Source organism: Equus asinus, chromosome 5 (assembly GCF_041296235.1).
Source record: "Equus asinus isolate D_3611 breed Donkey chromosome 5, EquAss-T2T_v2, whole genome shotgun sequence".
NCBI lineage: Eukaryota > Metazoa > Chordata > Mammalia > Perissodactyla > Equidae > Equus > Equus asinus.
Window position 1 is genome coordinate 42,626,343 of NC_091794.1, and position 72,089 is coordinate 42,698,431.

Below are 72,089 nucleotides of genomic sequence, written 5' to 3' on the forward strand. Positions count from 1 at the left end.
CTTAGGTTTTTCCATATGTTGTCTATTGTAAATAATGTTGTAATGAACATGGGGGGCACATTTATCTTTTTGAATGAGTGCTTTTGTTTTCTTTTGATAAATACTGAGAAGTAGAATAGCTGGATCATACGGAAGTTCTATTTTTATTTTTTTGAGGAATCTCCATATTGTTTTCCATAGTGGCTGCACCAATTTACTTTCATATCATCAGGGCACAAGGGTTCCCTTTTCTCCATTTCCTTGCCAACACTTGTTATTATCTTTTTGAGAATAGCCATTCTGAACAGGTGTGAGGTGATATCTCTTTGAGTTTTGATTTACATTTCCCTGATGGTTAGTGATGCTGAGTATCTTTTCACACACCTGTTGGCCATCTGTATGTCTTCTTAGCAAAAATGTCTATTCAGATCCTCTGCCCAGTTTTTAATCAGATTATTTGGTTTTTTGCTACTGAATTGTATGAGTTCTTTCTATAGTTTGGATTTTAACCCCTTATCAGATATATTATTTACAAATATTTTCTCCTATTCAGTAGGTTGCCTTTTCATTTTGTGGATAGTTTCTTTGCTGTGCAGAAACTTTCTTAGTTTGATGTAGTCTCACTTGTTTATGTTTGCTTTTGTTGCCTTTGCTTTTAGAGTCAGGTCCAAAAAATCATCTCCAAGACCAAGGCCAAGGAGCTGACTGCCTATGTTTTCTTCTAAGAGGTTTATGGTTTCAGATCTTACATTCAAGTCTTTAATCCTTTTTGAGTTAATTTTTGCATATGGTGTAAGACAGTGGTCTACTTTCATTCTTTTGCACGTGGTTGTCCAATTTCTTCAACATTATTTATTGAAGAGACTGTCATTTCCTTATTGTATATTCTTGACCACTTTGAGTTAAATTAAATGACCAAATATCTGTGGATTTATTTCTGAGCTCTCTATGCTGTTCCATTGATCTATGTGTCTGTTTTTATGCCAAAATCTTACTGTTTTGATTACTTTAGTTTTGAAATATAGTTTGAAATTAGAGAGTACAATACCTCCAGCTTTGTTCTTCTTTTTCAAGATTTCTTTGGCTAATTGGGGTCTTTTATGATTCCATACTAACTTCAGGATTATTTATTCTACTTCTGTGAAAAATGTTATTGGAATTTTGACAGAAGATGCATTGAATCTGTAGATTTCTTTGGGTATTATAGACATTTAAACAATATTAATTCTTCTAATCCATGAGTATGGAATATCTTTCCATTTATTTGTGTCTTCTTACATTTCTTTCATCAATGTCTTGTAGCTTTCATCATACAGTTCTTTTAATTCCTTTTGTTCTTAGGTCTTTTATTCTTTTTGATGCAGTTTCAAATGGGATTGTTTTCTTTATTTCTCTGATAGTTCATTATTGGTGTATAGACACACAACAGATTTTTATATATTGATTTTGTAGCCTGCAACTTTACTGAATTTGTTTATTAGGTCTAACAGATTTTTTATGGAGTCTTTAGGGTTTTCTGTCTTCTTAATTTTTAATTTTCTTTTGTAACCCCCAATACTACCTGGTACAGGAAAGCTATTAACTTTTAAAATCAGTGAAATAATTAATTAATTAATCAAGTAAAAATGGCAGAAAATAGAATCTTAGGATCCTGTTTGCTTTCTGGTTGCCTCCACCCCCAGCTCTGATCCATTCTCCGCATATCTGTACCCTGATCTGTGCCCTATGAGTACTGACCACCTCGATTTATCATCAGAATTACACTGACATCTGGCTTCTAGTCTGGCCAGTGGGAGGCACCTGCAAATTAAAGAGTTGGAGGAGAGAGTGACTGATATATGTCTTTCCCTTCTGCTTTCCTCCTTCAGTGTCACAGTTGTGTTCCTATGACTTCTATCAGACAGCCCTTCTTCCAAAACCCCTAGAAGATCCTAGAATTTTATTCTGACCTTAAATCCACAAATAATGCATAAAAATGATTAATATGTATTTCTGAGGAAATAATATTTATTGACTGTCTGGATGTTAATAGTACCATTGTTCTCTATTATACAACTCAGTGCAGGAGACATTATTCTTATTCCTTTGGGATATTACATTTTTCCTCTTTTGATCTGATGAATCAATATTTTTCCATGTTTTAAAAACTTTTTTTCTTTCTGAAGTTTGGTAATGATGAAGTAATTTCTCACTTGAGAGAAGATTAGTGAGAAAAAATACATATATGTATATATAAATATGTTCTTATACATATATACACGTTTTATCCTCATTAATCCTTAACCATATAACTATTTTTCAGGTAGAGGTTTATATTTAAAATTCTTTGTTACTCCTTTTAAGATTCTTAGAGGGGCCGGCTCCACGGCCTAGTGGTTAAGTTCGCGAGCTCCTCTGCGGCAGCCCAGGGTTCGGATCCTGGGCGTGGACATGGCACCGCTCATCAGGCCACGTTGAGGCAGTGTCCCACATCCCACAACTAGAAGGACCTGCAACTAAGATATACAACTATGTACTGGGGGGTTTGGGGAGATAAAGCAGAAAAAAAAATAGATTGGCAACAGTTGTTAGCTCAGGTGACGATCTTTAAAAAAAAAAAAAAAGATTCTTAGAATAAAAACACAACCTGTGTTTATTTATTTATTTACTTTTTGAGGAAGATTAGCCTTGAGCTAACTACTGCCAATCCTCCTGTTTTTTGCTGAGGAAGACTGACCCTGAGCTAACATCCACACCCATCTTCCTCTACTTTATATGTGGGATGCCTGCCACAGCGTGGCTTGCCAAGCAGGATGTAGATCCGTGCCTGGGATCCAACTGACAAGCCCTGGGCCACCAAAGGGGAAAATGTGCGCTTAACCACTGCACCACCGGGCTAGCCTGGCCTTGTGTTCATTTTTATAAAACTTAAGAACACTCTTGGTTCTTATAACAAATACGTAATGATTAAACAACATCGATGTGATATCTAAACAAATATAAGCACCTGAACCAACTAGAAAGAGATATTTAAATTGTTTTAAATCATAACGGTTTTCAAATTTATCTCAAAGAGTAAAGAAACTCATCTCTTCCCTTTACCACCCTAAACACTTCCTACAAGCCCATAGAGAGGAATTCTTCGTTCCCTTGGAATTACTGAGGAGAAATTATCTAGCCTTCTTTTTGCCTCTTTTTGGTTCCTTCCCATGGGAGAGGAAAATTTTTATCAAATTGATGATCTGATGCTAAATTGGTATCCACTTTTTTGCATATTTTTCTATTTGATACAGTGAAGGTGCTAAACATTGTGATAACTTAATAACGATAGACCAGATCGTAGAACTTTCCTGGTGAAAGGAGTTTAAAAAAAAATTATCCAGTTCCATTCTCAACTTTGCAATTGAGAAAAGTAGTGCCCAGAGAGGTTCTGCCATTTATGTGTCATCATGCATCAACAAAATATTTGTATTAGATAAAATAATTCTTTGCATCTTACTCTTTTCCTTTTAAACCCGGTGGCCATTGTCTGTGCCTTTGTTCTATAAATACAAACTGGAGAGAACTGCCAGAACTCTTTGTGAGCAGCCTTGTCCGTCAGTGTATCCAAAACTGTTATTAACACTAATGGAAGTCATCCATAGACGTCAAGCAGAGAATCTCTTCTTAGGAGTTTTTAAGATTTCTGTGGGAGTTTTGCCTCCAAGAATATTTAATTTTTTCTCTGTCTTGTGGAAAATGATTTTTTCTCCTGACATTTCAGTGATCACAAGGCAGCTGGTCTCATCTAAAAACAACAACAAAAAGCAAGTGACGATGAGACTGGGGGAAAATGCTAGTCTATGTTTAAAAGGGCTGTTGATTGTCATCACTTTTAAAAAGCTAGCAAAGGCTAAAACGATGGATGTCAGCGATTGTAATTTTTTTTTCAGTAATTGCCATCAAAAGATGGCGCTGTACATATTTTAATGTGACTACTACCCAACTCAAACAGTTGCTTTGGAAAAAAGATGAAATTCTGACATTACTTAGATGAGCTGAAAATACTCATGTGATCCTCTTGTTATAATAAAATCCACCAGTGTTGAAAAAAATAGAAATAATCAATGCACGGCTTTAAAAATTCAGTCTCACACATTTAGGAAAAGATTCTACTGTATTCCTAAGGCAATTGCCTGGTGGGTTCTGAGAAATAAGGAGGGAATAGGAAATATTATCTGGATTTAGTAGATAATCAGAATTGCTCATTACAAATAGCACAGCATAACAGGGGACAGCAGAGTTGATTGGAGAAAAACACTCTTTGGTCTGGTCAAAACATCTAAATGAGAATTGAAAAATCAGCTAATGAACCAGATAGTTTAGACAGTTCATGACTAGCAAATGACTAAATTTTCTATAAAGCATGACACATATTAGGAAATTCACTAAAACCACTGAAGCCAAACCAAATATTTCAGTAGAAATATGTCAACGACAGAGTCTAGTGCAGTAACCTTAATTTTGATCCACAAATTTGAGAGGTATCTAGTATCTGCCTATCCACAGATGTTCTGAATAAGCGTCAAGCTAGCTTTAGGCTAGAGGCCTCTTTTGCTCTACTAGAAGCAAGATGGGCAATGGGGCACTAATTAATGATTTGTATCCTGAAACATAACAGGTGCTAACCCTCTATCCAAGAACAGCAAAGCCAGGTACATTTTTGGTCCATGGAATGTTCCCTAATTTCCTCTCAAATGTTTCTTGGAAGGCAGGTTACATTTCAGTTTTCTTTCTGCCTAATCTTTTTGGTACTTGACATTTCTCAAGATCCTAAAAGACACTGATGCAAGATCAGAAAATCCTGTCTAGTATAGATCGATGTACTGAGCCCCATTCCCAATTTCTTTCTTAGAAATGTCATAATTCTGTACCTAACATACTTGTCATCATTGTTCTGTATTTTCCAGGCTCCTAATTTTCCATGAATCAGATACAACATTTCTCCCTTCCTTCACTCTTAATACTTTCACCAAGTAGATTTGAGTTCTTTGTATTTGCAAGGAACAGTTCTACACACTGTATATTCTGACTGAAATTATTAAGACCTACAAACTTCTTGTTCCTATGGAGTACACATTCTACATAAAGAGACAATAAACAACAAATAAATAGGATAGTTTTATATAATAGAAAGTAATATAAAAACTAAATAAGGTAATTGGATACTGAGGGAGAACGTTTTTTAGGATGGTTTAAGGGTACCTATCAGAGGACCTGATATTTCAGCTAAAGAGAGAGTCTTACAAAGATCAGGAACTACGGCATCTAGGAAGTGGGACCAGGTAGCACAAAGGCCCCAAGGCAGGAATGAACTTGACAAATTGGAGGAGAAAAAGACAGAGAAATGGCAAGAGTGGATAATTTGAGGTAAAAAGGGAAGTAGAAACTAAATTTTGTAGGTCATTGTAGACCATAGCATGGAGATTATATTTTATTCTTAAGGCAATGCAAAGACATTAGAAGATTTTGACAGAAAAGTAATGCTATCTAATTAATATTTTTAGATAATCCTCCTGCCTTCTATGTGGGGGATGAATTGTAGGTGTGGTATTGGGGTAATCATGAGGACTGTTGGGATGCTGATTACGGGCATCCTGGCTGATGCCAGGCAACGGATGATGGTGACATGACCAAAGTTAGTAGTATTAAGATGGAAAGAAAAAAGGATAGATTTGTGATAGAGTTTGGAGGTATAGTCCACAGGACTTGGTGATGGAAAGAAGGCAATAGTGAGAAAGAGAGAGGAATAAAGATGATTCCTTTTCTGAGATGGAAATCCTGAGGGAGAAACATGTTTTCTGTTCATGGTTTGGATTATTCATATTTATACTGAGACTTCATTTCTGAGGCTTGGCTCCTATTTTGCTAGGATGTAGCTAACTCATGGTGCACTTCTGGAATTCTTTGTAGTGGAGGCTCCTGGAAGTGCATCCTAAACTCTCCAGAGACGGATTCTCTGAGAAGCTTAATGAAGTTGAATTTTCAGAACCTCTTACATGCACTGGCTCTTTCTAAGGTCCAAAAAGGAGTCCTAGCAGTGTGTTCACGTGGCCATATGTTTTTGTAACATTTGCAAAAATAATACAGTTCTACCATATTAGTTAAGATTGTTTCCTAACTTCTTCAAGCTTTCCCTCAATGGGTAGCCAGAGAGTGCCCCTGGATCCAGCTATGGGGAAGTTGAATTGGGGATATATTTAATTTAGGTTTAGTGGAATATAGTGGCTTACGGCAACCTCCGTGAAGAGTTCTGGTGGATAGATACCGTCTGTGACTATTGCTGCCCATTGCACCATACCATGAAAGTGTAGGGTCGGTGTGTGCATTTCAACATGAAAGAGTTTTGCCAACACCTGGCAGTGGATGCTGTAGAAGGATGAGAACCAGGGTATAAAATATATGTAAACACAGGTTACTCTGTGGAAAATTCTCCCAATCTTTACATGTATTAAACTTATTCTTATCAATGCTTAAATAAAATAGAAGTTTCCTCCCAGCAGGAATATATTTCGTAATGCAATATGTACAATCTAAATGCACCACACAATTATTATTTTTTTTGACAAGAATTAAGCACAATGAATTTATCAGAATCCCTTTGTTTCTGAGGCACAACTCTGTAGCTGTACCACAAACAGGGAGGACATCTGTGTTTGAAGTCACATGTTTTATGCATCCTAATTATCTACAATAAAACCAAAATTGATCAACTGTGTCAGAGGAAAGACTGGGTTATCTTTATCTTCTCTCTATAAAAAATATTACAAAACCATTGTTCTATGATGAGGCCATCAAGGAGTATGTAGTCAGAAAATGTAGGTAAAGTTATAATTTTTACGATTTCTTTTTTCATTCTAAATGAATATTCATTCTTGAATATAATTTTGTTTTTGTAATTGTGTAATTTTTTCCAAATAGGGCCCCTCCAAATTGTTAAACTTTAGGCTTCACAAAACCTACATCCACCCATGCTTCTGTTTGAAGCCAGAGATAATGTTGATGAAATTCAAGGACATTATCTCTTTCCTCAGAATGATACATATTTGGAGCTATTAAACAAACACCTGCTGGATGCCGTAAAAAGGCAACTGTCTGGTGGACCAAGAGACAATCCTTTCACTTTCCATCTTCTTGACATTGACTCATGTAGATAACCATTTGGACCTTGTGGTCTATTTCTCACCTAAAGATTTTCTTTAATTCTTATATGAATCTCTCATGTTCAGATTAGTTACCTTTGTTATGACCCAGAAAATTAGCATGGCTATATCAGTAACATTTAAAATTTCTTTATGATTTGGAGTGAAGCATATTTAACAGGTGTCTTGGGTTTTGTTTGATTGGGTTGAGTTAGGTTTTGTTTCTTTTTTTTGGAAAGAATATTTTAAAACTGTCTTGGTTTTGGGTTAGCCAAAGCTTTATTCCCTACTTAGTATCTCACGAGCGCACAAACATCTTTGTCTTTCCAATTTTATTCCTAAAAGTGTGAGGAAAGTGTGTGGAGAAAATGGCTATAAAAGGATGCATATTTCTACTCCTGATGGGCTTGTGAAGCATAGCTTCTTCTCAAAGAAGATCTTAAAGTCAATACTGAAATGGAGAAGCTAAACTGGATGCTGTTCCGCCTTATGTTCTATCAAGCAAATTGACAAATTACGATTTTCAAATCCTTATTACCGGCAGTGCTGAAAAGAACATAATTTAATTTTCAGATCCCTTGATGCAGTTCAGGAAAAGTTCTATAGACATTATAACAATTGGACTCAGAGAATATTAACCTTAAAATACCTGGGTGTTAGTTCATTTCCCAAGTGCTACTGGATATCTAAACTTAATATTGTCTTCAAATAATTTATTGTGTTGTTTGAAAAGATTTTAATCACTAAGAACAATAGTGAGCAGATAATACTCTCCTGCATGCTGAAGACGTAAATACTGAGAAAGAAAACGTCTCACAGTATTTGGGGACACAGAAGCAAAGTTCTTATAGGATATGAATTTTGTACTAGGTCTCATGAGACATGATGGGCAAAGGCAGCTCAAAGGACATAATTTCAAAGATTAAATAAATTAGTACAAATAAACAAATTTCATCAATTTAAAATAATTTATCATCTGGGGAGTGATTGTGAAAGAGAAATGCCAAAAAAGAGATGCAGGGAAATTTTCAAGGAAAAGTCAACTTGGCCTTCTGATACTTCAATCCAAGTTCAAGCCATGTCTACGCAGTGGTGGGCTGGTAAATAGTTAACCACCTGCTCTCTGGAGGAAAAAACCCCGATTTATAGTACTGCAGATTCCCTTGATGTAAGTACAGCCACATAATGGATGTCAAGCTACCAGCTGACGTCACTGAATATAGACTTGGGGAGAGATGTAGAGTTGCACACTAATACATAGTATTTCCACCATACAAATATAATATACACAAATAACCTTAAGAACACAGATAAGAGTAAAATGTAAAATAATTAGGAAGTCATGAATTTTGACTATTCATTACCTTTCTTTTTATATGATTTGTTTAAATGTAGGGCTATATAGTTTAACTTTTAGTAATGATTGTGTTTAACAATCAGCTTACAAAACGTAACAATAATTTAATAATAATCTCGTGGATCTGTATAAGCCAGTTCCAACACGCCACTAATTTCTGCTACATAAGGTATTAAGCTTTATCCTAAGCACAATGTGGAAAGCCATTAGGAGGCTTCAAGGAGGGCAGAGAATGTATTATATTTTCATTTTTAAAAGCTCGTTCATGCAGCTGTGGGGAGAATGGGTTGGAAGGAGATGAGAGAGGAAAAGCAGAGCCAGTGAGAAGATTATGAGTCTGCTCTCTAGAGGCTCTCTGATCTCGGATGTAGTTGGGGCTTCAGAGGATATAAAACCATTTTCTTCTGACTTCAGTGAAAGCACATTTAGACATTTACAGGAAAACCATAGGAGAAACACAAAACAAAAAAGGAAATGCAAAGAAGCATGGAAACTAAATGTACTTCCAGAGCACAGATTCTATCTCCTACCTCAGAACTAACCTTTAGCCACAGATGAGCTCAGTTGCTCTGATTGGGCTCCAGAAAACACAGCCCTAATCCTTTTTAAAAAATCTTAATCATTTCTTATTTGGTATGCCAAATGCATATTTAGTTCCTGCTTCTGTACCTATCGTCCTGAAGTCATATCCTTGTTTGGACCCTTTAGCTGCTAAATGGCTTCCTAGACCTCACCACATTGCACAGGGTTCTCCCAAGTCATTTAACATTTCTTCTCTTTCACAAGGAAGCCAATTCTTTCATGTCGTAATACTTTTATGGTGCTTTGCAATTGACATAACACTTCCACTTAATTTATCCCATTTTATCTCATACAAACCCTTTATAGTGGGGCAGTAGACATTACATCCACTAAGGATCCTTCCTAGTTTTTATAGGAATTTCAAAATTGGGAACTCAAATAAATAACATTTAAGCCGTAAAATGCAGAAAAATACAAAATATTTTTAAGCGATTCTACAAGTACAGAATGAGTGCCTCACAAAAAGCTATTAAAACATACTCTATCACTAATATTTAACTTATACTAGAGGTCTTCAAACTGGAGTGTGGAGACTTCCCAACTGATATGTGGGTAGTAGGTTAGTTTATGAAAAAAAAAATTTCCAGACCATAAACTTCCATATATACTGTTTCCTATAATTGATTTATATGAGAACTTACATCTCAAATAAGTTTTCTTTCCAACTTCCTCTTTTATCATCACTCTTCTTCCTTTGTAAAAGAAAATCGTGCCTCTCACCTATTCCTAACTTTGTCATGGTACATTGTCATAGCATAGAAAAATCTCTGAGTGTCTAATATTAGAGCAATTTGATATATTGTTGTAGGTGTTGGGAAAGTGAATGATCTAAATTAATGGACAATAACCCTTTTCAAATCCAGTACTTTCCAATTGTTGTCTTTCAACAGAATTGAAGGAGATTTTAATTGAGTTGTTGGCTCATATATCATTAAAATAATTTTTAATGATAAAAAATCACTAGGGCACATAACTTGGGAAGTGTTCAAAGAATTAGGTGTCAATATAATAAAACTCCTTTCATTTCCACCTATATTTTTGTGTGGACAACATTTTTCTAGCACTTCCATCTATAAAAATGAAAACAGAAGTAGAATCAATGCTGAGTCTTGGCTCGGTCTAGTAGCAAGTCATATGTATCCACAGATACAAGCTTCATATATCTTATTAGAGATACATTTCCAATAATTTTTTCTTTTATGCTAATAACTTACCAAAATTTATTATATAGTTATGTTGTTTCTATCTATTGCATACTACTATAATGATAATTCAAGTCAACATGTTTTGTAAACAGAACTTTATGGCCCCAGGAAATTTACAAAAAAGTAAATGCATACATTTTTGTTGTAAAGAAATATGATAGAATGATCAATAAAGACTTTCAGACATAAAATATATGTTAATAAGATAAAATTCTGTGGCGTAAGTGGAATGGAAATGTGAATTTAAGGGGTAAAATTGATGTAGCTTCCTCTTAAAAAGAGATTGTTCATGTATTTTTGTAATGGATAATGGTGGTTATCAAGTCACTACGATATATAGATTCTTTGGTACCGATTGAAGAATGACATAATAATTTTATTTAAAATTGCCAATATTTATAGCATGCTAGAAATTACATCATTTGCAAGTATTTAAACTTATGACAAAAAAATTGTGTCGATTTAAAATATGTGAGAGAGTCCATAATTTTTCAAAGTTCTTTCAGGGCGTACATGGGAAAACGTTGAGGACGTCTGCTTTTCACTGTAAGATATCATTCGATTGAACTTCTTTATGTGTTTTTTTCATCTCTATCCACCAGCACCAGCAGCTGGTTGGATTCCCACCCCCCCAAAGCCATGCACTTCTTTTTTAATTGCTTCAAGAGAATTACTGTCTACTCAGGGTCAAGCAGAAAACAACGAACCATGTGGCTAGTTGCCTGCTGAGCAGTTAACAAGGCTCACGTCCCAGTTAACCGGCTCATTTCTGCACAACAGCCCCTTGGTACACAAGCCGCAATTTCATGCCTCAGTAAAATTACAAATCACCACATGTCATGGTCGGTCATGGTCACTTGCACAGGGTTGACACTCTGACCATTAAATTTGTAAAGACTGTGGATCTACTGAAATCTCCCATTTACAGATGAAGAAACTGATCTTCTGACAGACTAAGTGACTTGCCCAGATTTACACAGCTAGTAAAAGGCAGATCCAGGTCTCAAATCTGAATTTACGTTTAGTACAGACACACACATATACATACATATGTGTGTATATGTGTATACATATATGTATATATCAGTGTGTTTATAAGTGTGTATAAGCCCAAGCTCATACTAGACTAGTGGGATGATTGTATCTCAACACGCCCTCACCTCAGAGACTATATTGCCTGATGCACAGAGAAAGCGTCCTCTGAGATGGGCTCTTGTGTGCTGCAGGAAAAGACAACGAGTTGGGGAACTTGAGGACAACATGCCATTTGTGTCCCCTGCCAAACACAAGCTTTTATTTTTATGTCACATAGATAGAAAGAGGGTGCGTAGGCAGGGGCTGAGGAGGTGATTTTCACATAGGACTTTGTATGACATCAAAACACAGAAAAGGGAATAGGTCTTCCAGAAGCCCAGATTTGAACTAAGGGAGAAGAGGGTCATTTTCCCCATCTCTGCACAGAACACAGACTGCTCTGGCCCTTGGAGGACTGTCTGCTCCGGGAGCATCAGGAGAGAGCACCTTGAGAAGGATAATTCTCATTCTAATGGTGCACAGAAGCAGCGGTGACACCAGTAATGTTATCCTCGGAGAGGTTTGTGAGTACTAGGATACCGATAATGAGCTAAGAGCAAAAAGGAGCACACAGCATAAAAATGGTGGTGTATAAAAACACACCAGCTGGTGGACTGCTTCAACACAACATGTAAATCTCTAGCATGCTTTGAAGTGCTTCCAGAAAATTTTCAAGGCCTGAGTGTTTTACCAGAACAGGCAGAGTTAACAACAAGGAAAAATTATTAGTAGTAGTAGTATTAGTCCTATTGTGATCTCATTTGTATCCATACACTAGCAAGGCCTAAGCATTTTCAGATTTATATACATGTGTACACACACACACAAATCCTCATAGACTTGCACATTCTAACAAATGCGTATTATATATAAAAATGTTTTTTGATAAACTGGTAAATCCTTCTAACACTCCTCACCTTCTTACTTTATCTTCATCAGCCAGATGTTTATTCATTAAAGAGATATTTATTGAGTATTTATTGTACTAGGAATAAAATGATAAACCATACACAAAGTCCCTGCTACTATGGAGCTAATATTCTAGTGGAAGAGATGGATAATAAACAAGTACAAAAATGATATATTTTTTATCATGATAATATTATCGGGTTGGAGTTTCTTTACATGGACATAAGAAAGATTTCTATGGGAAGTTATCTGAGACCTGAACCCATTATTTGAAGATCTGATGCAATGGTTCTCAATCTTCTCTGTAAATTAGCATTATCTAATTAATGCTTAATGTTTAATTAGGAGACTTAAAAAAAACTGATGCATGGGTCCAATTCAAAATCAGAATGTCTGGTGATGGAGCTCAGACATTTGCATTTTTAATTGTACTCAAGGTGAGTCTAATGTGTAGTCATAGTACACTTCTTACCTGTGGAAAATGTGAGGCAAACAAAAGAACTAGTAAGTCCACACATATGTGTCCAGATACACATGTCTGGCATGTTCAAGGAACAGTCGAAAGGAGAAGAAAGAAAGAAGATGAGGTCAGAAAATAAGTATCACCGGATCATTTGGGTTAGGTCATGGTAATAGGTTTGTATTTTATTTTAAGTTAATGGCAAGCCATTATTTTATGCTTATTAGGTCATGTGATAAAATGGGGGAAATAATACAGAAACAGAAAAGATTCCCCTTTCTCCAATTTTCTCAACTTAAGACACAGAGATACGTTCTCTATGTTTTAATCATAGGGTCATGTTCATCATCTAAATCTCTGGCAAATGACTGAGTCATTGCCATCAATTGAATCAGGAAGAAATGGAACATTAATCTATTAGAGAAGATGAGACAATGTTACTCTGAAAAGAAAGAGAAGTGGAATGACACTGCACCATTGGATGCTGTTGCACATATACATGCATGCACATTATATACACGTGCATGTATCTTTATAATGAGTATGTGTACACGTACCTAAGAATTGATTTTAAAGTTCATTATTGCTAAAATACAAAGAAAATGCCATCAGCTAACAACTACTAAAAATTGTTGTTAATTGACTTTTTTTTCACTTCCTAACTTCCATGTCTTTTCCCTGCTGTGGTATTCTGATTAGTCCTGTCTGTTGGAAACAGAAAAGTAAAGAACTATTTACCCTCAAAATAAAATATTTGGACAATTAAGGCCAAGATTTCTGAGAATACATTAATTGCAATTTATGCCTTTTTAGAGCACTTAGGAAAAAAATAGCTTGCTTACTTATCCAACATATAAATTTTAACATATATTTATATATGTGACAATGGAGATATCCAGTTCGCTATGTTTTCTTATTTTATTTTATTATAGTGATTGCAACACGTTATGAAGCAAGAATGATTTTGTTTTCCCTGGAATAAACTGGAACATTCACAGGATCCAGACATTCCAGTGAGCTTCATGCAGTGTATTGGAAGATCTGTTAGAATTTCCAGTATTATTTGAGGGCATAATTGTATTTTCCTATGGAAAGAGGAGAAATATTTATCTACTCCCCACAAGCAAGTGAAACTGACCTTCCCATGCTGTTTGAAGCTGTACCGCTGCAGCTGGGAAGCCTATTCCCTTGTTTACAGTTTGTGAGGTGCTAGAGATGATGTTCAAGTGCCGCCCACCAGGGTATTGAGATACTGTCTAATGCTTGTGGCATTGTTGTGAGAACTTCCTCTCAACTTCTCCAGAGGCAAACCTGCTCCATGACGTAAAGCCTGGTCTTTGTAGTGAGACAGAGTCTGAGTTTGAGGCTTGGCTCTGCTACTTCCCAGCTAACTGGCTTCTCTGACCTTCTAGGGCCCCTCCGCTGCACAATATAATTAATAATATTGGCGCTAGTGGGGTTGCTGTGGTGATTAGAAATAACCACTTTACTTTAAGCCTCACACGTACTACATAACTATTTTTTCTTTTTAATTTAGCACAATATGCTCAGTCATTTGACATATATATTGAATACAAATTACAGAAAGTATAAGTGTAGCTCAACTCTAAATGGTACAATGGCCCCCTATTTCAAAGCTATGTTAATGAGTTTACTCTCCCTAGATAAACTCATTAACATAGGGTTGAAAGAGCTCTATCATCAGGCTTAACCTATCTTGGTATAACAGCTGTTCTTACTACAAATTTCACCTTCTTTCTGATTCATCTACACAGTACTACTCAACTACGTAGGGTTTTTGTTCAAACGTGCAAATGAGTTTTTTGGTCTGAATGTCTTTGATCATGTTGTTTCTTCCTACCTCAATTTCTTCCACATAATTCTCAAATCTGTGAAAATTCTGCCAGTCTTTCAAAGTCCAAAGCAAATGCCTACTCGTTGAAGTTACTCCTGATTCCTATAGTGAGAATTAATATTATCTCTTTCCTGTTCTTTTATTATAGAACCACCTCATTACATAATAGATATTTGTATAATTTTTTCTTGCACATCATACTGAAAATACCTTGAGGAAAAAGATTTGGCATAGGTTATCTTTGCCTCAATGTTTTTTGATAGATTGAATCAATATAAAAAGTCTAAAGTTATTAGTGTTATTAAACAAAGATTTACATATAAATCAGATTTTACACTAATTGCTAGTTTTCTCTTTATTACTTCCTTTCATTAGCACAATAACAGTAATATTCTACTCAACTGTATTAGCAAGGTTCTTTATATTTATGTATATAGATCAAATTTTGGGTCTGAAGACCAACTGTTTGCAATTTAACTACATGTACCCTAACTCAGATCCTCACTGAAATTTCTTTCAATAGAGCCTCTGTTCAATTCCTGAGTATTAGTGGCTTGAAAACAACCTGAAAGTCCTGAACTTGGTTTCTCTAATGCCTGAAGTTTCTGTATTTCTCTATGTCTCCCCATCCTTGGGAGCAGCCGAGGGTTCTCCAAGTCAAGGATCTTTACCAACAAGCATTAACATATCTTTAAACAAACTGTGTACAAATTATTCTGGTTCTGTTAAGACAAAGTTTACTTAGAATCTACACACTTTTTTAGGTAGGAAAAAATTTCTCATAACCTTGTCCCCATCATAAATGGTTCATCTTGACTAGGAAGTCAATTGTTAGAAGCCAAGGACTAGGACTTTTTGATTAAGACTGGGTGATCTCCCTTCTGGGCCAAGAAATGTCAACAGGCAACATTTTGGTAATGTGACTTGGAGAATACAACCACAAATTTTAAAGAATTATGCCTACCAATGGAGCTCAGTAGTGTGTTTCCTGAATCAGCTTCAGCCACTCACATTTCCATTTGTGCCCTTTTCAGGAACACCTATTCAAGATATTTACAACTCAGATATGCAGGTTGGTTCTGGTATTATATGCTCTATATATTCGTTTCAATCTTTTCTCTTCCATGTAAAAGTGTAAAAATAGATTTTTATTGAGGTTTCAGGGCATCTGTGGTGCCACAGTAGCTCAAGAAGAGCTTTTTATTTTTTAAAATAAAATTGTAAATGTCCTCAGACTGTCATGTACAGGAGACTAAGCTCTTATGCTATTCAAAAATTTTATGTGATCATAAATCTGTTCCATAGTCAAGTTACTGCTTTACAATACATTGTAACCTTTTTCTTTCTCACTTTCTCCATTTTTCCAAGGGATATGAATTTTGCTACTTTTATTTTGTTTAGAAAAATCACAGTATTTTTAATTTGGAAAATATCTTTCCATTCACTTCATTCATTAATTGCATTTGCATAAATTAAGAGAGCAGCATATTTGTGAAATGGACAGTCAACAATATTTGAACTGGAATTCAAGAATACAGTGAATAAATGCTTGGATAGAGAAGTACTGCCAAGTAGTCCTGAGGTGCCCCCACCCATGGATTATTTTACCATGTGTACCTGAGTCCAACAAAACATCAGTATTGATTTCTCCAAGGTTTATTTTTAGTTTAGAATGAAGCTACTCATGTGGTTCCACACCCCTAGATTTTATAGCAACCTCTTCAACTATTGCAAGTGAGTTCTAATCTGTGTTAACAGAAAAATATGTTTAAGTTGGGAGCTTTAAAGAAGTTACAGAAGAGCATCTGTGCCTCAGAAGTATAGAATGAAAACACTTTTCATCTGCCTTAGACCATCTTTCTTTTAAGAATTTTTAGGTACTTAAAGTCATTCTTGGCATAAATCCATTTAGCCTCCCTGGTAGGGAATGACTAGTAGTAATAAAGCGCCTGTTTTCTAACTGAGGATGCACACAAGCTGGAGTGAGGTCATTTGTTCAAGGTCACGTGATATAGTTTAAAATACATGTGTATGCATGTGTGTCTGTGTCAGAAGATGGGAGAGATTAGGTATCTTGAATCTTAGACTCTAGGTGCTTAACTCTAGTCCAAAGAAGGATTCTATCAGATGTCCAAATTTGCTTTATGTCTATAAGGGGCATTTGTCTTTTTTAATTTTGGCTTCCAAATATCTATTGTTTGAGTGTTGATGGGGCCCCATTACACTAGAGAAACCAAAGAGGGTAAATCTCCACCTCTGCCATCTTGGAAGGTAGAGAAAGAATACACGACTTAGATTTGGACAAAGGGTTCCTTCCACCTGGGATTGAGAGATTATTCATGGTGCTAATGATGAAAAATAGAGAGCAGTGGTGGAGGCAGGAAAGTTCCCATGGCAGTGCTGTCAGCAGTGCATCCTAACCACACGGTGCCTAATGCATGACTTTGGTTTGCATCTTGACTTGGTGGCCTTTAGTGGTTCCTGGCTGTTTCCTGAGTCTAGCTGTTTATCCTTCCCAACTGTTTGTATCCTTCCAATACATTCTTCTTCCACTTAAACTAGCGTAGATTTCAGTTATTTAGAACCCAGAACCCTGACTGGAACTTTTTATAGAGCAGTAGCAGCAGCCTGGCCACAACAATGACATGGATGCTTCTTACAGAACCAACTGGAAGGCCTTCAAAAGCAAAGCATCACAGAAGTAGAATGGATTGGATTGTCATTCCAGGTCAGCAGATAGAGGAGCAGAAATATAAAAACTAAATCTGAAAGCAGACATAATTACAAGAAGCCATACTTGGACCATATCGTGTAAAAGGAACCCTGGGCTATGAGCCAGGAACCTTCCTCCGCCACTTAGTTAGCCTGGTGACCTTGGATGACATACTTTCTAACTCTAAGCAATTGTCCCTTCATCTGTGTAAGATGGATAATACCAGCCACAGAGCCTACTTCACAGGGCTGTTAAGAAGAATAGAAAATAAGTATAAGGTAAGCAAATAAAGGATATAGTTAAAATAGCCTTATTGTTATCGCTCCCTTTAAATTCTATGATAGATGAGTATCAGCCACCTGACCTAATTTTCATTTTATAATGACTTTCCAGAGTAATTCATAAAAGTCCTACTCCTTTCCTACAGGTTATAGGCTTGGCATTGTGGGAAATGGCAGTATTTGTGGTCAGATGGGCCTGGGTTTGAATCCTGGTTTCACAATTTACAGCCTGTGTAATGGGGGCAAGTTACGCCGACTCTCTGTGCATAAGCATTCTATATAATAGATCTGTATAAGATAAATTATATTAATACAATTAATATTAAAATTATTAATATTAATAAAAATAAAATTAGTATTAATTTCAGAGATGCTGTAAGGATGACAATATACATTTTAATGAAAATGTATTTATTTATTTATTTATTTTTTTAAGGCTTGGCACCTGGGCTAACAACTGTTGCCAATCTTTTATTTTTTTCTTTTTTGCTTTATTTCACCCTCGCCCCCCCGCCCCCCCGGTACATAGTTGCATATCTTAATTGCAGGTCCTTCTAGTTGTGGGATGTGGGACACCGCCTCAATGTGGCCTGACGAGCGGTGCCATGTCCCTGCCCAGGATCCAAACCCTGGGCCGCTGCAGCGGAGCGCGCGAACTTAACCACTCAGCCACGGAGCCGGCCCCAAATGAAAATGTATTTAAATAAGTATGTATAAGTGAGCGTATGTGTACTAGTTCTGTGATTTATTAACCTCTCTAAAATTCAGCCTTTTCAAGTGTAAAATGGAAGTAATAATAGAAACTATCTTGCAGATTTCCTTTTTTAGAGTATTAAATGACATAATGTGAAAACATTTACAACATTGTCTGCAATGCTGTACGTTGTCAAGAACTATTAGCTATTGCTATTTTTAGACAATGCATCTTACACAGTATCTGTTATTTAGTAGACACTCAACAAATGATTATGTTCTTTATTTGTTTTTGCTTTTTCACATCTAAATAATTACAATAGCCAATCAGAATTTATTCCTTGAAATCACAGAGATAAAGTAGAATATACACACTCCTACTTTGAGTATCTGCTACCTATCCCCTATCTACTTAAGAAGACAGAGATTTTTTAAGTTCTTACCACTTGCCAAGCATTTATTTGTCATCAACCATGACTAATTTTAAACTTCAGGGAATGCCACAGGAGCCAGATACTTGTAAGTTGCAACTTCTTGGCTCTCAGGACTGGAATTACTCCTTTTATCCTTCTGCATCACTCTTTCCCATGCACTAGCTTTGAGTTCTTATTTTTTTTCGTTCCTTTTTATCTTGTTCCACTTGGACATAAAAACCTGTCTCTAGACTGTCTATTCCTGTCTGCCATGGTATTGGTTTCAGAATCCTCAAGGGGCACAAGTGCTAGAAATTAACTCTAGGTCTACACTCAAGAAAATATCCTGAACTATTGCAGCCAGTCCTTACTTTTAAGCCATTAACTGAAAGAGCCCTGGCATGCTCTATTGAGAGAAGAGAGCAAACACCACCAGGCTGGGTTAAGAGGAATGCCAAATGAGATGTGGTCCAGGTGGTCAATTTAGCAAGGCTTCTGAAACATCAGTAGACATATGATAGGATGGAACAAAATGTAGAAGATATTGCCCCAGGAAGTGTTTTGAAGGCATGCTATGATAAAGAAGCCACACTAAAAATATTTAACAACACATGTATCCAGAAGATCAACCAATCAGAAGTGGGCATAGAGCAGTCACAATGGGCACTGATGATAAACAAGGTGTTTGGCTAAAGTGGCATGTACCAGCTGAATATTGCACTTGTTAAGACTATGCACCTATAGTAAAAGGAAGGTATCTCAAGGGACATAAATTGCAATGCTCTAGTAGCAAAAAATGCTTACAAATTGTCTTCTAAAAGAGAGAGTGATGAATAACTGCAGGAGTCCTATTTGTTGAATGGAGTATGCAAATTCGGGTCCACAGCTGAACTGCAGTGATGTGCACATGTTTCATTGGGACTTGGTTAGAAGACAGTATAAACAAGAAATAAATTATATAGTTCTTGACTGCTGGAAATCTCATGCCTGAGTTGGGTAAAAAAGTACAAACATACGAAAATATGGTTAAAAAAATTAATGGAAATAAGTGAACAAAGAAAAATTGTAGAGTAAATTCAAATGCATAAACATATGTCAAACCAGGTATTAGGTTCTGGGTTTTCCCAGGAATTTATAGGGTCATTATTTTTTACTTTAATATTTTAATAAAAATGGCTTTGCACCCCTTCCATATGTGTTGGAAAACGATGTGGGATGGAAGTTTTCACCTTCCCTGTACCCAACAACCCCTGGTTATCTCTTCTTCTGGTCTCTTTCCTCTACCAGCTCTGAGTCTCACTCAGGCTTCATCTCTATGTCTGGTTCCCTTTCTCTGCCCTAGGTCATCCCAGAGAAAGAGTATGGCCCTTTGAGCTGCTATTGTCTTATTTAATTTTTTCCACTATAATACTTGAAAGGCAATGTCTTGTTTTAATTTAAATTTATTTTAATATTGACAGTCATTTCTTCCATGCTATTGTCTACTGTGTTTCTTTACTAAACTGTCCGGTCTTTAGTATTTTTCCATAAGAATATTTTGCTCTTGAGGTATTATCTTATATGTTGTTATAAGTTCCCTGCAAATTAAATATATTAGTAACATTTTGTCAGTATGTGTGCAATTTGCCTTTAAAATTGTTTATGGTATATACGACTTACATAAGGTTAAATTTTTCAATAGTTACATTTATCAGTCTTTTTCTTTAATGAATTATTCTTTTGCTTTGAAAAACTTGCCCATCTGAAGGTCAAATAAAATGTTAAGATTTGTCTTTGTTTTCATTTTAAAAACACAGATCCTCCTTATAGAAAAAAATGGATGTTTATAAAGGTATAAAATGGGAAATGAAAATCATGTGAAATTCCTCCTCTCAGAGATAGTCAATGTAGTTTATGTATAAATTTTTAACATTTTTAAAAGACAATTTCAATCACAAGTACTATAAGTAAGAATCTTCTCTCAACATAGGCTGAAAGCTTGACAATAAGGTTTATTTTTATAGAATATATGCTATTTCAATTTTACTAACTATACTCCTCCCTGTTTCTCAGTATTATTACAAGCTCTCTTTAAATAAAATTACCTCTGCTCTCTAGTGTTCAGCTGCTGCATAGGGCTGTCCATGTGGTCAGCACTCTGTTGATAATTGACATCTGTCATTTGAAGCGTTAGCACTTGAGATTTATGATTTGGTGCTGGTCCGGGCATCCCTTAGTATTTGAATCCAATCTTTTCTTAAAAATATGTTGGCTAGCAACTATTGGGATGGTAAAGCCTATATTCCACATTTTAAAGGGAAGAAATAAAAATGCACTCCAAACCCATCCCAAATCCCAAAATGTAGCAATCCTACTCCCAGGTACTTACACAAGAGAAACGAAAACTCTTACTCAAATGCTCAGAGAAACTTTATTTGCCATGGCTTCTCAGTAGAAACAACCCAAATATCCATCAACTGGTGAGTGGATAAACACAGAGGGGTACATCCATGGTATTATTCAGCAACATAAAAGAATTATTAATACCATGAAAAAAACATGGATGAATTTGAAAGCTTTCTTTTTAGTGAAAGAAGCCAGAGGCACTATAGACTAATACTATATTACGTCATTTATATGAACTTCTAGAAAAAAATGAAATTTTACTGACAGACGGCAGATCAGTAGTTGCCAGGGACTGGGCTTGAAGAGAGGGAATTGACTATAAAGTGGATCCTGGTAACTTCATAGTGTTGTTAAAAATATTCTCCATTACGATTGTGGTTACGTGATTTTATTTTAAAAAGCTATATATCAGCAAAGATTTTGACATTATCAACATTTGATTCCCTGCAAACACTGTTTTTTTGTATGTTAAGCTAAATAAGGTGGCTTTAAGGGAAAGAGTAGCACTATAATTAATAAGAACTCGATTAAGTCTATAAAATGAGTTTGGTTTACTTGCTACATCGTAGGAAAGTGAATAACCCTACTGATTGGGTAGTAAAAGTCTTTACAAGTCAGGCTTTTTAATTTTATTTCCAACAAAATTAAAGGACATAATTTATTTCTCCACTTACAGATTATATAATTTTGATGATAGAGCACTTTGGGTTTCTTTGACGTATAATTCAGAATAAGTTCAAGTAATTGAATAACATTGCATAATTAAATTCTTTTCCATTCCGTCTACTTATTTATCTACTTGTTGAGATGGACAGGTTTTTTAGTATTTGTATTTATTAAAAAAATGCAACATAGGATTAGAATTGATGCTTAAAGCAGTCTTACTCTAACAATAACAACATTCATTAATAACGGTAATATTCATCTAAACTACACAGTGTGTATATTTTATTATAATATCTATTTTTAATAATTGGTATGTGTTTATTATTCAAGTTTTGTACTATATGGATTTTTTTACCAATTGTATACTATAATTATGGCAATAAATCAATCTAGAAGAAAAACAATTTTAATATTTAGGCCCTATGTTCAGAGGCAACTTAAAACATTTCTACCTCAAAATTTTCATTCGTTTTTAGTTTTTGTTATAGACATTTGAAAGGGATTGGTAAAAGTTTTAGAGAATAAAAAATTAGAATAAAATTACATGAGGAAAGTGGAATGGAAATATAAACTCAAGAAGAAAGAAGAATTATATAAAATTTCTGTCTTTTAAAGTAAAGCTGCTTCTATTTTTAAATGGATATTGTTAATAAAGCATTCAGATTCTATTTATCCTGTTTAGATTCTATTGGATATAACTTGAAAAGAGATTATAATAGTTTTATTTTAAATGTTAATATTTTGAAAATACTGGAAATTATATTTCTTGTAATTAAAGACTTCCAATAAAACATTTAAATTAATTTAAAATGTGTGAGTGGGTAAACACTTTTTCATAATTCTTTTAGGGATTATTTGGGCAAAAATATTTCAGAATGATGACGTGAACTACTTAACATATATTTAACATATTAAAATATGTTCATCCCAACAGTATCCTCCAAAATTGGAGAATATCCATCAAGCTATTTTTACATAATGTGATAACAAAATAGGAGAAATCTTTTATTTCCTGAATTATTTAAAATTCTATAAATAAATGCATTTTAATTAGTTTAATTCTTCATCAATTTGATAATTCATTTTTCTCATTATAATAGGAATACATAGTTATTGAAGAAAATTTGAAAATATTAAAAAGAGAGATATACTAAAAATTATCCCCAATTTTGTGATCAACAAATAGCCACTTTCTAGGGATAGGCCTCCTTGTGTGTGTGTTTGTGTGTATGTGTGTACAAAGACACTTCTACAGGCTGTGATTTATATCGCCTCTTGTTTTCTGGTTTTCTCCTTAACATCACATCATGAAGATTTTTAATATCATTAAATAGTTTACACAAATTAAACTTCAATTTGTGTTCAATTTTTGTAATTAAGTAAAGGAGAGTATAGCTATAAGACTTCTCTGACACAGGTTCATTTTAGCATGAGTTATAATAGAAAAAAATATGTCATCAACATGGCCAATAGAAGAATGTTTAAATTTAAAATGGCATAATATTCCATTATTAATTCATTTGTAGTTACCTCTAAGTTTTACAAGTCATATTTAAACATTACTTATTTTTAGAGTTTAGAGTGAAACAATATCCTTTGACTTCTTTGTAGATAAGGAATTTCATATGAATTTATTTATTTACCCCCTCTAAGTTTTTCAAGAAAGTCAGATGTGTTGTGTTTTTTCTGAGTTATTATATATTTTTCTGATGTTTTTTTCTGTTGCCTTGACTACAAAGATCAAGTCAGTTTAAATTAAATGTTTGCCTTGTGACTTTTATCCTTCAAGTTCTGATTTTTCAGAAAAGTTTCTCAATGGTAGTAGTTGAACATCTAGGAACAAGGAAAAAACCTAGTCTAGGTAAACTCTTTTTTATTATTGTGGTGGTGGTGGTTGTTTCTGTGTTTGTTCTAACTAGATGTTTGTAAAATTTTATCTTTAACTTAATCACGCAAAAACTGTCCAGATATGGGTCTCTTGTCATCAAAATTATTTGAAAGACTATGACTCATTTCCTCTGCAAAGCCAGATTCTTTCTCTCTCTCTCAAAACTATTAATTATAGTTGCTTAAATTTTTTTTACTTTAAATTTTTGTCCCTGGTTTTTGCCTTATTTTATCTGGCTTACACCTGGGGAACATTTACAATGTTTACACATTAAATCTTCACTGTATCTTTAATATTCTTTTCTTCTTTTCTTCATTATTTTGGGAGAACGTGCAGGTTAGATTGTCACATCCTCATTTTTTTCCTGTTATATTAACTTTTTCTATGCAAAGTTTTATTCTTCTACTGAAATGTTGGTGCCAATATCTCTTGGTTTACTATTTTTTTTTTTTTTTTTTGCTGAGGAAGATTTTCCCTGAGCTAACATCTGTGCAAATCTTCCTCTGTTTTGTATGTGAGCTGCTGCCATCGCACAGCCACTGACAGTGGTGTAGGTCCTTGCCTGTGAACCAAACCCGAGCTGCCAAAGTGGAGTGCACCAAACTTACCCACTAAGCCATGGGGCTGGCCCCTAGTTTCCTTTTTTTTCTCTCTTTTTAATTGTTATTTTTAATCTCAGCTTATTTGCTTTGCATCTCTTCTTACTGTTTTTTCTCAATCTGATCTCTTCTTATCACTCCCTTGCCCCATTCTATTTTCCATCTTTGCCCATCCTATCGTGAATACTCAGAGATTATCTTCTTGTTCTTTTAGTTGATCAGTTTCAGAGATCTACTTTTCTCTCTGATTCTTCAGACTACTGTTTCTTCTCACCTCATTTTCATTACTTTCTCATGAATCTCATCTGTGTTTTATCTGTCTACTCATCTTTAAAAAGTGAAAATCTATACAAAAATAACGTTTGCCACTGGACAGCGGTGTGGATCTTCCTGGGCTCTATTCACTGTCTCCTTGACCTTAGAAAGTCTCTGTTCAGAAGTATAGTACAGAGAGGATGACAAACAGAGGGCCCATCCCATAGAAATATCCCATATTTCCCGTATATATCCCATACATCCCATAGAAATATGTCCTGCACTCACCTTATACACCTTCTGAGCTGAAGAAGTACCTGCCCCAACTCCACTGCTGGCTTCCTAGATTCTCTGAGATTAGAACACAGCCATCAGCAAGCGCATCTCAGTATTTGTCCATTACCACTCCGTATGTAATATTTTGCTGGCATTTGATAGGATTAAGCACACCATCAAGAGTCCTCTCTCTCTCTCTTACACACACACACACAAACACATCACACTCACATACACACTTCTAGCCATATTTCTTAGTATTGTTATCCAAAAAGCAACACCTGTGCTATAGAAGGACGGTTAAGTTTTATTGTCAATGCAGACGGCTGTTTAAATAATATCTTTTTACATAAATAATATTCTATCAAATAGAGATTCCATAATTCTCAATCTAAGAGCTAAGCATTCTCAAACATTTTAACATTTAAGTTATTTCCAAATTTTCTTTTAGCTTGTTTCCGTTCTTGCTAATCCTATAATAAATATTTCTATACCGAGAGCTGTGGGTCCTGTTTGAATGACTTTTTTTAGACGGCCTCATTGGAGTGAAAGGTAAGCAACACTTTGGGAGTTGGCTCCTATTGCCACATTGCTTTCAGAAGGACTCTCCTGGGTTTTAAAGGCATCAGCAAAAAACGAGCTGTCTTGTTTTATTGCAAAGTTACTACACTTAAAAAGCCAATTTCAAAATATCTTTTCTTCTCTTTCCCTTTGAGAGATTGAGGATCTATCATTTTGTTTTCTAATCCGTTTTTAGGAGAAATATTGCTAGGGCTAGCAAAAATGAATACATCTACCATTTCTGGTAAAATCTTTTCTTGCTGTTGGTTTCCTATAGCCTAGACAAATTTCACAGAAATTTCCATGAGCCATCGAGAACTACCACGTTGGTGAGGATAGCATAATACTGAAGGGTTTTAGAATACAGTACAAGATGTGGAGAAAAGTCGTTGTTACTTTGGATCTGAGAAAATTAAAAGCAAACACACAAGTCTGAGAGTCTGAGTGAAAACGAGGCCCATTTCCTAGTTTCTCATGAACATCATCAAAACCATTCAGTTTCCTGGTTTCTCACCTTCCCAGGTTTGGTTTATTACATTTACCTGGTTGTCAGTAAATCTATACTAAGGTGTTAATTGGTAATTAATTGATCCAAAGAATAAAATTGCAACAAAAGGCAATGTTTGAACATGAAGCCTATTTATTCTCAGCACTCCTCTCCAAGTCACACAAAACACACTATGTTGCTTGGAATTTGAATGGGCTTATAATTATCAAAGTTATGTATTTCAGCTGACTGCATCCTCAGAAATCCAGAGGAACCTGTTTTACTCTTTAGATCACATTATTTAAGGAATTACTTTCTCTGCTCACACTTTGGCTGAGCAGCTTCAAAGATTAAGTTGAATTTTCCTTGAAAGAAACAAAGAATCTTGAATGGAGGCAAAAAAAATTATTACTCATTTCATAGATAAAACCCAGAGTGCCAGAGAATTTTTGAGTTCCTGAGTTAACACAGCTTGTACTGTAAAATGGCAGATTAGAAATCCAGGTCTGTTGAATTGAACCGATTTTTTATTTTCAGCATAATATTTTTCCAGGTAACTGTCATGGCCTCCCAGAGAATTATACATCTTCTCAAACACCAGAGTTAAACAGAACAAACTAAATAAAATTTTGTGTACTCTGTTCTTAAATTAAAATTCATGTAACAGTAGTGTTTTCAACTTCTCTCATGGAAAAGAAATCTAAATTGATCAAAGCCCTCATTCGATCCTTTTTATGGATCTTGGCTTAGTGTAAAGATCTGGGCCTTTGCTTCCTTTGGGGAGAAAGTGATGTATCTTTGTCTTGTCAGCACCTGCTGTTTGGGCTATTTCAAACAGAGGAGGTAATTTTGTTCCTGGTAGAGTTTGTAGTTTGTCCGGTTGTCTGGAACAGAAAGTAACAAATTCCTTAATATGAAGCGTGGGCCCCAGATCCCACACAGTTACGGTGCTTGTGTAAATTCAAGCTGAGAGTGGAACAGAGATCTCTCTAATAGATGATTTTTCTCCCAACTTGTCCTCTAATTCTGGACCTAACTGAATTACTTTATTTTGGATATTAATGTGTCAACCTGTGATTCTTTCTTTAAACAGAGAAGAAAAAGAATGCTTTAAATTCAAGTAAGGTTATAAAGAAAAACTAATCTGATATAACACAAGAGCATCTGATTTGTACATTGTGACTTGCTATGGAAACCTTAAGGATAAGAGAATTTTATATTTTAAGTCTTTACTTCAAGATCAAATATTCAGAGCTAGTGTATGGATGCAAAAAAGAAATGTGGGTGTTCTTTGTCGTCACTTTCACCCCACTCTTCAGGATTCCTCTGGCTCTTCATGTATTCTGCTGCTTAAAATCCCTCACAAGTTCTCTATTGCTATGAGGAAAAATCCAAAGCACTTAGCACCACAGACATAGTCCCTCATAATTCAACTTTTCCCAGCTCCACAGCTTCCTGTTCCATCACTTGCCCACGTCTTTATATGTGTTAGTCACACCACAGAACAGGTTATTTCTTTCCTGAACACTGTGCTCCCTGTTCACCTCTGCCCTCTCCCTCCTTCAAGACTAATGTGCAGAGGGTCAAGCTATAAGGGCTTGAGGCTTTGTATAAACCATCAGTAATGCAATATACCTTACTAGCCTTCAAAAAATTAAGGAGAGACTAGTTCTACTCAACCTAGGCAATGTCAACCTCCAGTTCTCAGGTCTGGTTAGAAGCTATGCACTAACCTCATTTCATAGATCTCCTTGACATTTTAATGAAAAAAAGGTACAGATTTAATTAATTAAGGGAAGGGTAAGGCAAATATCACCAGTTGCCTCTTGAAATTTTATTCTCTTCTTGCTAATTAACTATCTCAATTCTATTTAGGGTAGTCACAGACTCAGCCCTTCAGTCTTTCCATTTTTTCTGCTTGGAATGCAGACAGGAAGGTTCTGAAGTTACAGCACCCATTTTGCAACCAAGAGGTGACCATCATGAGTCAAAGGCTGGTATCCTAAGGATGGCTGAAGGGAAAGACTGGAATACCTTGCATCCCAGATGGCATCACTGAACTGTCGCCAGCCCTAGTTTGTCCACATTGGAATTTTTGTTTATAGGGATAAATAAGCTCCTGTTTGAGAGTTTCACTTGTCGCAACTGAATTAGTAACTGATTTAAAGGGGTAACAGGAATTTGGATATTATAATTTTAATAAGTTGTCAACAACTTTCCCAACAGATAAATTAATTGATACCTATCATCTGTGGCTTATCATGACAAGGACAAAAGTGGAACTTTTAAATATGTCTGCCCTCACTCCCAAGGAGACAGAGGGGAGAGCTCAGTGGTCTAATGCCCCAATACCCCACGTTCTTATTTCACTTTTCTGTTACCCCTTATGTCCCTCCACCTCTCAGCAGCAGGCAACATCAGAAGAGCCGTGCGAGAATAAGCTTTTGTACGTACTCTTGCAGACCATTAAGAAAACAATCCTAACTAACCAAGGCAGGACTGTGTGAACTGAGTAAACAACTAATATGGGTAGTCTTGGTTTTTCTGTAGGCCACCACCCATTTGATTGCTCCACTACCCCTCATTCTCAGATTTCCTCATTACCCACCTCCCCCGCATCCCCAGTCTACTCAGTTGTCAATATCCAATCCCCAGCTGGGCTCTAGTCCTTCACCTAATCACAACTGAGACTTACTCTGCTTCCTTTGACTTCTACCAGCTCCAGGAAACAAATTCCTGAACCTTCCTCATCGCACACCTCTACCTCATGTAAGACGCACTTGCCCCTGCCTTCCTCTGACACATGAGCCCTTGGATCACTTCTCCTCATTTGAACTTATTCAGCAGGAGAAGGGTAGCAGACAGAGTTAGGGGTAAAAAAATGATTTCCAATCATGCCTGAAACTGGCTGCCAACTCAATGGACATTTAATGGACAAAATAACTTCTATTTAGAATAGACTGATTTATCTTCCTTTTCAAACTCGTGAAATTCTATGTTGGAGGTCAGCTGTCCTCTAGCCTGTGGAAGAATAATGATTCTTTACACCCTGCTGGATGACTCTATCTTCATTCTAAGATGAGGGGCTATTTTAGGAACTGGTTCGGGACAAAAGTGATCTTTTGCCAATTTCAAAGATAAACAGCCTTGAGCAGTCAAAATGATTTCATAAGTTTTCATCCAAAGCTATCACTCTGACTCGAACTTTTCAATAGTAATGGCTCTGATGATTGAATTAACGCATCTGGAACAAAATGCAAAGGGACAGTACTTCAGGAAATATTTTTGAAGAACTAGCAACCATACAAAACTATAGAATAGTGGCTTATACATTTTTATAATTTCCAGACTGCTTTAGAAGTCTAGCCTCTGACATAGCCACCTTCTGGGTTGCCTGTGCCATTCACACACTTTTCTGAAGGAGCTACACCTTCCCAAAGATGCAAATGATTATAGACATTCCTAGGAGTCTTAGTGTTTAATATTGTCACATGCATTTGGGGGAAAGGGTAATTCCTCTAGAAAAGTCTAATATTGTGACTCTGCTCTCTAATGAAAAGTGACAAGATTAGGGGCCAGCCCAGTGGCGCAGCAGTTAAGTAGGCATGTTCCGCTTTGATGGCCTGGGGTTCGCTGGTTCGGATCCCAGGCGCAGACATGGCACCACATGGCAAGCCATGCTGTGGCAGGCGTCCCACATATAAAGTAGAGGAAGATGGGCACGGATGTTAGCTCAGGGCCAGTCTTCCTCAGCAAAAAGAGGAGGATTGGCAGCAGATGTTAGCTCAGGGTTAATCTTCCTCAAAAAAAGGTAGCAAGATTAAAGATGGACCCTTGATCCATTTCAGGTACATTAGAGTCCTTCCCTGGTTTCCCTAGGAATGTGGAATTACAACTAAGACATTTGAGTTGCACTATAGATATTCTTTAATAGAAGTGAAAATTTAAAAGTTGTTGCAGCCAAGATCTATCATATGGGCTGAAAAGCAAAAAAGTCAGTTTTCAGAGAGAGATCAAACAATATCAGACATTCAGAAAGAATCATAAATGAGAGAGGGAGAGAAATGATTTCCCAGTCTCTCCACAGTGCACCAGCCTTTGGTTGCAGTGCATCCCCAAGTCCTGCTAATTCACAGCCCTTACCGTACTTTAAACGTCCTTATACTTTCATAATAAATTCACTCTTTTTGTCAAATTTAGTTCCACTGGGGTTCTTTTATAGATATAATAAATTTCTGTTCTCAACAGCAAATACTCTTTAGGCAAAGTTTATGGGAAAATGTTTTGTTTTAATAAGACAGAACTATTTTCTTTGATTCGTTTACTGAAGAAGCTGTTTCCTATAAACCATTGTGCTATGTTTTTATGCAGCCACAGCTGAATCACACCTGGGTTCTGCACTCATGGAACACATGGGGAGATAACATATCCATCTCAATAGGTAAGTGCATGTGGAAAGTTGGGAGGGCCGTGAAAGGGGCAGAACCAGGACACTGTGGAAAGAGATTACAGTGATCCAAGAAAACTTCAGAAAGAGGCAGAACTTGAGTTTATATGTGACAAATGGGCACATTTGGGTATGTGAAGTTAGGAGGAAAAGAATTCTTGATAGAATGTGAGCATAACTATGAAGAATGAAGGAAGGAAGGCACATAAGCAATAGTTCAGTTTGACCAAAATAAAGGGTTTGCAAGTAGATGTAAAGATCAAGATTAGAAGGGTAAATTTGGACCAGATTGATGGAGGCCTGTAAGAGTCACATGATAAATTTAGACTTTATTGTGTTAGCCATAAGAAGTCAATAAAGATCTCTGAGCCAGGAAATGATATCAGGAATGACTCAGGAATGAATCAAGTGGCAGTACAAATGGACTATGGGAAAATGGAGGATGCCAGTAAGAAAGCTTGTTCAGTGGTCCAATTAAGAGGTAATAAGGACTGGAGAAGCAAGAATTTTCTTTGCAGTATTTTGAGGGTTTCAACGTCATTAAGGAAGAGGGACATTTTGAGGCTGTCAGTCAAGATAGGCAGCAGAAGTGCTTTGGGAAGAGGCTGAGGAGGTAGGATGGTTTGCCATGGTGGGAGGCAATGGACCCAACATTAAGGAGCTGGGAGCCGACTTGAGAGAGGAGGGATATATATGAATGGTGTGGATAGGGCATTAATGAGAACATGGAGGGAGGCAATAGAGGAAGAATTTTTCACCTAATAGAGCGATTGTAAAGTGAAGGGATTACAAAAACAGGAGTTAGGCGTTAAACTGAAGACATAGGATGCAAATCCATATCAGACGAATAGTTATTGATTGCCTATAGAATGCCAGGTATATTTACAAGTGGACTCACATTTGAATGTTATCTGCACATTACAAATCTAGAGAGGTTGAGAAACTTACCTAAAATAAGCCTATATTAAGTGGTACAGCTGAGATTTCAGCCTCAGTTTTCTGGTGTCTTGATTCTTTGATTTTAATCCTTTGCGTTATATCACATTATCTCTCATCAAAACTAGGAGAGGTAAAGTGGTATAAAATGGGGCCAGACTATGTGTTAATGGGAATGTTGGTTTCACTGAATATTCAGCCTTCTTAAACCGGCTTTTCTAAGTGCTGAACCCAGATCAAAGTAATTTCCAGTTAGGCCTTGGCTGTTAATAAATAATTCATTACATGAAATTACCAAATAAATGCCAGAGGTAAGAAATTATATATTTTGATATTGTGACAAAATCAATAAAATGCAACTACCAGATTGTTTTTTCCGTGGTTTCATAGCTTGTTAATTTTTCAACTATTCATTTGAGTAACTACATTTGAAATATGAGAGTAAAAGGCTAGTGGCCATTTATTTGTGTATTATAAATGCTAAATTCCAGAAGTGTGTGACATCTACATGAATATAAAACAAATTTATTGTAATTAATGTTATTACCATGGATAAGAAATAAATTTGTAACATCCAATATGTAAATACTAAGCAAAGCAAGTAATTTGTCTCTTTTTGAAATTAATCTCACATTCACATTAATATGATTTATGATATTATAATACATACTATGCCTCTGGGATCAGAGTGGGGGTGATTAGTTCTTTATGTGACCTTAATAACAAATAATGTGCTAACAGGATCATAAATATCAACTAATATTAATTTATATTCTGATATTCTTAAAATAGCTTCCTGAATTTGAACTTTGAATAGTAACATAACGAATGAAAATAAGTGTAAGTGCCATGACATATTAAAATGTCAAAACAGAGGACAACTACGGTCACAGTTCAGAAATGGATCATAGATCACAGAGTGTTAGAGGGAGGAAGGACCTCAGAGGTCATCCAGTTCAATCGCTTCATTTTGTAAATGCAGGAAGGAGAGGCCCGAGACACTGGGGACTTCTCCAGGGTTCAATGCACAGTTGCAAAGTGGCGGTGCCAAGAACCTAGTTCAGACCTCCTGACTTCAGTGCATTGTTCTTTTTGCTACATCATGCTGCCTCAAGAATCATTTTTCATCATCTTAAAATGCTACCTTATTATTTGCATTAGCAAGTGAAAAATTAATGGATGTGTATTTTTTACTTTATGAGTGAGAAGAAAGCACTTTCATTAACCACAGCGAAACAGTGTTTACCATAATGCGAGCTCAGATGATAGCTTTGTTTCCCATATATGCCATGCAAATAAGTTTTCTAGATTTAAGCGCATACTGTCACATTGATAATCTTTTTAAATGAACTGCATTTTTATTAAAATAATTCATTTGACGTGATTGTTAATTTCCTCCAGACAAAAGAGGAAACCATTACAGAATTTGTATTGTAGCAAATTTGAAAATTAAAGTAACACTTTTTTTTTTCTATTCAGGTATGATTTGCAGAAAGAGAGAGGCATAGATCTTAAGCGCACCATCTGATGAGTTCTGACAACAGCATACACCAATGTGACCCACACCTACATCAAGATGCACACCACTTTAACATCCCAGAAAAACCCTAGCGCCCCTCCCAGTCAATCAATTCACCATCTTCCCATGCAGGCAACCGCAAATATTTTGTTCATATTTTCATTGGACTAGATTGTCTTTATGTTTATTGAATTGTGGGAGTTTTTGGTATATTCTGAGTGTAAGTTCTTTGTCAGATACATGCATTGCAAATATTTCCGCCAGTCTGTAACTTACCTATACACTTACTGAATGAACAGTGTCTTTTGATAAGCAGAAGTGCTTAATTTTGATGATGTACATTTTAACAATTTTTCTTTTATAATTATTGTTTTTTTACATCCTGGGAAATATTTGAAATATTCAAGGTTATCCTTTTACATTTTTATGTCTTCAAATCATTTGTGAGTACTCACACTTTGTTGTTTTCTTTTTCAAGATTTTTAAAAATTCTAAGTCCTGGCATTTCCAAGTAAATTTTAGAAGCCACTTGTTGATTTCCATTTTAAAAAATGGAAATTTGATTTTAAAAGATGGGATTTTGAATAGGACTATAGTTTACATTGGGGAGAACTGGACATATGATCAGTTCTGAATTCTCCAGCACATATAAGCATGAGATATATCTCTATTTATTTGTCTTTAATTTCTCTCAGTAGTGTTTTGCAGTTTTCAGTGCACAAGCTTTGTACTCCCTTTAACGTTGTTTGTCTTAAGTAGTTCATGTTTTCTGACGCTAATGTAAATAGTGTGTATTGTTAATCAATTTCCATTATTTGGGCCTACCATATAGAAATAAACTGACTTCGTGTCCTATAATTTTTCCAGCTTCACTTACTAGGTCAAGTACCTGCTTTGTGGATTGCTTAGAATTTCTCTCTGTATATCATATTGTCTGTAAATAAAGACAGATTTACTTTTTCCTTCCGATCTAGATGACTTTTTTTCTCTCAGTTTATTTTACTGGCTACAACTTAAATTACAAAGTAAAATGGAAGTAGTGAAAGCAGATATACTGGACTTATTCTCGATTTTAGGGGAAAAGTGTTCCATTATTCATCGTTGGGTATGAGGCTAGCTATACGATTTTCTTAGATGCTCTTCATCAAAATGAAGCTTTTTTCTCCTTCCTAGTTTGGAGAGAGTTTTGACCAAAATGAGCTGTGGATTTTGTCAAACGTTTTCCATCATTTATTGTGGTGTTTATTTATTTTCTAGATTGCTCTGAATTTTTCTGTTAAAGTTGTGAATTACGTTGACGTGAATGTTGAACTGCACAAATGGGGTAAATTCCAGTGGTGTGTGCATGCATGTTGTGTGTATGTGTATATTGCTATTGTTTAGTTAAAGAATTTTACTTGTGAGAGATTTCAGTCTGTAGATTTCATTTATTGTAATGTCTTTATCCCTGTTAAGTACTGGGATAAGGCTGACTTTATTAAAGGAGTTGTGAAGTGTTCTCTTCTATTTTGTGAACCAGTTTATATAGCATATGTATTATTTCTTGCTTAAATCTTTCATAGAATTCACAAGTGGAGCAATGTAGGCCTGGAATTTTCATTTCTGGGGATTGCTTTAAATTACCAATTATATTTCATTAATAAATATTGGGGCATCCAAATTTTTTCTTTTTTCTTTAATTAGTTTGGTATTTTTTTCCCAAGAAATTTATTCATTTCATTAAAATTGTTGAGCTTATTGGCTCAAATTGTTAATATTTCTTTTCATCCTTGCAATACTTATAAGGTCTGTACTAGAATACTCAGTTTCATTTCTGACTTCAGGAATTTGTGTAATTCTCTTTTTTTCTTGGTGAATATAGATAGGGAACTTACCAATTTTAATAATCTTTCCAAAGAACCACATTTGATTTCATTAATTTCTCCCTATTGTTTATCTGTTATTTATTTCATTAATTTCTGCTCCTCTCTTTATTATTTTCATTATTCTACTTACTTTGATTTGCATTTGCTTATTTTTTTTAGCTTCTTATGTTGGAAAATTAGATCACTGATTTTTAAAACCTTGATTTTTTTCCAAACTAAATACATAGAGGTATAAATTTCCCTCTAAGCTCTGCTTTAAATACACTGCACAAATCATAATTTTTTGTCGTTATCTTAGAATATTTTGTATTTTCTTTGTGATTTCTTCTTCTCTTTTTTTGTGGGGAAGATTGGCCCTGAGTTAATGTCTGTGCCAATCTTCTTCTGTTTTATGAGGGATGCTGCCACAGAGTGGCTTGACCAGTGGTGCTAGGTCCTCGCCCGGGATCTGAATCTGCGAACCCCGGCCTTCCAAAGCAGAGTGCATGAACTTAACCACTACACCACCAGGCTGGCCCCTGTGATTTCTTCTTTAACCCATAGATTTCTAAGACCTGAGTTGCTTAATTTCCAGATAGTTGAGGCTTTTAAGATGTCATTCTTAATTGATTTCTACTTTAATTCCACAACGGTAAGAAAACACACTTGGTATAATCACAATCTTTGGAATTAAGACTTTTTAAATGGCCCAGGCTCTGCCCAATCTTGGTGAATGCTCTGTGTGCATTTGTAGGGCACTGCTGTCCTGCAGGTTGTTGGATGCAGCACTCATAAATGACAATTCTATCAAGTTGGTTGATGAAGTTTTTCAAGTTGTTTATGTTCTTTCTGATTTTCTGTCAATCAGTTCTGTCGTTTACTGAGAGGAATTTTGAAATCCTCCACTATAACTGCGGGTTCTTCTGTTTTTCCTTTACTTTCTGTGAGTATTTGCTTCAATTATTTTGAAACTCTGTTGTCAGGTATATACACATTTATTATTGAGGACTTCTTGATGAATTGTCCATTTTATCATTATGAAATGTGCCTCTCTATCTCTAGTCACACCCTTTTCTGAAATCTATTTTCTCTGATATATTTTTATAGCTACTTATCTTTCTTATAATTAGCATTTGCATGGCACTTTTAAAAAATTATATCTGTCTTTATATGTAGTGTGTGACTCTTAGCAAATAAATTTTGAGTTTAGCTTTTTTATTCTATCTGATAATCTCTGTCTTATACTTGGAGAATTTAGCCCACTCACATTTTTGTAAAGTGATTCTAATTTATCTGACTTTTAGTTGTATCTCTTTGCATTAATTTTAGTGGGTGTTCTAGAAATTACAATATATATCCTTGAATTTTCACAGTCTACTTAGAGTAAATATTCTGATAGTTCTTGAAAAATATATAAACTTTGCAAGGTTGCAGATCCATTCTCCTCTCCCTATTCCCTTATAGCACAGTTGCCATATGCATTACATCTAAATCCATTATATACCCCACAATGCTATAATTTTTTATTTAATCAGTCTTAAGTATGTTCAAAATTAAGATAACAAGAAATAGGCTTTTTAGTTTCCCCAGATATTTATCATTTTTGACAATCTCAGTTCTTTCCTGAAGATCTGAGTTTTCATTTGGTACTATTTTATCTCATAATAAAGAACTTTTTATTACCAGCTTTTGTAGTGCAGGTCTACTGAGGATATATTCTTTTAGTTTTTTTTCTTATGAAAATGTCTTTTTTCCTGTTCTTTTTTGGTAGGTATTTTGTTGGGTGTAGAATTTTGGGTGGACGGGTTTTGTTTTATTTTATTTTGTTTCATTTTGTTTTGTTTCGTTTTCCCTCTTGTAGCATTTTAAAGATGTTTCCCCACTGCCTTCTGGTCTTCGTTTGTCCAATTATTGCCCCCTCTATTGTGTCATATTTCTTTGGTTGCTTCAAGATTGTCTCTTTATCTTGGGTTTTCAGAAGTTTAACTGTGAAGCTTTAAGTCCTGATTTTCTTTGTATTTGTCTTATGTGGAATTTGATATTTTTTTTCTTGAATTTATAAATTTTCTGTTAAAAAATTTAGGATGCTTTCAACCATTATTTTATCAAATATTTTTTCTGTCATCTTCTCGTTTTCCCCTGTTTCTAGGATTCTACTTCTACATGTCAGTCCTTTGTTATTTTTCCAGAGGTCTGTGAAGTTCTGTTCTTTTCATGTCTTTTTCTCTAAACTTCAAAATATGTAATTTCCATTTATCTGTTTTCAAGTTCAGAGTCTCTTTACTCCATCATCTCCTTTTTACTAATCATCCCGCCCAGTAAACTTTTATTTAACATATTATATTTTCAGTTCTTTCACTTCCATTTGGTTATTCTTTTACATATTATTTTTCTCTGCTGAGTTGTCCTCTTTTCATTCACTTGAGCATGTTTTTCTTTATGTCCTTGAGGTTAATTATAATAGTGCTTTGAAATCCATGTATGTTAATTCCAAGAGCTGGATCGTCTCAAGGTTGGTCTCTTTTGATTGCTATTTTATCAGACTAATGGGTACCTTTTCCTGCATTCTCATAAACTGAGTAAATTTGGATTGTGTCTTGAATGTGAATTTTGATTGTCATATTGCAGAAAATCTGGATTCTGGAAATTCCAAATTTGTCTTAAACTGTACACTGTATTTCTTGTTAGTACCTCAAATCTTAGTTCAGTTTTTTGTCCTTACCTGGAGTCTGTCCCACACATACATGTTTCAGAAGTAAATCAGAACCATGGGCAGAGTTTACACAAAGAGGTCAGGGCTCTCACTCACTGTCTCTCTTTATCAGAATACACACTTTCTTTTAAGCTACTGGGATTTCCCCAAACTCTCTCTTCTGGTCTTCAGTTTAGGAAGTCTGCGCATTTTCTGATGAAAGATTTAGTCACTCCATGCAGTGCTAAATTTCATCTGCCCTCAAGATAAAAGACGTAAAACCCAGTAACTCACCCTGTGCTGTTGTCTTTTTCAAGTGTCTACTTGCCTACAGAATTTGGCTGCTTTTGTTGTTAGCTCTTCATTGCCTTCAAGCACTGTTTTTTGTTTGTTTGTTTGTTTGTTTTATATTTTGCCTAGAGGTTATAGTGGTTATTTTTGACAGGGTACCATCCTTTAGGAACTACTCAGGCATTCCGGAAGAGCCCTTTGTCTATTTACGTTTAATCTAATTGTTGCTATGATTGGTGTAAGCCTACTATTTTGTTATTTTTCTTTTTGTGCATCTCGTCTTTGCTATTTTCTTTCTTTTACAGTTTTATTTTGCATTAATTGACTATTTTTCAATATTCCATTTTACACCTCAGTTGGTATTTAGTTATACCTCTTTGTTTTACTTTCCCTGGTGTGTATGTGTGTTTTCTCTAGGATTTACAACATGTATCCTCATCACATTTTATCTTCAAATAATACTGTATTACTTTACATATAATATACAAACCATACAATAATATATTTCCATTTTGTGCCCCACCTTTTCTTGTGTACTTGTTGTACATATTTTATTTCTATATGTATTTAAAGCCACAATATATTGTCACTTTTCTCTAAAAAGTTCTCTTTTTTAAATGAAAAAGCAATTTTAAAACCTACATCATATTTATTTACATACTCACCATTTCCAGAACTTCACATTTCTTTGTGTAGGTCCAAGTTCTTTTATTCTACCTGAAAATCTTCCATTAACATTTCTTTTTAATGTTTACCTGATATCAAGATTCTCTCAGCTTTTGTTTGTCTGAAAATGACTTATTTTTCTCTTAGATCTGAGGACTATTTTAATTGGGTATATAATTCTGGATTGATGGTTTTTCTTTTCATTCTACACTTTAAGATGTCATTCCATTGTCTCCTGCCCTCCATGATTTCACGTAAAAATTCAGCCCTCATTTGAATCATTGTCCCTCTGTTTGTAATATGTCTTTTTTCTCTGGGTATTTTTAAGATTTTATTTTATATAAGAGTATTTCAGAAATTTGATTATGAATGCTTTGATGTGCTTTGCATTGTATTATCTCAAACTGGTTTTTGTTTAGCTTCTTGGATTCATTTGTTAACATTTTCATCAAATTTGGAAAATTGCATCTACAATAGCTAAATCTGTGCCTCAAATTCAAAATACAGAGTTCTCGTAATAGTGAGTAGTTACATATAGCTTAAAGCAGGACTACTGATTCTTTCATCTCTCAAACTGAGGTGCCCATGTCTGCAGAATAGACCAAAGCTTAATTCACCATTCAGTTGTTAGCATGGAAGAGACAGCACAGAAAAAGAGATATGTGGCCAGGCCTACCTCAAGAATAAACGTCCTGCTTAGGTATACTTATCACTTGGGAGAAGTAAGTACAAAAGGGACCACATCTCATAAATGCTACTCCTTAGAGCACACTAACCACACTTATAACAGCCAGGGCTCCAACAATACCCTAAGCTCTGACCACATTCTCCCTAAAGTGATGGGCAAAGTATCTAGAAGAGATAGGAAGAGAAGTGGATGCTTGATCAGAAAGGGCAGAAGATTATATCGCAAATAACATAGGCAGAGGGACTTTATCAGTAGCTTTAGTCAAAAAAGGAATACCACCAACAGAATTCACAGGATCATATCATATTAGATTAGAAAAAGAGTTGAGGGCAATAAATATGGAAGTGTGGGAGGGACTGAGGTTTAGATCTAATCTTGGCGGGGAAACAAACTCATTCCAAAATTTCCTTGGCAATCTGAGGTAGTAATGGTGCCACTTGCATAAATAGGGCAATTTTTATGAAGGGAAGTCTGTGCTGGAAGGATGGTAGAAAGAAGGGGGTTGGTTTCATTTGTTCAGGTATATATTCACTAACAAAAAAAACCTAGCTGATGATGACTTGAACTGAGCTGAGGAGATCCTCAAAATGACACACAAACATGGGGGGAGACATTTATATTGGAGAAAAGGAAATGAGGTTAGATCTGGACATGATTGTTGTAAGACCACATGAAGCAACCTTGTAGAAATATCCCAAAAGCTGTTGGATATTTAAGTGCAGTGGTTTGAGATAATGGTTTGAGATATAGTGTTAGTTGAAGCTCTGTGAGTAAATAAAACTCCTAATGAATGACTATTTGAGTGATGGGCCTAAGTTTTTATGGAGCTAGGTAAATTGTAGTTTTTGTGCACATTCACTAAACGTTTCCATAGGATTCTTCTTGTAACTCAAAACTGTAATGATGAAAGAGACATTGTCCTTTAAAAAATAATCAAGTACCTCTCCTTCTTGGCTCCATCCTTTGAAAATAGCATAACTACAAGGGAAGATTAGTACCGAAAAGGATCAGCTTGTCGATACAACTTTGTCTCCATTGGGAGAATAGGGTAAAAACTTATAACAGCTATTGCTCTGGTGATGAGTAGGATTGCACTCAGGTTTTTACTATTTTCTCACGGGTATTAACTGGTGTGTGATTACACATTCCATACCCCTGTGTATATATTTTCAGAACATGCAGATTCTCAGAGACCAAGGCTTTCCAAATGTATGCACATCTGGAAATACATCCACTCAACCTTGTGGAGTAGTGGAAAGAGCTCAGGACAACATGAAAGACAAACTATATTCTCTTTCTGGCTCTGTCCCTTCCTGTTTTGGGGGAAAGTTACCCCTCTGGGTCTTAGTTATCCCCATATGTAAACTGAGGGGTTTGGATTTGCAGAACATGTAGTTCTCTTTCAGCTTAACCCTGTAAGTCTCTCTTCCATGCAAAATGGAGTATCTGAGTGTATTTTATACAGTAATGCACCCATCTGATTCAAGTCATCACATATTTGTTATCTACTATGTTAAGGCACTAGAGATATAAAAACAAACAATGAAACAATCTCTTCTTAAAAACTTCACAGCCTAACGAAGAAGACATTCCAATAACCAGTTATAAAATAGTAGGATAATGGAAAGAAATGAGTTCTATACTGGGCACTATGAAAACAGAAAGAAGGGAGAACCGAAATCTGTCTGGGGGGCCTAAATGGTTTCTCAGAAGAGGAGACACATAAACTGAGTCCAAAAAAAGCTGAAGAGTTCTCCAGACAAATGCAGTGGCAGAAGTGTGAGAGTAGAATTATGGGCAGAGTGAAACTACAGCAAATGCAGAAACATCCATGAATTGTTTGTATTCAGATAACCACAGTGCTTGTTAAATAAATTGTAACCATTTTTATTATATGTCTTTTATTATATTATATGTCTTCATTCAGTCCAACTGAGAAAAAGAAGATAATATCCTTCAGGGTAGAGCAAGGAATTATCAAGACTAAAATAAACACTGCATTACCTTAAAAAGATTATTCCAGGCAGCTCTATTTATACACTGAAAATAATCTGTTTATTTAAAGGTGCTTCTTCCAGCAAGCACTTTTATTTTGTGGTTTTTAAACAATATATGCATTGGCACTGAACAGCTGAGTAGTCTCTTTAAGCTTGCATAAATTCCAAACCAGATTTTCACTCTCCAAACTAATTGAAAACAAATTCTGAAAAATCGCGAAGGCAAATGGGACTGAAAAATCTGTAAGTATTTAAACAGGCTCTCAGGACTCTAAGTAACATTAAAAAGTACCCCTAAAACAATATGATTGCTTGAGATGGCAATTTATGTAAATACGGAATCAGTCCTGAAGGACTGGGTGGGTAACAAGTATTTCTCTTGTATATATCTGCTGGCTCTGACCCTGGAAATACTCCGCTGGGAACTGGTGTGTCTGCTGTGATGTCTGGGTGGACTACAACGGGGAACATCATCATGCCTGTGCATGTTCATGAGAAGGAATGATTCTTCCTCCTCCCTCTCAATCCATCTGACGTCTGCTAATGAGGTCCAGAGGATTGACTCTGCAAAGCTCATCCCTCCTGTAGAGGAGGGACATTTGGTGCAACAAGAAATTGCCCACACTCAAGCTAACTAGACAAAAAGAGATTACATGTAAGCAGTTGAACAAAAAAGTCTACAATTACAGCAGACATCAGAGTACTTCCTTTCCAGGATGACCCTGACCGACTATCACTCCACCCATTAGATGTTTATTAAACAAACTTCTACTTGTGTTAATTAACAAAATATACATCTACAAGAATTAGACAGTGGTCCTATGTATAACTTCCTATTAAGTAGTGAATTGTCTTTTTTTCAACTATGGTGAAATTAATGTTTTTTTTAAAATTTGCTAAATCTGTATGTCTTTTGTTTAGATACAATGGAGCAATTCAGCAAGGTATTATAAGATTTCATCTAGTGAGGATAAAAGCTAATGCTATCTAGAAAGTACGGCTTAAAATTTCTCGAAGCTGTGTTTACCATCCTGCCTGAATTATGCAGGCAGAGCTTATAAACTATTAGGGCCTTCAGATCTTTAGATTGGAAACATTTTCAGATGTAGAAAAGCTTCATTGTTTGATTTGAACTTTTCAGTTTAAAATAATTAGGGTGGAATGGGAACATAATCTTCTCACTAACCCGTTTTTTCCTTACTGAAGGCTGAGGAATTTAGCATAAAGATGCAATCGGGAAAAAAGAAAAAAGAACTTTCTCCCTTTTCACTTCATTTCTATGAACAAAATTGCAAAATATAGAACATAATGTTTAGTGTCATCTTTTATTGGAATATGTCACCTTCCCCAGAGACAATGCATCACTGTAAGTAACTATTTGAAACAAATCTTCTCTATAATATTTGAAGACACTTGTCTGTCAGGCTTTCTCTTAGCAGTTCCAGGCAGCTGTCACCCATCCCTGCCTTCATCAAAGTAAACAAACAAATAAAACAAACAAAAGACCTATTCCTCTTTGACTCGTACTATACTTGTTATCTGTTTATATTATTGCAATTGTGAAATAAAATATGCTTTGAGAGAAAAAGTCCACCTCAGATTTTATATGAAATGTTCATTCCTGAGCTAACCTTGGCCAGCTATTCCTTTGAAACCACCGTACAGGCTTAAAATCACTTAAAGTGTTATCCATTTAGCAGTTGTACAGTGATGGACTTTTCAGATTGCTCACGCACAGATCTCTTGAGACTGAAAATGTGCAAAATGTCGCAGCCTTCCTACTTCACCTATCAGGGCTCTTATTTCCATGAAGCATGATGCTCTACAGCAAAATTATTGATAACCTATCAAACTGCCATTATTTGGGCTAATGTAGACTTCAGCGGGTCAGATTGCTTTGCGAAAGAAAAGCTGATGTAAATATTTCCAAATAAAATTCTTTTCACAATATAGGTTTTAGTCTCTGTATTTTAACCGCTACCAACCAAGCATAAATTCATTGCAGATTTGTAAAGTCAGATGCGGTTAATGTTTTCCCACTAAATGAAAATGAGTTTGAAAATTTAGGTAGAGCCATAATTATGCTTAATTTGGTTAACGTACATCCAAAATAAAGCAACCTATAGGTGTATATATACCTCCACCCTTAATTTCAACACAGCAGCTCACAGCCAAAAAAGAGCAAAAAGCCAGTTCTATCTTGAAAAAGTCAGTTGTATCGTGAATGTATTTCAGGTCATTATTTTTATGAATAGAAAATATGAAGGTCATTTTAGCTTGTAAAGACAATCAACAATATTGAGATTGTTGTGATTGTCTATAGGGATATTGTGAATCTAAGTTTTGCTCAAGGAAGTTCTGACTAAGAAAGAGAAGGGAGATAAAACAAATGGGTCTTCCTCATTTAAATTCCCCACTGAGTAAATATGACTGAATAATTAACTTCCATCTCCTGTGCCAAAAATGATGCACTGTATTTGAAATGCATCTTTTCAATAAATACTCCTTGAAAGAAACCACCACAGAAATCATGACAGCTGTCATTGCACTAAACTTTTACTTACTCAAATCATTTTCTGAAAACCATCATTAGAATCAAATTAAAATAAAGCTGAGGTTTTCTGAATAAAACTGTCAAAGAAGATAAAAGTTTTTACATTGACAGTAAAGCAAATGATTTTTTCCACTCTGTTGAGGTTGCATAATAGTGCAGTATATCTGAATGACTTATGGTCCATTAATGACAGATTAACAGCAGGAGGAGGGGAGGTCTTTCCAAGAATAGTTCTCAAATGAATGAAACTTCAAGCCCAGAGGCAATGGGAAATGCAAAGTGGGGGGAGCAGGGAGAAGATGTGAGTGGAGAAGTCTTATAAGATCAGACCTTCATAATTCATGAAAATCACAGAAAATGACAGTGCGATCTGAAATGAATTTTCCATATTCACGAGGAGAGGAGGTCACAGTTAATACTAAGTCCATGACTGCAGGAGATAGAGGAATGAGAGTATATTTGTGCAGCATCCCTTAAAGAAATAAGGCTTACTAAGACAGAACTTGGTGAACTACATGATTTTGTTCACCAAAATTCTTTTGATATAATGAAATCACCAATGAAACGACCAAATGATCTATGCAACCAGGACAAGATGGGGAGCGGAGTGGGGGTGTGGCGGGAGTGTTGGTACTAAAAAAGTACTTTATGTCTAAAAATGATTTATTTAGGAAGACTAGCCCCATAATCTGGAGTGAGTATTATACCATACATATATACTTCAGTAAAATTATATAAAGTAAATTCTAAAAATTAAGACTGATAACTTTCTTTTCTTTTCTAAGCTGACGTTTTGTGTACCCTAAATCTAAATTATTATCACAAAAGTAATTCATGCTTTTATAGATATTACAGAAAACCAGTAAAGCAGATGAAGAAGAAAGTAAAAGTCACTTTCCAGTAATATTCATATTTAAATTTTAATGCATTTCCTTTCATCATGTAATGTATTTATTCGTAACATAATTTTTCCAATAAAATTGAAATGATGTTGAGTGTACATCACATTGTGTCATGAACGTAGGAGCCGTTTAGCCTTGATTTTGAGGCCAGTAATCTATTTCGAGGTATATCCAGCAGCCTTTGCAATATATCACATAAATATGCTACTAGACCAAGGCATATTTATCTCTGTATCTGACCAGCACTGGATTTGTGTTCTCAGTACTCACTAAAGATACTATCAGTAATAGTGATAGTAACATGTATTTTAAGTGCTTAAGCATATGACTCTACCTAAAAGCCTAAAGCAAATATAGAAATTGTATATGATCTCGGTACGCAAAGATCCAACAGCTACTATCTTCAGCTAACTTCCAACGCCTTCTGGGTTTCAGCTTGCATCAACAATAAGCTTCACTCTTCAATGAGAAAGAATTTTGACATAGGTCAAACACAGTGGCAGAACATGGTACCACCACCACCAATGCAAACTAATTATCTTGCTACAAAGGAATTAAGCCACACTGTAACATAAAAATATAATGTATTACACTAATTATAATGATAGCAGAAATACTAAAAAAACGATTACAATAGTTTCCGTCTGAATTAAGTGTTTTTCTTTAAAAGTAATTAGTTCTATTATAATAAATTCTTATACATTCATATTTCTCTAATTCAGAATAAATGATAGTCATAGAATCTGTCTCTTAACAGGGAGAAAAGTTATAAATAATTTCTTATAAAATTTTGTCCCCTGCTTTGAAACACTTAGATTGTTTAAAATGTTTTAATTTGTCTGTACATACTTTATTGATAAACTTTTGCCCAATCTCAGATTTTTAACTTTCCATTCTTTTTCATTTGTGAATGTGTGACTCTAGTAAGCTATATTGTGGCTTTTCATGTTCAACAATTTCTCTTGATATATGAAGAGGCTTTTTTCTTTCCAAAGTCTTCATCTTTTATATCTGAAAATGTTACTTTAGTTAACTCTTCTATTATTTTTCCACATTTTCATCTTTACCAATAATTCCTATTCTTTACAAATTATTTCCAGGTCTGTCCTCTTATATTTGTCCTTTTGTCTTACACTTTACTGTGCTCTGTTGTGTTTGTCAAGTTTTTTATGTCATATTTCTAACAACTACTAAGTTGAACAATGAACTCAGTTGTTCAGATGCTGTTTTCGTTGTTGTTTGATCTTGTTTAATGTTTGTTTTATTAGTTAGGATAGATTAGTTTATGCTGCAGTAACAAATACCAAAATCCCAGTTGCTTAAAATAATGAAATTTTTTATTTTATTTTACTTTTATTTATTTATGTTTTTTGAGGGAGATTAGCCTTGAGCTAAGATCTGCTGCCAATCTTCCTATTTTTTGCTGAGGAAGACTGGCTCTGAGCTAATATCTGTGCCTATCTTCCTCTGTTTTACATGTGGGATGCCTGCCACAGTGTGGCTTGAAAAAGCGGTGAATGGGTCTGCACCCAGGATCTAGGCCGGTGAACCCTGGGCTGCCAAAGCGGAACGTGCAAACTTAGCTGCTACACCAGTGGGCTGGCCCCAGTGAAATTTATTTTTTGCCACTGCACATGACCATCTTGGGTTGATAGTGGGGTCCTGCTCATTGTAGCCACACAAGGACTCAGAGTGATGAATCACCTAACATTGCCAGTTCTGTGCTAAAAGAAAACGTGAGCTTTGCAAGTTCTATCCTTGTCAGTTAAGTGCTGTAGCCCCAAAATAATGCATAAGACTTCTGAGCAGAATTCCTAGTTGTTGCCCAAACTAGTTACAAGGCTCCACCCAACTACAAAGGAGTGGGAACGTGGTCCTACCACATGTGCAGCAAAGAGAACTGAAAATACTTGGTAAATAGCGCTGCGACTAGCACATCTCTCATCACACTTTCTTTATTGCCATAAGATAAAATCACTTCTATTTTCTAAAATTTTCCATTTCATGTAAAAAAGATATTTTAGGTCATGGTGTTTTGCCTACAGTTAACCTTCATTCTTTTGGCTTTATATTTTGTGTTGAAAATGTCTTTTGTATGTTTGTTTTTATTGTGGATAGCTTTATACTTTCTGTTTGTTCATACTTCCATGTGATTAATTTGCTAATCTTTCAAAAGCAGACCAGATGGAGAATTGCTTTAAAGCATCGTCCTAGCAATCTGACTGTTTTCTGGCTGAGTGAGCTGCTTTGATCTTGAGTTGGAAATTAGGCTCTGTTTTTTTTTTCAGAGGCTCTTCTTATCCCCATAGTTTATTAAATAATTCAAAGTCAGAGTAAGTTTGATGAAGAATTAAGGTGGAGGAGAGATTTTTCTCCAACTCCAGCAGCTCATTGTACAGTCCTTCCTGGACCTAGAAGGAAGAAGCAGCTCACACAAAGGGTCGTTTCTATCTTAACCAACGTGGGGACTGAGATGCTGACATACAGAAGTAGTTAACTCGGCCACTGGACTCGATTCAGCTCAGATGGTGGCAGAAATAATTACTTGAATTCTGAGTTGGAGACAGGTACAAATTGCAATCACTTTCTATCACGGAGGTAGGCTGTAGGAATCCCTTTTAATATCTATAAAATGTCTATGTGTTATGATTACTTCCAATAACAACTTTCATTTGGGCAATTCAAAGGATTTCTAATATTTAAAGAAAATTTTCCTCTTACTCAAATTAAATATATAGCTGAAATTTTAATTATTTTACTTTAAATAGCTTGAATGTTAATCATGCCTTGTCATTGGAAAGGGACTAAGGTGTAGCGTTAAAAATTGGGCTTCTGAGTCATATGATCCTGGTTTCAAATCTTGGCTCTGTTACTAACTAGCTGTGTAACCTTGGATAAGCAACGTAAGTAATTCCTAAACCTTGGTTTTGTTTCATCTGGAAAAGTGGATAATACTCAAAGGATTGTTTGGAGGATTAATTTTAAAACATTTGCCATAATTCTAGTCATTAATGGGCCTTGAGAAAATGGGCAGTTTTGAGCACAGAAGAAGGAAATACATGAACAAAGATAAGAAGATGAGAACACATAGCATGTGTTCTAGGTTGATTGGCACTTTGGATATACGACAGCAGGGCTGCTGCACAATTTTGCAGGAGTTCACTGCACAAGGATGCCAGACCAAAGGTGCAGGCAGGGCTGAAAGCCAGCCCATATTCTGCTTGCATAGCTATCTCCTTGCCCAGAGGAAGAAGTGCATTTTTATTTGCATACCATATGAGCTGGAAGTGACCTTGAGTAAGTAGGAATCATAAGAAATTTGACTAAAAAGTGTGCCTGTGACCCTAATCATTAACAGAGAGGTGTAGAGTTCCAAAAGGTACTCACCGTTCCATATACCTGGATCATCTCCTTTCCTTAATTAAAGGGTCTTGGAGCCATTTTTATTTGTTGGTTTTTAGAAACTCAAAGCAAAGGTACTATTTGTCCCTGGAGTATTAAACAGGCCTTGACATTTCAACCATTTTTCCTTCCTTCCACTGATGTTGCCATCTTTCTTCTGAGCCATCATCACAGCAGTTTGCAGGAGGTAGGGTACCTGACTTCACTTCGACTGTCAGTGTGCTGCATTCCTTTTCCTGCCAGGCCTGCCTCAAAGATTGAAAGGGCTTTTACTATGCTTTGATCTTATGGTCTAGCTGAGACTCATTGGTTGGATCATCAGATGCCTCAAACCACAGCCTTTCTCCTTTCCTGTCTCATCTCCAAGGGGGAGTGAGGAAAGGAGGAAGAAAGCCATGAGGAGAGAGAGAATTGCACAAGATGTTGAAATCTGTCTCTAGGAAGCGTCCTAAACTATTTAAAGTCCATCCACATCCTTTCATTAATTCTTCCATCTGCTGCCCTACTAGGAGGCAGGTTTCTCAAGGGCAAAGCCCCTTAACACTTTTGCGCATCCTCTATAATATGCAGTACATACAGAGAGCTGCCAGAGAACGCTTTGTAGCTCCAGGAAGAATGGAACACCAATTCTGCCCCTGCCCCTTCTAGTCCTCTTCTTTCTAGTTCTCTAATTTCTTTTTTAACTGGGGAACTGAAAAGAGTTGTATCAGGCAATAAAGGATTCTAACAAGACTCTATTTCATTGATTCATAAAATAAAACCAATGATCTCATCTATCTTCTTCATATAATAATTACAATTTATTAAATTTTGAATATGTTCCACGTGCTTTACATACATTATCTTTAATCCTTATAACAACACCATAAGGTAGCTTTTTAAAATCTCTGTTCCATAGATAAGAAAACTCTAGTGGGGGCTGGCCCCGTGGCCGAGTGGTTAAGTTCGCGCGCTCCGCTGCAGGCGGCCCAGTGTTTCGTTGGTTCGAATCCTGGGCGCGGACACGGCACTGCTCATCAAACCACGCTGAGGCAGCGTCCCACATGCCACAACTAGAAGGACCCACAACGAAGAATATACAACTATGTACCAGGGGGCTTTGGGGAGAAAAAGGAAAAAAATAAAATCTTTAAAAAAAAAAAAGAAAACTCTAGTGAGAAAAGTTAATTAACTTACTCAAACATACAGAGCTCATAAGGAGTGGAGGTAGCATAAATCCCAGTGCTAGCTGACTCTGTAGCTCGTGTTCTTTTTCTTTCTTTTTTTATTGGTGTCTCTACAATTATTTTTTACATGACAATGTAATACATGCATATATTCTCATTGGGTACAAGTCATACAATACAGTGTATTATAGTAAATGTGGAAATCCCTTTTGCATCACTTCTTTCACCCAAATACCCAATCTTACTAGCTTTCCCAGTGGGGACCAGTTTTCAGAATTTTTTAATACATTTTCAAATGTATATAAAATATATACATACACATACACCTATATATATTTCATATATATTTTAAAAGATCTGACTATGGCTTGTTCTATAAGTTGTTTTTTAATGTAATAATGTATTTTAAAAATCATCTTTTTTTTTTTTTGGAGGAAGATTAGCCCTGAGCTAACATCTGTTGCCAATCTTCTTCTTTTTGCTGAGGAAGACTGGCCCTGAGCTAACATCCATGCCCATCCTCCTCCACTTTATATGTGGAACACCTGCCACAGCATGGCTTGACAAGTGGTGTGTAGGTCCACACCCAGGATATGAACCAGCGAACCCCAGGCCGCCAAAGCAGAACGTGCCCACTTAACTGCTGTGCCACTGGGCCGGCCCCAAAATCATCTTTTAATACCAGTACATTCAGACCTACTTCTTTTTATAGTAGTTGAATAATATTTAAATTTATATCTGCCATCTCATTCTTTTTTGTTTCTACCCAGCTTCCTGCTGTGTCGTTATTCTTGATCCCTATTTTTTTGTGTAAGTAAACTTAGACTAAGAAGAGTATTTGGAGGATGATATTTTTAATTTCAAAGATCTCTGATTTTTTTCACATTAGTTTATCCTAGTTTTATGGATAAACACAAAATTATTGGACAATTTCCTTCTATTTGCTACATTAATGTGATTACGTGGGTGTCAATTTTTCTGTTTGGTTGAACATGGTGCTTTTTTTACACAATGTGGATTTTACTCAAACGTCTGTTTTTTCTTGGCTGCCTATTTGACATTTTGGCCCATCCCTCGTGTTACCTCTCCGGCGCGATGCTGCTGTTCATTTTACAGCTGAGGAAACCAAGAACCAGAGAGAATGAATGACAGCCAAGGGCACGGGGCTATTTAGTGCTAGAACTGGTAATAAATCCCATCTATCTGCTGACACCTGGCCCACTCCCGTTTCTACAGTATAACACATTATTAATGGCAAGTCTTATGTAGCCGCTTTAACTTATTTGTAAATCTCTCCTCCTTTCTTTTCACATTTTATATCCTGTTTCTAGTCACATTTGTTTAGCTGCAAAAATTTGACATGCTATGTGTCCTTGGCAGAGAACGCTGAGAAAAGCTCATTTATCCTTGTATTTTATTTGGAATAGCTTCCTCTGGAAGAATCTGGTACTTGGATATGTTTAAAAAAATCTCAATTAATAAAAAGTTAGAATATTATGAGACCTTAAGAAAAAACCTAACCCAAATCCTTATTTTATAAATTCATTTAACAACGTGTATTGTGAATATACTTACTAATGCCGCATCAATGCTGATATATGTTAGAGCACATTTGCATATAACATATGGGAAACTAAAGTCAACAAAGGCTAATTCACCCGAAAAATCTCACGTTAATAGTAACGTCAGGACTGGAGCCCAAGTGTCCTGACTCAACCTCCAGTGCTAAACACCCACGTGACTTGCCAAGGTGCTACTCGGTACAGCCAATAAAATATAGGCTGCCCCAACCTGCGTACAGGATGTGCTAAGCTGTATTCACTACCTCTGTGGCTTATAGACAAAGACAGTCCTAGTAGTGAAATGTATAGTGAATTTACACCTTTTAAAGCCTAAGATTTTTTATTCTGTTTGCTTTCAAGTTTCTAATCACAGGTAAATAGCCACATTTTGAGATCGCTCTAGTGGCCTTGATTGATTTGCACCTCGCTCTCTCTTTTTTTCCGTCTCATACAAAAATAATTCTTAAGGTCACTTTAATGTGTTCCTGAAACTAGCATTTGTATTCAAGTTCAGTAAATCATACTGTCAACATTTTATGACTGTTCCTGTTGGATCCTGTTGAATGCTTGATGTGGCCTTCTAATCTTTCATATACAAACGTGTCCTAACTGGGCTGTTCAAGGATATTATTGTGCTGGATTAAAAGGGTAGAATATTTTTAGTACATTACCAGACACCTTGATCCCCTGATTAGGGGCAGCATGTACTGATCATGCATCTTCATTAGTACAGAGGATAAGCCTGTGTAATGGAAAGGGCACTGGATTTGCCATCAGATGCCCTGGGTTTGGACACCCTACTATTCTTGGCTTTCTCAGAGTCTTGGCTTCCGTACCTTAAAAATGGGCAATAATATCCATTTCTTCTGGGTTGTTTTAAGATTTAATTGAAATAATGCTTGTGAAAGTACCCTGGCACATATAAGGAGTTTAATAAAGCTAATTTCCTTTCCAGTTTACTTAATGTTTGCTACTTTCCAAACCATTCTTTCCCAATAATGTAATAACTGGCTTTGACAGCAGTAACAGAGCCATACACAGCACTCACACTCTTTCCCTGAAGACCAGCTTTCTCCATTAGTATCTGAGCCTGGCAAATCAAAATCCTCTCTAGAACCTTCTAAGTGACTTCGAAATCCCTGTGTGCATTAGTTTGGATCATTTGACTGTATCTTGCACACTTAATTAAACCTGTTATTTCTGGAAACAAAAACAAAACATCTAAGAAGGAATGGCTGAGAGAAACCATTGTTTTTCCTGTAGTATGACGTGTGAATAATTTAAAGCATCTTTTAAAGCCATGCTTTATTTTAATTGGTTTCTGAATCCATTCATTTTCAGACTGAGCTTTTGTTTTCTTCAGCTACCATTGCCTTTTGCCACTTCTTTTTGAGGATATCTGTTATCCTTAAAAAAGGGACTAGATGGGAATTAACTTGCTTCTGACCATATCCATTTATCCACTTGAAGATCACTGTGGCAAGCTATGAAAAATGTGCTAGTTTTGAAACATGACAAAGCTCCCAGGATGGAAAAGGCGCTTATCCTCTCACAGGAATCTATTTGTTATGTTATTCTTGGCAGCTAGGGCTGAATTCTTCAAAAGGAAATGCAGATTCTATTTTGCTTTATCTTTCCTACCCGAAAATTATGTCTTGCTTCTGCATTGGAAAGGTTTTGGATCAAAAGTCCTTTCCTATTTGCACTGCAAATAAAAAATACAACCCCATTGTGAATTGTGTTAACACCTGTTCGGCAATCTAAAGCTCATAAGAAAAGATATGCTGACTGTTATGTGTACATTATAAGCGCTGTTCACAGGTGTGTTTATAAGGAGGCTGTATGTTTGATCTCCTCTCCGTTCCTTAGGCCCTCCCTGAGCATTATCGGCATGTAGAAAATGGAATATGTCTAATCTGTTCCAACTGAGTTAAATCCAACAAATATGTTTTACTTTGAATTTCAATTGGACCAGAACATTTGTCTTACTAATGCAAAGTTAGTGATTTATCTTTTCCATCCTCTTGTGTTACCTCCTTCATGGTCCAGGATGATGCCTTTGTTTCACTTTGGACAAACACGATGCCAAATGCTGCTGCTCTTCAAACCCACAGCTTCCTAAACGCCAGGAGATGCAGGTCAGTTTCCCCCCAGAATTCTTTCATCATGCTCCATTCTCATAGTGACTCAAGTCTTGTGGAACCCTCCTACAGGGATTGATGGGGAAGAATGAGGACACGAAGGAGCAATGCCAGAGCATTCACTTCAGACAGTCAGCTCTATTACAAAAATAGCGTTTTATCACCTGAGCAATCTCTTGTATCTAGGCTGGAGGCAGATGACGCAATTTAGGTCTTGATGACTTCTTATCAAGTCCTACATAGATGATCTATCTTCTCTCATTAGAACATGGGGGTTTTGTCATCCATTTTTATCAACTTTGGGATCTCAAATGAGACTAGGAAAAGTCTCATTAACATTTTATAACTCATGTTTAACTTTGATAAAACGAAAACTAAATTTTAAGAGATAAAATTTGTAAAGAGTAAAAAACAAAGAAGGATTATAGACTTTGATAGAAATTTCCATTGTGGCATGACTATGAGCCTGACTCTAGAGCATTTTTCCCTTGCTTTGATTAGAAGTGCAATTGCACATGAAGTAGTGTGATATTTCATCTCCAGTTCCTAGGGAGGCTCTGAGGAGACTGTCGTTAACCAGTGTGGCCAGGCTAACCTTAGGCAGATTCCCTGATTAGCTTCTCCTGCTGTGCAGTATAGACAAAACCTCAATCACAGGACATTCTGGAGAGCTGGAGTGTCCATATTCCAACTGTGCTACCTAGAGAACTGTCAAGTGTCTGTAAATATTTTGCAGCTCCTTAAGAAAAAGTGTTAGCCTGCTGAAAAACAGCAGAATGGGGTTGTCCCTACCTCTAGCCCTGGTTCCTGATGGATGTGGTTTGTTTGCTTGTTTTCAGTCATTTTCTCTCTCTGATTTGTCTCACATCTGTATCTCCTTCTTATCTCTTTGTGTCGTTTATACTACAGAGTATTTTTCTTCTGGCACATTATTTTCCTCCTAGAATGTGCAGAAAACCACTGATTATCCTTGATTGATTTATTCACGACCTTAGTTGGGACTAAAAAGCCAGGCCACTGATCGAGAGAAATAAGCCTGAATATGTGGCGGGGAGTGGGGGCCTGATTCCATCTGTTGTTCTTCACATTCAGAGTTCAACACCCTCATTTTACATTCCCCCTGCCAACCCAAGCTTGCATTGCTAAAGTAAAAAAGAGTCTTGGTCATCATTACATTAATTCCAAGTTCATTCCGACCATCTTGCCATTTTAACATGTTTTGTCCCATTTTTCTCTCCCAGATGGTGGCGGGTTTATGTCTTCTGAGAAGAACGACTAGCAACTTCAGAGCCTTAAAATGTGCATCCACCAAACAAAGCTATCTGTAAATACATTGTTTATTTTGAACAAACCTTCTGTTCTGGTTCTATTTGATTAACAAGAATATTCAAACATCTAAATAAAAATCATTGTCTGTTACCACTGGAGAGTGTCCAACTACTCATAGACAGCTTGTAAGGCTGGCAAAAGGCAAGAAGCATTGTGCTGGGGGACATACAGGCCAGCATGGAGGGACCTGTATGCCATCTGCCCCCACCCCTTCTGCTCGGATGCCAGTCCAATCATTTTAATCTCCTTAGAGCAAGATTCTAATAAAGCCAAGAGATGGGACTTAGCTGCAGCCCTCAATTTTGCAAACTACAGAAAGCCTCACAATGAGAAGGCCAGCTTCTTGGAGCACCTTGAATGACCTCCTGGCTCTCAGGCACATAGATGCCTCCCAATACTGCACGTTCCCTAAAGGACTGGGTACGCTGTCTCTGCATTTTACTTTTCCACACCACGAGAGAAGTTGAGACCTTTCAGGTTATAATGTGTATGTTCCCTGTGCACAATACTGGAAGATATTATGTGCTAACTGTTAGTAGCTTTAGAGCAAAGCAGGCCCACTTAGAAGTCAGCCCTTTTATGATATTTGTAAAGCTGAATTTACCAAGAAGCAAAGTTCAATAGAAAAAAATGATCTGAAACCCTTTCTTCACAAGTAAGAGACATTTGTGACACCCTATTTAATGACAACATTCAACTGTTTCTTTTCCATCTTTATTTCCCCTCTAAGGTTCAGCTTATTGGCTCATTATGTGCCTGGAACATGAAGGATGACAAGGAGAAGGAATTCTAGCTCAGCAGTTTCAGAGCCCAGCCCCCCACTTGCTCAGCCCTCCCCATTCCTGCTCTCTTGCTTTTCTCTCTCCTTCCCCCCAGCTCTCCCGCCTCCTGCTGCAGATCTCTTTCTGCTGCCTGGCAACCGCTCCACAGGCAATGTCACACAGGACTGCTTATTACAGCTTCAGTGAAATAAACAGGAGGGGAAGAATTCTTTCTGTTACATTAGAATTGTTATGTACAAATGTACCAAAGCCAGGTACTTCCAGGAGTGATATTATAGGAGAAGTTTGCATCATGGTGCCTAGGTCTTCCCTTACATGGGTGGAGAGAAGGTTGAGGGGAAAATGAAAAAGGAGCTTTTAGATGGCTTTCAGCCAGCAAAGTATTAAATATATCTGTTCTGTTGGCATAGATCTCAAATATAACTGTTTCTGGGCTTTAAGGACTTCAGCAAGAAATTTTACACTTGTCATTTGAAAAGCGCAATGTGCATGGGAAGAGCACAGTTCTATTGCTTATCCTTACAATCTTGAGTCTTCTAATGATTGTGTAGATTTTAGCAAGACTTAAGGATATCTCATCTAGTATTAGGGAAGCAAGTCAGGATCTATCTTTTCTTCAATATAGTTCTGTTCTTTTGTTCTTTTAAACGTTCACTTATTTGTTACTTTTAGTAACTGACAATGACTGAGCACATTACTGTGTATCCAGTGCTGGGTACAATGGTGGGGAGAAGTGGCCCGGTGGCCCTCCCAGGGATCACATTGTCACACGGAAGACTGACAATTAACTACTACAATAAACGCTGCTAAAGGATAAAGGGGGGAAGTGGATGGAAAATGGAAAAGTCTTGTTCCTTTTTCCATTCAAGATTCTATGCCTTTCTGCCACAGGAATAGTTCTATATCAGGATTTCCTTCTGTGTCCTATCTATTTAGCCAGGCAATGGAAGGAAACAGATTTCCTAACTCAGTTTCCTGAGCATGATATCCGGAAAGCATAAACACTATTTGAAGTGTGTCTTATCCAGAAATCTGAACTCACCTTTCACTTGAGTGTTAAATCCTTTCATGTTCCAGGTTCCTTTCCTTGTTGGCCTGAGTCATCAAAAGGAGTTACCCTACTTGCTAGGGTAAGTTAACTGTGAATCATAACTAAGACCTCATCCTTCTCTAGCTCTTCTTGCCCAGAAATTAGTCTTAAAGGCATGGGTTTCTCCAGTGCAAATCACAGTATTCAAGACAGTGTAGAGAACCCTAGGAATAGTGGTTTGGTGTTATACCCTGATAGAGTGGGACTGGAATAGTGTCAAGGTTTCTAGAAGGGCTAATTGTTGGCAACCAGTAGGTGTCCAAGATATAGGTAAGAAAAGTCAGTACAGAATCATTGGGATGATATTGGAACCATTGACAAACACCAAGGAAAATTACTATCAAGAACCAGACAAAAGTGTCTCAATTTTCAAAGTGTGGGAACGGGATAGAAAAGGAAGAAGCAGTCAGATGTGCAGGCAGGTAGACCGGTCAAACACTGATGGGGCAGATGGGAGCCCTCAGCCTGATGCCCATATCACCAATCAGACCAGAACATTCACCTCCTGGGCTGAGGGGTACAGTCTTAGCACCTGCGACTATGGATAGCCCCTTCTCACTCCTACAATTCAAATTTGGAAACTAGATGGGACTTCTGGAGGGGGGGGGCTTCTGATATCCCCAGCTCGTGGTGTAGGTATAAGGCACACTGGGTAGATAGCAAGGCAAGGAAGCAAAGCTGAACAGCCAGCCCTGAGTCCAGGCAGCCCATCCAAAGACCTAGCTTTGAATCCCAGTTCTGGTATTTAATGGTTAGATGAACTTGGGAAAATTGCTCAAGTTCCCTGAGCCTAAGTTTCCTCATCTGTAAGTTTTCAATGAGTGTCTGTAATAACTGTTTGATTACAATTACTATTACACTCCAAATGACCAAACAGGTACTCAGGAAATCTTTAGCCATAATATGAAAACAAAAATGAGAAGCAATTAAATTATTTCATCTAAATTTATGGAATTTGAAAATGATGATAAACACTGTTAATAACATTAAGATGGCATACTTTCAAGAAACTGGATATATGTCAAACACAAAAAAATTTCCTTCCTCTAAAGAGTAAGGTGGGGGCCTTACTCCCAGTTTGCCAGCTACATCACAGTATGTGTGCATGCTGCAAATATCCATGACCTTGTCTTATTGGCTAAAATTCTTAGCCCAGTTCTCACTCTGTGAGACTTGGGAATTGAAGGGGTTGGGGAGAAGGGCTTGCTGAGCATACCAGAGGTCTGTGCTACATACTGTTGCAGTGTATTTCTCATGCAGTCTCTGGGAGATGCAACACTCTGTATGTTCCTATTGTTACCACCTTGGCAAGGGGAACCTGCCCCCATCCTTTTAAATAAGGCTGACTCAGGCAGTTTCTGAAAAACTCCAGCTCCATTTAGGAAAATCTGTGCTCCCATTTTAAGCTTCTCTTGTCCTCCTTTTATTGTCTTCCTGGTCTTCTGGCTTATCTGGCAACGTCTCCACTTCCTTGTCTATGCTGCACACTTGGTCTTGCAATAGAATATCAAGAAGTCTTTACTTTCAATCTACACATCCCCAGGGCCTCCTCATGGTTGAGAGATATCTCACATGACTGAGCTGTGGTCTTTGGGAACCCAGCACCGCCTAAGTGACAAAGTCTAGTTTTCTGTTAGAGGTAAATCAGACAGGTACGTATTTATTTTTTTCAACATTATGAAATGAATTATAAAACTCACAGTCCAGAATTTCCCAAAGTGGTTCAAGGAGCAGCTGCATGGAGGTCCCCTGGGGCCTTATTAACAAATCAGGATTTAGAACCGAATACCAGATTTTCCAGCAGGCTCCCCAAAGTGATTGTTATAAACATTAAGGTTTAAGGTTCATTGCCATAATCTCTTAAAGATTTGGACCAAAAAAACCTTTCATGTGAATAAGTGACAATATAAATGTAATTCTTCAGCAACAGCTTTTTTTTTTTTTTAAAATCACATCTACCCAGACTTTTAGGACAGCTTCTCTGCAAGAGTACAGATATATCCTTTTTTAAGATAGTGGACCACTGATACAAGAATAAACAAACGAAAAAACATGATTGATCAAAGTCAATAAATAAATCACATGGTGGATTAAGTTATCCTATTTACCCAGGACTCCTGACCAGTTGTTCATTTATTTGACAAATATTATTGAGTGACTATTGTATGTCAGGCACTGCATTGGAGACAGGATGTTTGTCTGAATACATTAGGCAAAGTCACTGTCCTCAGTGAGCTCCTGTTCTAGTAGAAGACACAGGCAAAGGACAACTTAAAAAAATAAATAAAATATTTCCAGGCAGTAATGATGCCACGAAGAAGAATAAGGCAGCGTGTGGAGTTTGAGATTAACTGGAGATGAGCAGGGAGAGGCAGTTTTAAAAGGGCAGGGAGCAGGGAGAACCTCTCTGAGATGATATTTCAGGGAAGACCTGGATGATGTGAAAGAGGAGCCATGCGGAGATGGGAGGAAAGAGTATTCAACGCAGAGAAAGTAGCTAGCGTAAGGCCATGAGGCAGGGATGGTCTTTGTGTGTTTGAAGAAAAACAAGTAGGCCAGAACTGCTTCAGCAGAGTGACTGAGGGGAAAGTGGCAGGAGACCACATGGGGCTTTGTAGACTTATAGTCAGGAGATTGAGTTTTCCTTCACTCCTGAAGGGAAGCTATTTTAGAGTTTTGACCAGGAAGTTACATCATCTTATGTACATTTATTTTTTAAATCACTTTCTTGGGCAAGGTACAGACTGCAGAAGGGAAAGATTGGAAATTAGAAACCAGCCTAGAGCTTATTTCAGTAGTCCATGGGAAGAGATGACGGTAGCTTGGGTAAGGGTCATATCAGTGGAGATAGAAGGGAATGATTTCAGGATATATTTTGGAAAGTGAAGGAAATAAAGGAACCAAGGATGCCCCATAATCTGGGGCAATTGGTTGACCAATTGTTTGAGTGATAGTGCATTTTATTAAAACATGAAGTCTAGAAGAAACTTTTGGAGAAAATACCAAGTGTTCTCTTTTTGCTTGATAAGTTTGTAAAACCTTACAGATATCTAAGTCAAGATGATGAATAAGGAGTTGGGTATAATAATCCGGAGCTCAGAGCTCCAAAAGGAAGATAAAAACTTGAGAATCAGCAGTGTTTATATGTAACGCCTTAGGAATGAGGAGCTCTCCCAAGGAGTGCATGTCCCTGAAGAAGAGAAGAAAGAGAATTAAACACTAAACCGCTGACATTCAGAGGACAGAGAGAGAAGGAGGAGCCAGTTAAGGAGACTGAAAAGGACAAGCCCATGAGGTAGGAGGAAAATGAGTGTGGCATCCTGGAAGCCAAATGAATGTTTGGGCAAAGGACTTCTATCATGGTGTGTGGTGACAGAGATGGCTGCTCAGTAGCGTGAAAGGAGGCTCAGCTAAAAGAAATAAGTATTTGGACATTAATAACTTGTACATAGCTTGTATTTTAAGAAATGAAAGACACATGAAAGATACAAGTGAAGTCTCCCATGGGACCTCCCCAAAGGGGGAAGCAACTATTGAAAACACCTCAACAAGCAGTGACATAAAACGCTATTTTCTCCAAGAAACTGAGACATGTTCAAAAGCTGGTGGATTTTTTTTTTCTTTAAACTTTCTCTAGCAGCAGGTCAACATCATCAAACAGCTTATTGAAAAGGACAAATAAAATATGCTGATTAGACCTGCTAGAATTTCTTGGCATTTGGGAGAGGAAAGGTTAAGGTTTAATAAGTGGTAACTGAGAGCTAATATTCTTAGATTTCCAGTAGGGTCACGCAGCAATTTAAGTCACATGAAAAAGAGGAGGTGAGAGAGCAAAAGGCATATTTCCAGTTCTGGTGAACTGTGTTTTTCTATGTGTTCACTGGCTCAGAGACTTTACAGAAATCATGACACTGTGACTAGACAGGAAAGAAAATTGCTGCCCCTGTTTAGGATTTATTGAATGCCCAGAATGAGAGGCATTCAGGGCCTTTACAAATTGAGTGACTAGAAAGTCATGGGACTGATTCCGCATTTCATTTGTGGGCAAACCTTGCATGATTTCTTCCCTGTAAGTTTAGTTTATAAGGCATCTAGAAATACATGTCTCATATACAGTGTTTTTATATCCATGAGAAGAAGTCTTTTTCACACACTGTATTGATCATTTTTATGATTAATTTTGACTTTTTAATATTTAATTTATTTTTGTCTTTTAAAAAGAAATGTGCTGGCTGATTTTAATTTAATCTCACAATGGAGGACGACTGTTGGTCTGACATTTTTCTATGGGCTACTTTTTAAAAAAAAAATCTACCTATTTAGATTGTTAGAAAGGATTTTCTGCTTAAGAGAATGAAAATATCTATTTTCAAGTTAGCAGACCACTAATTTACAGAATTAATTTAAAAATTCACTCCTTGGGAAATGAAGCCACCAAAATAAGGGATAGTCTATACTGACTGATTGAAAGAACAGACCAAACAAAACTCTGCAGCTGTGGGATCAGAAGTTTGGTAAAATTGATCTCTTCCTTTTTCTGACTTATCTTCTTTATAATTCAGGATCTTTTACAGTGATATGCCTGTGCTGGATTCATCTGCACCCTCTGAAGTTCCATGAAGCATGTTATTATCTTCATTAATAGAAGAGAGCAAAAGCACAGGCAATCCAAAATGGCGGCAAACTCCTGAATCATGCCCTGTTGGCCTTGGGATGTGTTTCATACTTAACTTTGGATATGGGTGTGTTTGATTTTCTGGGAACTTACTTCAAAGAGAATAATGAAATGCCATAGTGAAAACTTGGCTCTCTTCAAGCTGGGAAACACTCCAGCTTTCCTATCCTAACCCTGTCCATTCAGGAAACAAACATGACCTTGCTCAAAGCTCTCTCTGAACAAAAACTACACTGATCCTTTGTATTTCAAAAGATTTCCTCACAGAGATGTGAATTCCCTTAAAGTCACAGCAATAATTAAGCAGAGTGTTTGATAGGGCTTTTGCTGGAACAGTTGAGCAGACAGACAGATACCAACCTGTCTGCTAGATGGGGTTAGGAGGAACTGTAAGAGGACAGATGAACTCCCCTCATGCAGCATTTGTTGTCTTGCAAAGTTCTGTAGTATATGTGATAAGCCCTCAAGCTCAAGGTTTTGTACAGAGTGTTTCTCTTACTAACTCTAAACTCCTTAGCAAAATACTTAATTTGCCCAGTTTCTCCATCTATAAAATGGTACCCCATGGGCTTATTGTGAAGATTAAATGAGCTAATACTCAGTTCTCAGCTCCACATCAGGTGCATAGTAAATGACTAAAATCACATTCACTATTATTAGAGTCTATGGACTGAATTTAAAAATGCCTCTCACATAAAAGTGTCTTATTATTTTCCAAATATATTCAATTGCCATTATGCTTAGTAAAAAGCAATGTCACCTAAAAACATTACTAAATTGATGTATTCGGCAAGGAAATGTTAAACAACTACTATTTACAGATGTTCTTATTCACTCATTCATTTATTTTTGCCATTATGTATTTTCTCAATCAGCTGGTCCTGAATGAAAAACTACCATCATGTAAAAGCCCATGCAATCTAGGACACTGAAATTGTCTTAAATAACAACTACATGTAATGCAAGGTACAACTGCATCCTAAGTGGGGATGGGGCAAAGGGAAGTGTAAAATTCAATTTTGAGACAAATGGGAACAAATGAATTTAACCTGGATAAGAGAAGCCGTTAGGAAAATTATTGTTACTTTTTTTCAGTTTTGATAGGGGTATTATAGTCATGTTGGAGAATGCCCTTATTCTCAGGAGATTCATGCTGAAATATTGAAGAGTAAAGTGTCATAAAGTCTGCAAATCATTTTCAAATGGTTCACAAAAATAAAGAACATATGGAAAAATATTAACAATTTTTGAATGTAGGTGAGGGGTATAAAACTGGTCACTGTACTGTTCTTTTATCTATCTTTATACGTGAAGATTTTAGTAAAATTGGAGGGGGGGACAAAAACATGGTCCACATACATTTTTTAAAAATTCTATATGTACATAGAGTAATCTATTCCAAGTAACTCAGTCTAGAGGAGAAAATTGGGGTCTGATTGATGAAGTGATCTACCCAAATAACCAGGTAATGTCAGAGCCTGATCACTTTCCAGCAGAGAACATGGCAGTACCCAGCTACCTACCTTGCTCTTTTTGCCTGGTCAATGTTTCAGAAATGAAGGCTTCAATCATGAAGGAGACAAAGTAAGAAAATGCAAATGGGTGAATGTGAATCTTTTCACACTAATGAAGAAACAAGTAAGTACCCTCCTGTGACGAGAAGGCAATGGTGTCATCTTCTTCCCATAGAAGGGCCAGCAGAATTTTCTTCACCAGAGAAGAAGACAGCAGCTATTGGGTGCTGAAAGCAAGTGAATTTCAGAGGAAAATGCCTCCAAACATTTCAACACTGTCAACACTAAAATTAATGAAATATATTCATCTTACGTCGTCATGCAGCAAAATATCCAACCGAAACTGTAACCAATGTTATAGGTCAAGAAATAAGTTTGTTTGGTTGAAACTTAAATGACTATTGTTATTACAAATGATGATATATTTTTAGAAGATATGCAGAGAATTTCAAAGCAGTTATGGAAGGTGTTCATGATCTTTTATAAGTATACTTATAGAAAAGCGTCAATTGTCTATAGCTCAACTGGAAACAACTTTCAATAAACCACATTGAGATAATGGATACATTTAATCTTCAGAGTGGAAAGGCAAATAATAACACTAATATTTAGTAAAAGCAAGCATAATGCCATGAGGTTAGCATGGATTTTACGTAATCTCCCACAACCTTAAGTCTAGAGACCAACATTTTTCAGCTACTCAGACAATTTTACAAGGTTGCACATCCTTTTTCAAGCCATCCACTCATCACATCTGCAGCTTGGCCTGTTTCCCCATTCCTCTCATTTCTGGGTCTGCTTTGTAGTTCAGCAAAGGAAAGTTATATCCAGGCTACTGAACACAGTTATTACCCTGCAGACAGAAATTCAAAAATACGGACATACTCTCTGTATTGTATGAATTAAGCAGCAAGAAAAGCCAAATTTTGTGTCTCACTGTGTGCAAGGAAAGCACACACACAACTCCATGCTAGCCATGGTCTTTGGCTCTTTGCTCACAGAAAGGACAGTAAAATTCTCACTAACAATCTGGTGATTTGTAAATTCAGTTAATCAACACACAATATCTCCTCCCTGAACTGAAGATTCCATTTAATTGGGACTCTGTATCTATAGATGTAGATATCTATATCTTTCAAAAATGATACACACATATACATATCCATGTATATATATACACAAATACACACACACATATATATTTCCAGCATTTCAAAATATACGTGCATTTTTGCCTGTGTGGCAACAAGAAAGAAATGCCTTATCTGTTTTCTATAGTAAACTCTGTCCATCTTGCAACAACATTCATGCAAATGGTCTCATGTTGTACACAGACCTCTCCTGGGTTTGTGTTCTCATGCTGAATGTGGGTGCATTTGAAAATAATAACATATGCAGAATCTTCTTAAATGGCAAAATAGAAGATGCTTCCTTGACTCTATTGATTAATCAGTGGCATTTTGGTGAGAGAGTTTTTTTTTTTTTTTTCTGGACGACTTTAATTTTACATGATGTAAGTTTGCATCCCAAACAATTCACGTGAAAATATAAAAGATCTCTCTCTTTTTTGGTCTCAAATTGGTTACTATTTCAAGATATTTAATAGCAAAGAAACAAAAAGCAGCCTTTCAAATATAACTCATGAAAAATGTGTCTATGGAGTGATATGATTAAAATTAAATACATTGTATACCATTTCTCATTCTATTGAACAAAATCAGAAAGCCTTCCATTTTTAATCACCCACTATAGAATACCTATTATACAGATATGTGGGAGCAATGGCATGCTTTCTGCAAAGAGCTCTGAGCTGAACGTGGGTATTTTGGCTAGCAGTACAATCCTGCATAATATAGCATTCTGCAGTGTGTCAGCAGTTCAAAGCAATACTCTATTCTTTGGATCACTTATCCATTATTACTTCAGACAATGAGTATCTCATACAAAATAAAAGTGATGGATGCTGAGTGAACTGGTGAGTGTGTTCTGAGTAAGAACAAATGTGGTTCATTGCCTGATGAAATTACTTTCGGGTATTTAAATATATCTTACATTATGTTATGCCTGGACTGTTGATGTGAACTCTGAAAATCAGCCCTGGAAGATTAACTGTTTCTACCCAATGAAAATATTAAAATTTCCTATGTCGCATATTGGAAACAATTAATAAAGTCCCTTATATTTGTACTTGAGGCATCAATATTTTTGAATCATTGTTTCAGAATCTAACAGGCACTCACTGCTGCCATTTTTCTTTCTCCCTTTTTTTTTGATAAAAAGGGCAAAAAGAACAAGGATGGAAAGAGCAGATATGTCTTCCAAGATACTGTATAATAAACATCCTTGTTTGCATTTGAAGTAGTAAATTCAGGACAGGAAAATGATTCATCATTTCTTGGAAAAACAATTTTTTTGTAAACCTATGCTCTTCTTGGCATTTGGTTACATAGATAGGATCTGTCTCCTGCAATTAAAACATGTAGCTGACTGACTTGGTATAGCATTCATGTTCATGACTCCATGTTTCCATGAATCCATGTCAAGTTTGTGACATCCTCCATACTCTTCTCCCAATCTGTCCAAATCAAGTTTGATAATTTCACTCCCCTTCTAAAGAAATTCTCTGTGTCAATCTCTCACATAAGCCTTTCCTACAGAATAAAGATCCAACTCCATAGTTTTATATCCAAGGGCTACCATTATGGAGCTCTATATGAAGACCTATTCTCTGAGGAAAAAGTAACTTGCACCTAACTTAACTCTTGATCAAGAAATTAGTTCTTAATCAGAACAATATTCTAGCAGAGTTGTGGACTCATTATAAACAGTAAAAAAAAAATTGAATTTTGATGAAAATTTGATGGCCCACAAGCTGGGCTTTGGGAGATTATTCAGTAGTTTATCTACCAAACTATCAGGTCCTTTCCAGGAACCCCCATATTCTTAGAGGAATGGGGTGGGGTGGGGGATCAGATTTTCTCTAAAATATACCCCAAGCTATGCAACTCTAAGATGAATTCCTCTGAACTATACTCAGTTGATAGCACTTACTCTCTCATAAATGTATGGATCAACTTTGAAACTCACTTCAGTGTCAGTCTTCAGGACATCATCTGTAAAATCTACAGACAAACACGTATTTCAATAAGCCTCTCATACTTTGGATACTAATCCCCTAAAACTCATTCCGAAAGAACAAATTGATTCTTACAGCTATTTTTTTCAAAAGAAAGGGCACATCTGCATCCTCCATTACAATGAATGTTCTAAAGGGAGAAATTTACTAAAATTTGCAACAAAAATATTAATAACAATGATCATAATGAATCACTTCTAGAATGACTAATTAGAGCACTCTAAAAGGTAACTTGAATTTGGGAATTAACTTGACAAGGGAATCAATATGTGATGAATGCATTTCTGCTTGCCAATTCAAAATAAATTTCCTAAAACATACTGAAATTCTCTAGTGTCAGGTTTGCTAAGTACATTCATCTCAAGAGATAAATTATAATTAAACTAATATTAAATGTCCAGCTTGTCTAGTTTTCTATTTAGAATGAAATATTTTGCCTCTAACAAGGAAAGGCCAGAGAAGTTTTGATAAATTTGTGTTTCAAGGATTTAAATGTGTTGCAGCTGAATTTCATAGAATTCATCTATCAAGATCTCGAGGTTCATACTTCTTGGTTATGGAAAATGAAGACTTGGCTGCTGGAAAGCAAAGCAGACACCTTTTCTGAGTCTGAATCTGTTTTGACAGGAGGATTCTGTGGAAAGAGACGGACACCAATGAATTGGGGCTCTATAGAAAAAGAAGGAAGGGAGAAGAAATTCCCCAGTGGATGACCTTACAGAGGAGAGATTCAAGGGCAATGAGTTAGGGAGATATTCAAGTGATAGGTGTACAGTATCTCTTCCCTGACAACTCAAATCCTTAGTACAATTTTTATGTTCAGTGTGAATGCGTTAGTGGAAGATGGAGAAGATGATATGGAGATATCCATAGTCAGCTATTGAGAAGAATGACCTGGCATAATATGATTTATTGCCCATATCTCTGCTTGACCAAGGACTATCTGTGTTCAGGGACTATGTATTTTATTTCTATAGCCATAGTCCTTTACTTTATGCCTAGTTTGTATAAAACATTCAATAAATATTAGTTGAATTGAACTAAATATATAAATAGATACATCAGGGTGGCATCCCATAGGCTGTTTTCATTTTCTGTTTTTGCTGAATGGGAGGTTCTGACTAACACATCAAGGAACGCCCTTATGTAGCAAATTTGAATGATGTCAGCTAAAATATGCAGTGAATATATCTTTCCCAGCTCCAATTTCCTGTCAGCTTTTCAAAACAGACAGACTGCCTTTCTCATTCAGGAGAAGTGGGCGGCGGTGGGAACGGACCTCACCCTGTCTGAACTGTTCACCTTGTTGGATATGGAGACCCAACGGATGGCTCAAGAGAGGCCACAAGAAACGGTGTTGATTTTGCTTGGTTGCTAGAAAAGAAAAAAATGGTTTTTTTCTAAGCTCTCTTACCAAGTGTTAGGTCTAACATCTGGCACCAGCTAACCTGCAAAAAGATAATAAAATGTGTTTGGGGACGCACAGGCCCAGAGATGAGGATAATTTGTAGACCCAATCTCTGTTAGTACAGGGGCGATTCTTCCATCTGAATCACTGATGTGATCAAATGAAAAAGAGTGAACACTCGCCAATTGCTAAAGCAATTTATCTCTCTAAATGTATTTGAAATGTTAATTTTATCAGGGTGCAAGCTGCTAAAATGCAGCTAGTAGATCATTAAATTTCAATAGGGAATAGACTTCATATTTAACATAAACAGTCAAGTCATTTTGGCTGCCTGCATCTTGTGCCACATTTAGAAAGCCTTCTGTGTAACCATAGGAACGGTTTTGCTTAAGCACTGTTGCTTGTGTAAATCCAATTCATTCTGAATTAGCTGAAAAAAAAGGGGAGGGTTGTATGATTTGTTTCTGTCCATTGCTTCCCAAGTTGACTGTTAGAAAATGTGAAGAGAAAATTAAAAATACGATTTTTTTCTCTCCTCTTTTTGGACGGTGGAGTAGAGATGAGATGGAGAGGCAGAATTCTTTTTTCCTGACAACATTGGCATGATGGAGAATAAAAAAATAATGAAGTGGTCTATAGCTCAGAATCTTTGCTGCTTAATTAGGCATTTTTACCATTTGAAATATTTCCTATGCTTATCATTGTCTTAGTTTAGAGTAATCTTCCTTAATACAAATGATTTAGGAATATGCTCTTCCTGGGTATAATTTTATACATGGTGTAAAATCCCAACAGAAATGTATTAGTGTTCTATGGATTTTAGTAGCTATCAGCCACAGCAACATATACTGAACTAGATTAATCATATTATTTTCCTTCCAACACCTGGATTAAAGCAGTTAATTGGAGGGAGATTGAAAGAAGAGGATATTTTCCTACATTGTACACCGAGGAGAAAGCAGGTTTGGATTCTCTGACCCAAGGGGAATGTGTAGGGCTGCCAGAAAAAAGTGGGAAGATACTATTTGCCAGAGAAATAAGAGAGAGCTCTCCGCTGTGCTTTTCTCCTCTCTGGAAAATTCTTCTAACATTATTAATCCATTGACATCCTTCTTATCTTCAAGGCCCACTTCAAATTTCACTGGCTCCAAGACACTTTCTCTAGCCCCTACCTCTCAATAGCAATTACTAATTCCTTTATTACCTTACTGTGCATTACAGATACTTCCACGTAAATCATATACTCTTCTTCCTTATATTACAAGTGCTTGTTTAACTGCGCATCTCCCACACTAGAATGTAGGCTACTTATGGATACAGAATGTTTCTTCTTTCTTTTTTTAATCCCCCAAAGTCTAAGGTGTTGCACTTAATAACTCCTAAATATACATTTTGGCAAGTTAATGCAATGAAAGACTGAATGAAAGGCAGCAGAGATGCCAAGGGCAGGCGTAGCCTTTTTCATAGTTTTGTCTAGCTCATGGGTAGGAAGTGGTGCTATGGAAGATGGTTATGGAGATTTGGAGGAAGAGAGGGAAAGGAAAAGGAAAGGGAAGGTTACTGATTTCATGAAATGTGCCAGGCTATTATAACATCAATTCTAAGAGGACATCCATATTAGGCTGAAAAATGGTCACCCAAAATATATCTATGTCTTAATCCCCGGACCGGTAAATGTTACCTTATCTAGAAATAGGCTCTTTGCAGATGTGACCAAATTAAGGATCTTGAAGTGATGAGATTATTCTGGATTATCTGGGTGAGCCCTAAAGGCAAGTACAAGTGTCTTCATAAGAGAGAAGAGGGAGATTAAATAGACAAAAGAAGAGAAAGCAATGTGAAGATACAGGCAGAGATTAGAGTGATGTGGCCACAAGCAATGGAACGCCAACAGCCACAGGAAGCTGGAAGAGGTGGGGAATGATTCTACCCTAGAGTGTCCAGGGGGGGTGTGGTTCTACCAGCACCTTGATGTCAGCCCATTGAAACTTATTTTTGATTTCCTGCCTCCAGAACTGTGAGAGAAGAAATTTCTGGGGTTTTTTAAGCCATCAAGTTTGTAGTAATTTGTTACAGCAGTCATAGGAAACTAACACAAGACCTTTAAGTATTCCTACTTATTAAGGAAGAGAAAATTGAAGTTCAGAAAGAGTCAGCAACTTAGCCACGTTCACAGAGATAATTATAGGCAGAGCTGAGAATCAAACCCAAGTTGGGCCAACTTTAAAGGTGCTTGGATAGCTGTTCTCATGCAGCATGTGTGGGGCAAAACTCTCTCCAAGCCAAATTCTGTTTTATTGAATCAACGTTGGCTCTGCTCTCTAGGCTGAGACACATAACTAGATTGTCTCCTGCAGCAAAATAGAAATAGAAATTTCAATTAGTTGACTGCCTAATTCAGGTAGACCTGTAGGCCTCTCATAATTACATCCCAAAGTAGGAAACTACATGAATAACCTTCTTATAAAATTTTAATTATAGATAACCAACCAGTGACCTTGCCTGTTCCGCTTCCCTCAGTCCAGAGTTCTTTATAAATATCAAATGGGAAATGGCAGCTTTCTTTTCAGCTTTTGTTGAAAAGTGACTTGGTCTTCTATTAAACATTCATCTGCAAATATCGACTGAGACCGTGCTATGTGCCAGAACCTGTTTTATATATTTGAAATGCACTACTTTACTAATAAGCTAGAAATTCCTATACTTCTTGGATTTATATTTTAGTAGGGAATAGAAAAGATAAAATAAAACAAACAACCAAAAAACAAGACAAATATATAATATATTTAATGTTATATTTTGGAAAGTACCAATGAGAAAAATAAAGTCAAGGGAAATAAGAAATGGTGAGAGTCAGGGTGGAGAGTGGCTGGGTAAAACAACAAAGGAAGGTCCCCCAGAGAAAGGGACAGCTGCCCCAGGACCTGAAGGAGATGAGAGAACAAGCCATGGGGACATCTTGAGGGGAAAGCCATCCAGGCAGATGGAAGAGCGACTTTGAGGATGCTAGGGGGAGAAAAAAAGATCAGTAGGACATGAGATACAAACTGTATAGGACCTTATAAGGCCATTGAAAGGACTTTAGATTTTGTTCTGAGTAAGAATGAAAGCCATTGGAGGGTTTTATGTTGACAAGATCTGGTTTACATTTCAAAAGGATCATTCAGGGGATCTGGTGAAGAATAGACTTTACCAAAGCAAATAGGCCATTTGGAAGGTCATAATTGTACATAGTCGCAGACAATAGGCCAATTATCTGATTCGCTCCTATCTTGAACTTGTCTCACCACTGAGTCTCTCAGAGACACTGAGGATTCCATGGACTGCACCCTACTCTACTTTTGCCCTTTTTGACTTTCATAACGAAACTCACAACACAAATGTCACAGTTAAACATCTGGCTGCAATCATATCTGAAAAGAACGAAAACAGATAGAAGATTAATTTTTAAAAAAGGAGGCCTTCTCCTAATGCCCTCAAATTTTCTATAGCCCAAAACAACAAGAACAGCTTCTTTTCAGTTCTGGGAATCCCTTAAAGAGTATGAAATACAATGTTCATTCTGTTCCTCTGCTTCACTAAGGACCCTTACACTAAACAGATTTGTAATCCAGAATTCCCCTTCCATATAAATATAGACAAATCTAGGGGTTAATTAAATATTAGTGTTATTTTAATACATGGTATGAATTTTCCACATATGGGAAGTGAGACAGGGAACAAAGAAAGGTAGAAGAAAGACCAAGAGTGTGGAGGAGAGAAGGGATGGAAAGAGGAGGGGCAGGAAATAGACTCAAGATTCCAAAGTGCTATATTTTATGTCACTTATCGATGACTTCAGAAGAACCTAATTATGTGGCTTATATTCCAGAAACCCCATCCCCTCTACCTGGTAGCAGCTCCACCAATTGTAGACATAGTACCCTGCAATTCCTAAACAGATACTCTAAACAGATATTCTCAGATAGGTAACATGCAAAATCGATCCAATTTTAGTGACAGAGACATCTCTGGCAATCCAGTTTGCAGACACATTTGAAAATCAAGATGACAACTTTAAAACACCCTGGGGTTTTATGATCATACCAAGCAGTTTTCATATTGGGACTTCAAAAACATTCCAGCTAGATTTTATCCCATTTTCTTGTTCTCAACAGAACAAAATACCACAAGCATCATCCTCAGGACGGTGCTACTCACTTAACAGGAGGACGTGAGAAGTTGCTTCACGAATAGATAAACAGAACAATAAGGAATTCTGTAAACTCCATTTAATAGCTTTCCTGTAACCCACATCAGCTGGATTTCACATTTGAAAAGGAACTGCAGGCTCTTTTATCTGTGTCAAAATAGGCAACTTCAGAAATGCTTTTTGAAAGAAAGATTCCAAAATGCCCTTACAATAAAACAAGGTATTTTATTTTTTACTGAGAGTATAATTTTTTTTAATTTTATTTTTATTACAGTAACATTGGATTAAAATATTATATAATTTTCAGGTGTACATCACAATATATTTCAAATTCTGTGTAGATTACATCATATTCACCAGGCAAAAACTAGTTATAACCCATCTCCACACATATGAGCCTAATCACCCCTTTCGCCCTCTCCCCCCCCCCATGGTAACCACCCATCCATCCTCTGTTGCTATGTGTTTGTTTGTTGTTGCTTTTATCTTCTACTTGTGAGTGAGATCGTATGGTATATGACTTTCTCCCTCTGACTTGTTTCACTCAGCATAATACCTCAAGATCCATCCATGTTCTCCCAAATGGCAGGATTTCATCATTTTCTTCGGTTGGGTAGTATTCCATTGTGTATATATACACCACATCTTCTTTATCCATTCGTCCCTTGATGGACACCTAGGTTGCTTCCAAGTCTTGACTATTGTGACTAATGCTGCACTGAACATAGGGGTGCACGTATCTGTGTGCATTTGTGTCTTCAAGTTCTTTGGATAAGTACCCAGCAGTGGGATAGCTGGATCATATGGTAGATCTATTCTTAATTTTCTGAGGAAACTGCATACCGCTTTCCATAGTGGCTGCACCAGTTTGCACTGCCACCAGCAGTTTACAAGGGTCCCCTTCTCTCCACACCCTCTCCAACACTTGTTGTTTCCTGTCTTGTTAATCATAGGCATTCTGACCAGAGTGAGGTGATATCTCATTGTAGTTTTCATTTGCATCTCCCTAATAGTGAGTGATGTTGAACATCTTTTCATGTGCCTGTTGACCAAGTATATATCTTCTTTGGAGAAATCTCTGTTCAGATCTTTTGCCCATTTTTTAATTGGGTTTTTTTGTTGTTGTTGAGATGTACGAGTTTTTTGTATATTTTGGATATTAACCCCTTATCTGATATATGGTTTGTAAATATCTTCTCCTATTTGTTAGGTTGTCTTTTTGTTTTGTTGATGGTTTCCTTTGCTGTGCAGAAGATTTTTAGTCTGATGTGGTCCCATTTGTCTATTTTTCTTTTTTTTTTTTTTGAGGAAGATTAGCTCTGAGCTAACTACTACCAATCCTCCTCCTTTTTTGTTGA

General features: G+C 36.4%; 2 long non-coding RNA genes across 2 annotated transcripts; both read left to right on the forward strand.

Moving 5' to 3' along the window:
- Positions 1-17,490: 17,490 nt before the first annotated feature.
- Positions 17,491-33,578, forward strand: LOC139045407 (uncharacterized). The gene is made up of 3 exons (XR_011503740.1): positions 17,491-17,572; positions 30,170-30,239; positions 32,661-33,578. It is a non-coding gene; the product is annotated as an uncharacterized lncRNA (long non-coding RNA).
- Positions 33,579-46,690: 13,112 nt separating this feature from the next.
- LOC139045408 (uncharacterized) lies at positions 46,691-53,953 on the forward strand. Its single transcript, XR_011503741.1, has 3 exons — positions 46,691-46,901; positions 52,514-52,602; positions 53,847-53,953. It is a non-coding gene; the product is annotated as an uncharacterized lncRNA (long non-coding RNA).
- The last annotated feature ends 18,136 nt before the right edge of the window (positions 53,954-72,089 follow it).